At 34.7% G+C, this 72,089-nt stretch overlaps 2 protein-coding genes and 1 long non-coding RNA gene across 8 annotated transcripts; 1 reads left to right on the top strand and 2 right to left on the bottom strand.

Annotated features, from left to right (window-relative positions):
• The first annotated feature begins 27,124 nt into the window (after nucleotides 1–27,124).
• LOC140967472 (probable acyl-activating enzyme 16, chloroplastic) lies at nucleotides 27,125–40,758 on the top strand. Of its 2 annotated transcripts, XM_073428011.1 has the most exons (18): nucleotides 27,127–27,530; nucleotides 28,339–28,530; nucleotides 29,677–29,791; nucleotides 30,644–30,731; nucleotides 34,748–34,959; nucleotides 35,460–35,578; nucleotides 35,979–36,128; nucleotides 36,238–36,305; nucleotides 37,037–37,142; nucleotides 37,454–37,612; nucleotides 37,861–37,914; nucleotides 37,993–38,073; nucleotides 38,492–38,629; nucleotides 39,366–39,525; nucleotides 39,744–39,823; nucleotides 39,919–40,061; nucleotides 40,443–40,500; nucleotides 40,588–40,758. In XM_073428011.1, the coding sequence occupies exons 1-18, from the start codon at nucleotides 27,360–27,362 to the stop codon at nucleotides 40,678–40,680; spliced, it is 2,187 nt and encodes a 728-aa protein (XP_073284112.1). In that variant the 5' UTR covers nucleotides 27,127–27,359; the 3' UTR covers nucleotides 40,681–40,758. The 2 variants fall into 2 exon arrangements, with proteins under 2 accessions (XP_073284121.1, XP_073284112.1); XM_073428020.1 differs by lacking the exons at nucleotides 40,443–40,500; nucleotides 40,588–40,758 and having other exon boundaries at nucleotides 27,125–27,530; nucleotides 39,904–40,061.
• A 2,467-nt stretch (nucleotides 40,759–43,225) lies between these two features.
• LOC140967444 (uncharacterized) lies at nucleotides 43,226–49,920 on the bottom strand. Of its 5 annotated transcripts, none has more exons than XM_073427973.1 (14): nucleotides 49,346–49,920; nucleotides 49,119–49,192; nucleotides 48,719–48,807; nucleotides 48,484–48,634; nucleotides 48,206–48,399; nucleotides 46,807–47,009; nucleotides 46,626–46,724; nucleotides 45,714–45,835; nucleotides 45,427–45,528; nucleotides 44,968–45,077; nucleotides 44,742–44,829; nucleotides 44,262–44,458; nucleotides 43,531–43,848; nucleotides 43,226–43,430 (listed from the first exon to the last, which is right to left on the bottom strand). In XM_073427973.1, the coding sequence occupies exons 3-13, from the start codon at nucleotides 48,754–48,756 to the stop codon at nucleotides 43,662–43,664; spliced, it is 1,491 nt and encodes a 496-aa protein (XP_073284074.1). In that variant the 5' UTR covers nucleotides 48,757–48,807; nucleotides 49,119–49,192; nucleotides 49,346–49,920; the 3' UTR covers nucleotides 43,226–43,430; nucleotides 43,531–43,661. The 5 variants fall into 5 exon arrangements, with proteins under 5 accessions (XP_073284074.1, XP_073284089.1, XP_073284093.1 ...); XM_073427988.1 differs by having other exon boundaries at nucleotides 43,227–43,430; nucleotides 48,484–48,607; XM_073427992.1 differs by having other exon boundaries at nucleotides 43,227–43,430; nucleotides 48,484–48,611; nucleotides 49,346–49,919.
• Nucleotides 49,921–58,434: 8,514 nt separating this feature from the next.
• Nucleotides 58,435–58,950, bottom strand: LOC140959437 (uncharacterized). Its single transcript, XR_012171978.1, has 2 exons — nucleotides 58,722–58,950; nucleotides 58,435–58,637 (listed from the first exon to the last, which is right to left on the bottom strand). It is a non-coding gene; the product is annotated as an uncharacterized lncRNA (long non-coding RNA).
• Between the last annotated feature and the right edge of the window lie 13,139 nt (nucleotides 58,951–72,089).

The following is a 72,089-nucleotide window of genomic DNA, read 5'->3' as shown; positions in this document are numbered from 1 at the left end:
ATTTTGCGCACCCATTAAGGGGGAATATTAATTTTTAAGAGGTTAACTGAGAAGACAATTGTTTGTAAATTCTCAACTGAAACGGATTAGTTTCACAACTGATCGTTCAGTTGGTTATTTTACAAATCTTCTCACATACGTTAACTAATTAAGAATGATTATATCCTAAATCAAAGTGATGTGACTGATATTATAACAAATAGAATTTTACTACGTAGACCCACTTGGGCCATTAAACTTATATACACGACTCTTGCACACGTACACACGTTTTTACTTAAATGGGCTGACACGTGTCCAAAAATTTAAACAGTCACACACATGTGTATTTCTCCGCGCCTCGATTCAGTTCTCTCTTTTACGCACACAAAGATTTTCTCAGAGCAAATACCTTCTCAAAGCTTATTTCTTGAAAATTACAGGTTTCTTCATTATCTGAAATGGCAAACCAAATCCCCGCGCACGTTCTAAATGCTATGGCCATTGATTTCGATTCAGTTTTATCAGTAACTGAGGTTGAGGTGAAGAATGTTTTTCTGAAACTAGAATCAGCTGGGATGAAAACGTTTCTAGGGCAATCTTCACAAACCATCTATCCAAAGGAAATCAATGATTTCTATACAAAAGGTTTTGTTACTATTGATGGAAATATCTCTATTACTATCAATAATCAGCTAATGATCATATCTGAAGAAACTTTCGGGGAAATCTTCTCTCTACCAACTAAAGGAATTATCAGCTTCTCTGAAGTCAAAACATCTGACATTGAAGAAATGCAATCCTTGCTGTCTGCTGATGGGCGGAAAATTAAAATTTCCGATCCTAAGAAGGAACTGAAGCATGAAGTTCAGTTATTAGCCGACATTGTGGCGAAAGGCATATTGGCTAAAGCAGGCTCTTATGCTGCCCTTACTCTTGAGAAATTCCAAGTGATGACCATCATCAGGGGAGAGAAGAAAGCTAACTGGAGGCACACTATCTTCAATACTCTAAGGAATATGCTTCAATCTACCAAACAATCAAGAGGCTTTGCCATTCCAATCAGTTATCTTCTGAAACTGAAGGGATTGGTAGCTGACAATGCTGGAAAATCCTCAAAGTTCAAGGTCTTCACTCCCAAGAACATCTTGCCACCAAAAACCAAACAGGAGGTTGGGATGCAACCACCTGCTCCAACACCAGTCAAGAAGGCCAAAACTTTGGCCCAACTGAAGACTGCAAAACGAAAACTGATTTTCAGAGAATCAGATTCGGAGAAAACTCCTTCTCCTAAGCTTGTCAAGAGACCGAGGACGCAAAGAACTAAACCAATAACAGCGGTGAAATTCATTCCAACTGTAAGCTTGACTCAATCAGCTGCTCAACAGCCTATTCAGGCTATACCTTTGCAGGTTATTCCACCTGATGATCCAGTTGCTGAAGAAGAGGCACCCGCTAAAATAAGAGCTCCCTTGACTCATGTATATCGCCCTACAATCTTGCCTCGGGCCAGATCTAAAGGCGTTATATTGAGGGAACCAGTGGACACTACTCATTCTGGTCTGGATATTCCTCACATTCTTACAACTGACAAAGGAAAAGACAAGCTAGTTGAAGAGCCAAGGCCATCTAATGCCATCCAAACTCACATTGACCTGGTTTGGGAACAGGTCAATGCATTTGCCACAGCAAAACTAAAATCTTTTGATAGTTGGAAGAAGTTCAGGACTGAAATTTTTGCCAAAGAGCTGAAGCGCAAATCCCAACTGAAAAAGTTTATTAAACTTGAAGAGATTGTCTTGAAAATAGTCAAAGCTGCTATGATTGCCCAGGCATTGGAAAGGCAAAAATATTTCTTTGATCAGATTTGAGTCAAAAAGCTGACTAAAATAGTTGAAGAGCTGAAATCCAACTACAATCCCGTAGGTCCAATTGCCTATTATGATAGAGCTGTGTTCACCCAACTAGACACAGATCTTAGTGGGCTACAAATGGAAATCAGATTTTCGGAACAGGTTCAGGAATTGGTTCTCCCTGAAAAATCCTCCCGTTCAAAAGCCAAAGAAGATACACCCTCCTCACAGCAAAAAGGGCCATCTCCACAATCAGTTGCTGAAAAATCTGTTCAGGATGTGCCACAATCATCTGTTGTAGAACATCATATGTACTCTGAAGCTGAGCAGACTTTTGCCAACATTGATGAAATCATTCAAGCAGTGGCGAAAGAATCTCTTATGAGTGAACCCATCTCTGAAGAAGTTTATCACTCAACTGATCAAATCGCTCAAGAGGTTCTTATCTCAATAGAAGTACCAGTTCAGTCTGTTGTTGCTGAAATAGAAGATCAAACAGTGGTGGCTAGCCCATCACCAAATCAACAGCTTGCTGAAACCTTCCAACTGATGAGCCAGCTCAGATCACAGCTGATTTTCAAGAAGATGCATCAGCTCATGATCAATCAACTGACAATCCCGCAGTATTTCCTATTCAGCAGGAAAATATCTCTGCTGATCATCATCAATCTTCACCTCCTACAGTCCAAGTGGCAGTAACTGAAACAGATGTTCCAGCACAGACGATTTCTGAAACAATGATATCTGATAAGACCATGGTGGTCTTTGATCAAGTCTCAACGGAACCAGGAACATCTTGTCAGTCTCCGCCTCATTTTTCTACAGATTGTGATAAAGTTCTGGAAGATATTAAGGAAATTCAGTAGAAATGAATGAAATGATCAATCAAGTATACAAGATCCAGCATACTCAATTAGAGCATTCTCTGAAACTGGAACACTCTGAAAAATTCAACTATCAGAAACTGACGACAATTCAAGATGCTTTAACATCTCTCTCTCGAACAGCGGATGATATATAGAAGAACAGAGGATTGGCTAAGAGTCTCTCAGTGACTCAAGACTCTTTAAGCAAGAGAGTTGATGCTGTCGAGACACTTGTATCAAGAAAGATAGTTGTACTTCAAATCTCTCTAACTTCTGCTGTTGAAAACGTATCCACTTCTGTCAAGATTCTTTCAACCGATGTTAAGAGATTATCTGTCAGAATGGCGGTGTTTGACAAAAAGGGGGAATAGATCATCATATCAGCATTTCAATGGAGATCAGCTCAATAGATTTGATACAATGTAGCTACAGATTATTTCATTGTACGAATCTGTACACAACAGTTGATTACTTTATCTACAACGAACTTGAAGATCATATAAGCTTCATTGATCAATTATTCGTTGCTTAGTTTTGTCAAACACCAAAAAAGGGGAAATTGTTAGAAACTTAATTTCTGATGTTTGACAAACCGATTATTTATTGGAACTAACTGATCAAATATTCGATCTATACAGCTTGCCTAACTGAAGAGTATCGCGCATATTATCTAAGGCAAACGAACCCAGCTGAACTGAACTTTCGAAGAAAACCAACTGATCAGTTGAACTGAATTGAATTCTCGAAGACAGCTGACTGATCAGTTGGAAACCGATCAGTTGATATTTTCAGCCGTATGTTTCCTTCAACTGAACATGTCTCGGGAAAGAACGATCAACCGACAAGAGACATAGAAGATTGCAACGCCGCACTTAAATCAATACAGCTTAGAACAATGTATTTCGGCGAAAACAGTTAAGACGCCGCATCACAATAAATGAAGGAAACAATATCCAAGGAATAATCAAGTAAAAAATCAACGGATACAAAGATTCAAATTCATCTCAAGTTACCGTAGGAAATGAAGCATATAAATAAGTGAACAAAGCAGCTGAGAAGAAGGACAATCAATGCATTATTGAATCTTGCTGTTACGCTGCTAAAATCACAATTCACAGCTCACGTATATCAGATATATCAGTAGCATTTAAAGCTACACTTTGAGCGTGTTAGCACTTTGTAATTCAATCAAGAATATATCAGTTTTGCTAAGATCAGTCACGAACTGATAAAAGCTGTTGTATGCTAAGAGTTTCAGTTTTGGCAGTGTTAAGTCCAAACTGAAGTGGGTCAGTACAAGTCTTGTATTCGATCAAAGTCTTTTAGTGGAAATCCTATCCTTGAGATAGAAGGGGTGACGTAGGAGTGATTGAAATCTCCGAACATCCAGAAACAATCCTTGCGTACTTTATTTCAGTTTTGTGTTCTATCTTTCAGTCAGTTATTTTCTGCAACTACTCTTAATTTAACTGATTGTCATTGACCAACAAGATTCCTAAAATCAGTTTGTCACCAAACTGAATTCAAAATTCGAAAAGATTCATTTTAATTGTGAGTGTTTATTCACCCCCCCCCCCTTCTAAACACTCTTGATACGTTAATCGATCCTATCAAGCTTCGTGAATCTGTTGAACTCTCAGGGCTATATCCAATTCCATACTATTTTTCCTTTTCATATTTTCAATCGGTTGGACAATATGTTTACTTGGTTCTGAAAATTCATTTACCACAGTTGATTTCACAAAGTTAATATACTTTTTTTTGTACTCATTCAACTTTGGCATCATGTTAGGATCGGTTAGTGGGATCATCGTTGAGCTACAATAGTTCAGTTCTTGAAATATTGAACATCGATGAATTAAATCGATTTTGGTTTTCAAACCAAGCAGAAGACACTCGAAATAATCATTCGTCAAGAAAAACTGATGAATTTTATATAATGTGCAACTGAATAACTGAAAATAGGGGAATCAGTTGTGGCACATATTATTTCAGTTATGGTGGAAACTGGACTGACTGATGCTCTAACTGATCAAATCAGTTGAAAACAAAAACAAGCAGTTAAACAGAAATAACACAAGATATGTTTATGGATGTTCGGAGACTTCAACTGCTCCTACGTCACCCCTTCTACCACCTCGGGTAAGATCCACTAGAAGACTTTGATTTATACAATTGATTTGTACAAACCCACTCAGCTTAACGTCTGTGTCAAAGACTACATACACAATTTTTACATCTTTGTGTGTGAGAACACTTTCTCTGAATACAACACAAAAGTGTTCTCACACACCGAGAGAATTGTGCTTCTAATCTAAGCTGATAACACGATGAAGTGTTCCCTATGGGCTGATTGCTTCTCTCTTAAGCTGATAAGCTTTTAAGTGTGCCCTCTCTTCTTCACACACTTGTGTTGTTCATTATAGAGGCCCTCTTCTCACTGATCTTCATCTTCTAATTATAGGATCGTAGTTTGATCGTAGAGGGAGACTCAATTATGGTATGCATTGCATTTTGAATCCGTGATTGTACTTGCCGACAATCATTCTGAAATATTGGCTTTAAGCTCTAATGCAACGTATATAATTGTCCTTTGATTTGTACCTTTGTGTTGAGCTGGAATCCACTTGGATAAGCTTGTCTTGATCTGCAACTGATTGGTTCTAACTGATGCTCTGAACTGGTCACCTGAACTGATCTTTAGTTGGGCTGGTGAAATCAGTTGACTCGTCAGTTGAACTGGTCAACTGGGCTCTTCATCAGTTGAACTCTTCATCAGCTGACTGAGCTTCTGAAGGTCTCCTGCTGAACCACCTATCAGCTGGACAATCAGTTGAACTGTTCGTTGACATTTCCGCTCGACTGGTTCAGTTTGTGTGATCAGTTTGATGTCTTCAGTTTGCGATTTTTCCAGATCGGAACTGATCTCATCTATGCGCACTTAGGTAAATTTATCAGTAACAAAATAATAAGTTTTGTTAACATCAAAATGAAGATTACGAACATGAAATGTTCCAACAATCTCCTCCTTTTTGATGATCACAAAACTAGAGCAATTAAAACGATTTTAAAAATTTTAAAATTTAACTGATTCTCCCCCTTTGTGAGAATCAAAAACACTTAAAATAATTAAAAGAATTTTTTTTTTGGTTCAAGGGATAAAAAAGCTCCTCCTCAAGAACTGAATTTAAAAACGAGTTTAAAACATTTTTCAGTTCGAGGGATAATTTTAAAGAAAACTCGCCCTCAAGAACTGAATTTTAAAACTAGAAAACTCCTCCTTAAAAATATAAACGGTCACGTGATTTAAAAATATTTTCAGCAGCAATTATCATGCAAGCAGTTAAAGCTACACAAAAACTGGAAATATCAGTTCAGTTATATTGAAACTAACTGGATAACAAGATGTTTATTTAAACGAATAAACTTCCCTTGTATTATAATTAAGCGCACCAGTTATGTAAGGGAAAAATGCTACTACACTTAGCTGAATTTTAAACATTAGTTATCAATCAGTTTACACATAGTAGAACTAAATGTACTAACTACTGGATGCCTTGAATGCTTGAAATGTTGCATAGTCTCGAGTTCCTTTGCCAGATGAACAGTTAGCTGCATTGAACTTGACTTATGTGCTGGCTAACTGGTCTAGCTGATGCAAACTGGACTCAACTAATTGCTGAACCGCATTGATCATCTCTTCTGATCTGATATGGCAGTGAAGCGACGGAATACTTTTGATGATTAAGCTCCTGATCATCCAATATTTCATCTAGCAGTTGGGCTTCGTCTGCTGATCAGTTGAACTAGTCGGTTGGCAACTGAAGTTTTGTCCGCAGATGAGTTTCGCTGTTCTACTCTCACTTGAACTCAGGACCTGCAAGATGCTATAATAACAATAAGCAGAGTCAAGAGAAGTGGCTACAATGTTAGTTGCAGAGCCAATCCTCTCTTCGTTAAGAAACGCGTGAGATATAAAATTTTTAAATGGGTTTTGAAAATCATTTAAAATACCATTTTAAAGCAAATTTAAGATATCAGTTTTCAAATGTTCTTCTTAGAACAGCTAGCTCTGATACCAATTGAAGGATCGTTTGGTGGGCACCTTGTGATAGGATCGATTAACGAAACAAGAGTGTTTAGAAGGGGGTTTGAATAAACACTCACAATTAAAACTGATCTTTTCGAGTTTTGAGTTCAGTTTGGTGAGAAACTGATTCTCGGAATCTTGTTGGTCAATGACAATCAGTTAAACTAAAGTAGTTGCGGAAATTAACTGACTGAAAGATAGAATACAAAACTGAAATAAAAGACACAAGGATTGTTTCTGAATGTTCGGAGATTTCAATTACTCCTACGTCACCCCTTCTATCTCAAGGATAGGATTTCCACTAAAAGACTTTGATCGAATACAAGATTTGTACCGACCCACTTCAGTTTGGACTTATCACTGCCAAAAACTGAAACTCTTAGTATTACAGAATGTTCTCAGTGTGTAACTGATCTTAGCACTATCGAATTTAACGATTATTACAAAGTGCCAGTGAGCTCAAATTGTAGCCTTGACTGCTACGAATAAATCAAGTGAGTGTGAGCTAAAATTTTGACTGAGTAACAACAAGCTTTGAATAGAGAGGCTGTGCGCGTTCCTTTTTCAGCTGATCTTCTGTCATATTTATAATCTTCCCTTCCAATGCTAACTTGAGATATATTTGAATCTTTGTATCTGTTGATTGCCACTTCATCATTCCTTGGGCATTGTTTGCTTTGTTTATTGTAATGAAGCGTCTTAATTGCATTAGCCGAAATGCGTTGTTCTAAGCTATATCGATTGAAGTGCGGCGTTTCATATTTAATTGCAATCTGCTATGTCTCTTTGTCGGTTGAATGTTCATTCCCGAGACATGTTTAGTTGAAGGAAGCATACGGCTGAATATATCAACTGATCGGTTTCCAACTGATCAGTCAGCTGTCTTAGAGAATTCAATTAAGTTCAACTGATCAGTTTCCAACTGATCAGTAAGCTGTCTTCGAGAATTCAATTAAGTTCAACTGATCAGTTTTCAACTGATCAGTTGGTTTTCTTCGAAAGTTCAGTTCAGCTGAGTTCGGTTGCCTTAGATAATATGCGCGATACTCCTCAGTTAGGCCAGCTGTATAGATCGAATATTTGATCAGTTAGTTCCAATAAATAATCGGTTTGTCAAATATCCGAAATTAAGTTTCCAACAATTTCCACCTTTTTGGTGTTTGACAAAACTAAGCAACTAATAACTGATCAATGAAGCTTATATGATCTTCAAGTCCGTTGTAGATAAAATAATCAACTGTTGTGTACAGATTCGTACAATGAAAGAATGAAATAATCTGTAGCTACATTGTATCAAATCCATTTAGCTGATCTCCATTGAACTGCTGATCTGATGATCTATTCCCCCTTTTTGTCAAACGCCTCCATTCTGACAGATAATCTCTAAACATCGGTTGAAAGAATCTTGACAGAAGTCGCTATGTCTGCGACTGGATTGAGCACAGTGGTTTGCATGAAGTCTATCTTTCTTGATACGAGTGTCTCCACAGCATCAACTCTTTTGCTGATAGTGTCTTGAGTCACTGAGAGACTTTCAGCTATACCTCTATTCTTTTTTATTTCAGCAATTGCAAAGGAAAGAGAGGTCACGGTAGCTTGAACTGCCTTCAGTTTCTCTGAGTTAAATACTTCTGCATGTTCCAGTTTCAGAGAATGGGCGAGTTGAGTATGCTGAATGTTAGAGATGGCAGAGAGCATTTTATGCATATTATTCTGAATATCTTGAATTTCTTCAAGAACTAATTCAAGATCATTAGATGAATGAGGTGGTGATTGTCCAGAAGTTCCAGGTGCTTGTTCTTCGGAGACTGGATCAAAGACCACTAAGGTCCTGTCAGTTATAATTGTCTCTGCAATGGTCTGTTCTGGAACAATTATTTCAGCAACTCCAATTTGATCTGGGGGAGGAGAAGATGGATCCTGAGTAGCAACTGAATTGTCCTGCTGAATAGGCAAATTTGTGGTATCTTCAGTCGGAGCATCAAAAACTGGTGCTTCTGCTGGAGATTCAGTTGAAACGAGGACTGGCTCGTCAGTTGGAATATTTTCAGAATTTAGCAACTGAGCCTCCACATTTTCAGTAGTTTCTTGACCAGGTGACTGAGCTGGCACATCAGTAGGCTGAACAAGCTCTTCAGGTAAGACGGGATCCTCTAGAACTGCTCGATCAGTTGGGTGATCAACTGATACAGAAACAAGTTCCTCTGTTTGAGATCCTTGAACTACTGACTTAATAATTTTATCAATATTGGCGAGTGTCAAGTCAGCTTCTGAGTACATTTGAGGGTCAGCAACAGAGGATCGAGGCATATCCTGAGCTTGTTCTTTATTCGGTGATGTGGATTCTTCTTCTTCTTCTTCGGAAGACCCTCCATGAATAACCAATTCCTGATCTCTTTCCCAAAATTTTATCTGTAAGTGCAAAGAGGTGAGATCTGAATCCAATTGAGTAAGCACTGCTCGATCATTGTAGGCGGTTGGATTCGTAGGAATGTAGTTGGTCTTCAGCTCTTCAACCAGTTGTGCCAACTTTTTGGCTCTCGTTAGATCAAACAAATAATTTTTTCTTTGCAAAGCCTGCACGATAGTGGCAGCTTTGACTATCCTCAAGACAATTTCTTCCAACCTAATAAACTTCTTCAGCTGGGACTTTCTCTTTAATTGTTTTGCAAAAGTATGAGTTCTGTACATACTCTAAGCGTCATAAGTTTTCAGTTTGGTTGTGGCAAATGCATTTACCTGTTCCCAAATGAGGTCGATATGGGTTTGAACTGCATTTGTTGGCCTGGGCTCTTCAATCAACTTGCCCTTCCCTTTCTTGTCGGTGAGAATGTGTGGAATGTTCAATCCTGAATGAGTAGTTTCCAATGACTCCCGAATAGAGATTCCCTTTGGTCGAGCAGGAGCAAAGAAAATAGGGCGATTAACTGTTTTCAGAGAGGACATGACCTTAACTGACTCCTTCTTTGATGGGTCAGTTGTTTGAGGCAACTGATCTTTTGCTGAAGCTTCACCTGAAACGGTTTTTAATGGAATAACCTGAATAGGTTGTTGAGCGTCCGATGATTTCAACCTTTCAGTAGGAATATATTTCAGGGAAGCTATTGGTTTTGTCTTCTGAGTTCTAGGCTTCTTGACAACCTTGGGAGACGGAGTTTTCTCCGATTCTGATTCACTTATAATCAACTTGCTCTTTGTAGTATTCAGTTGAGTCAGCACTTTTGCCCTTTTTACAGACTTGGGAGCAGCCTGTTAGGCTCCAATCTCCTTTTTGATCTTAATGAACTGATCAGGATTGAGATCCAGTTTGGCCTTGGGTGGCAACACATTCTTGGCATTGAAAATTTTGAATTTGGATGATCTCTCCGAATCATCAGCCACAAATCCTTTAACTTTCATCAGGTAGCTTAACTGAACAGCGAATCCCTTGGACTGCTTGTTGAATTGAAACATGTTCTTCAAAGTATTGAAGATGATGTGCTTCCAGTTGAGTCGTCGTTCGGCCATAATAACAGCAAGGGCCTGAAATTTTTCCAAGGTTAAAGCAGCAAAGGATCCTGCCTTTGCCAATAGCCCTTTGGCTACAATATCAGCCAGTAACTGAACTTCATGTTTCAGTTCTTTCTTTGGATCAGAGACTTTGATTTTCCGTCCATCAGCAGAAAGAAGAGTTTGCATAGCTTCAACATCTGATGCTTTGACTTCAGCAAGGTGTGCCAATCCATCAGAAGACAACAAAAATGTTTCTCCGAAAGAGTCTTCAGATAAGGTCAACAACTGACCATTAACAGTAGAGGTGATGATACCATAGGGATTGACAGAACCATTGGAGTAGAAATCAAGAAGTTCCTTCGGATAAATCTCCTGGGAAGATTGTCCCAAAAACATCCTGAGACCAGCAGATTCAATCTTCAGAAAAACGTTCTTAACATCAGCTTCCTGAACTGATAAAATTGAGTCAAAATCAATGGCCATAGCGTTCAACATGTGAGCTAAGATCTGGTTGGCCATTTGAACTAAATGATTTCCTGCGAAAGAGAATGCTTGAATTTATTTTTGCTCTGAGAAATTTGGATAAGCGTAAAGAAGAAGAACTGAAATGGGGCGAGTAAAGTACTTATGTACGTGACTGTTCGAATTATAGGACACGTGTCAGTCCAAAAAAAATTTGAATAAAAATATGTGTACGTGTGCTATAAGCGTGTGTCCAAAAAGTGAGTGGTTTTAAAATAGGCCACGTTATGAAACTGCAGTCACATCAGTTGATTTGGAATATAATAAGTTTTTTAATTTGTTAACTTATGTGAGAAGATTTGTAAAACATCCAACTGAACAATCAGTTGGGAAACTGATTCATTTCGGTTGAGTATTCACAAACAATTGTCCTCTCAGTTAACATTTTTAAAAACTGATATTCCCCCTTAATCGGTGCATAGAATAATTAAAATGACGATATAAAATAATTTTAAGGGTCAGAAAGATTATCGTTTGCTGGAACGTTGACGGCCCTTCAGCTTCCATGATTTTCGGCTATAAATAGAAGTAAAACGATTAGTTTCAGTCATATTGGTGAAAATATTTAAGACAAAAAGAATGGCAGATACGAGTAGCTCGAGTGCTTCGCCGTTTTCTCTGGAGACCATGAAGGCTGCTATAGAAGATGAGGTCTTCTATAAGAGTCTTCATTACTGGGAAAAGTTACAGAAGCTTGAGTTTCTGTATAATACTGGGGAGGCTACCACTCCTGAACTGATGGCAGAGTTGAACAAATTGCGGGAGCACTTGAACATAGCTGTGTGGGTGGACGTCTTTAAGAATAGTCATATCTATCAGATAATGCTTCGAAAGGAACTGAAAATCCTTAAGCGCATAGCTGGTTCTCATAGCTTTGTCAAGACATCTACCGCACCCTTATCCGCTTGGTTGAAAATGTGGATAATTGTTGTAGAGGAAAAATATGATGATGTAATCCGTGCAAACGTTTATGATTGAATGAAGTATTTATTAGCTTAACTTTGTTTTTTTCTTTTTTTTATCAGTTGACTATGAACTGAAATCAGTTAAGCATTAAGTAATAAATAACAAACTGATATCAGTTGATCATGAACAACTGATAATTACGAAGCTTGGGTAAATGAGAAAAACGCTTCGGTTGACTCGAGACTCTTTAGCGTCTTCAACATTTAATGTCATTTGTCTATAAGAAAGATGATAGAGATACAATGTGAGATAATAACAGTTCAATATGTCGGATTCAAGTAATTCTGATGCATGCTGAAGTACTCATGTTCAAGTTACTGAACAATTAAGTCCATATTTAGAAGAGTTGAAGAAAACAATGGAGGAATATGTCTTCACGAAAGTGATGTCAACATGGTTCAAAATTCATGATTTGTAGAGGATAAGTAGTAGTGGTGCTGCTCTTTCTCGTGCTCAAGCAGCAACAGCAAGAAAATACATTGATCGTTTTGAAGTCAGAGATGTTACAGACCTGGTTGATGACAATGTTCTGTTACATGCAATGTTATGGAAGGAATGACATGTAATTGAGAAGATTTCTACAACTGAATCATTTTCTAGAATCCGAATTTATGAGTTGAATAATTGGATTACAGAATGGCAAGATTCAGTTGGTTCTAAGTTATCTTCTGTACTATAGAGTCGATTTTATTCTTAATAAAGTATCATTTCCAATTTGTTGTTGTGTTCTGATTTTCTGCAAATAATTTTATTAGTAAAACAGCATCAACAACAATTTTAAGACAAGTCAATTAAACCAAGAATATTGCGAAAGTAAGAAAACTTAGTCTCGGGTAATGGATTGGTGAAGAGGTCAGCTGCTTGTTGCTCAGTTGAAATATACTCCAGTCTGATATCCTTTTCCAAAGCATGATCTCTAATGAAGTGATGCCTGACATCTATATGCTTGGTCCTTCAGTGAAGAACTGGGTTATACGTGATGGCAATCGTGCTTGTATTGTCACAAAATATGGGCGATTCATTTGTAATTACTCCATAATCTTTCAGTTGTTACTGGATCCAGATCAGTTGTGCACAACAACTACCAGCAGCAAGGTATTCTGCTTCAGTTGTTGAGGTAGCTATGGATGTCTGCTTTTTGCTGAACCAAGAGATCAGTCTGTCTCCTAGAAACTGACAAGATCCACTTGTACTTTTGCGATCAAGCTTACATCCTGCATAATCTGCATCTGAATATCCAACTAAATTGAAAGTAGAGTCTTTAGAATACCATACCCCAACATTTTGTGTACCCTTTAGATATTTCAAAATTCTTTTAGCAGCTGAGAAATGTGATTGCTTAGGATTTGGTTGAAATCTAGCACACATACAGACAGCAAATACAATATCAGGACGACTGGCAGTTAGGTACAACAATGAACCTATTAAACCTCGATATAATGTCGCATCAACTGATATTCCCCCTTGATCAGTGTCCAATTTTACTGATGAGCTCATGAGAGTATTTGCAGCTGAACATGATTCCATGCAAAATTTCTTCAGCAGCTTCTTTGTATATTTAGTCTGACTGATGAACATACCATTCTCCAGTTGCTTCACTTGCAGTCCAAGAAAGAATGTCAGTTCACCCATCATGCTCATTTCAAACTTATCCTGCATTAGCTTAGCAAACTTTTCGCATAATTTGGGGTTAGTTGACCCAAATATGATATCATCAACATAAATTTGAACTAATAAAATGTGATCATTCTTAGCAAATTTGAACAAGGTCTTATCAACTGATCCAACAGAAAAATCATGATCAGTTAGAAATTTTAAAAGATTTTCGTACAAAGCTCTGGGAGCTTGTTTCAGACCATATAAGGCTTTGTTCAAATGGTAGAAATGATCAGGAAAAACATGATTTATGAAACCTGGATGTTGTTCAACATATACTTCCTCTTGTAGTTGACCATTCAGGAATGCACTCTTTACATCCATCTGATATACCTTGAATTTCTTATGTGATGCATAAGCAAGAAAGATTCTGATTGCTTTCAGTCTTGCAACTGGAGCATACGTCTCATCATAGTCAATTCCTTCTTCTTGCCTATATCTTTGTGCCACTAATCTTGCTTTGTTGCGTACAACTGAACCATCTTCGTTCAGTTTATTTCTGTATACCCATTTTGTACCTATAATAGTTTTTGAAATTGGTCTTGGAACTAAGTTCCAAACATTGTTATAAGTGAACTGATTTAGCTTTTCTTGCATTGCATTCACCCAGTTAGGATCAGCAAGAGCTTCATCAGTTGTCTTCGGTTCTAGTTGTGAAACAAAAACTGAATAGATAAATAAATTTAGCATTTGATTGCGAGTTCTTACTGGATCAGATAGATTTCATATTACCAGTTCAGGTGGATGTGATTTTCTCCATCTGTACTCAGTATTTGTTGTATCAGAAATTTCTTCAGTTGGTAACCGAACACAGTTTTCAGTTTCAGTTGGTGCTTCGTCAACTGATATTTGAATGTTATCATTATGCTCTGTCAACTGGTTATCAGCAACGACTTCCTGCACATCTGATTGGTCCAGTACTTCTGGTTCAGGTGTTTGAAGTATGTTTTGATATCCATGACTTTCATCTTTGTCATCATCTTCCAAACAGATATCTGTAAATCGATCAACTAGCTCAACTTGATCAGTTGGCTTATTAGTTAGTTCAGTTTCATCGAAATGAACATGAGCAGATTCTTCAACATTTAGGGTTTTCTTGTTGAAAACTCTATAGGCTATACTAACTGATGAGTATCCAAGAAATATTCCTTCTGCAGATTTAGCATCAAACGCTTTTAAATAATTTTTGCCATTATCAAGAATAAAACATCTGCAGTCGAATATTTTGAAATAAGTAATTATACTTTTTCTTCCATGCCAGATCTCATATGGTGTTTTCATATGATTCTTATTAATCATTGATCTGTTCTGAGTATAACACGCAGTGTTTACTGCTTCTGCCCAAAATCTTTGAGAAATACCAGAATCAGCAAGCATTGTTCTGGCAGCTTCTTTAAGAGTCTGATTTCTTCTCTCAGCTACACCATTTTGCTGAATAGTTCTGGCTGCTGAGAGCTTATGCTTAATTCCAGCATTTTCTAGGAAGTTTGAAAGGGTTTGATTGATGAATTCAGTTCCTCGATCAGATCTGATTCGATCAATTCCAACTGATTTTTCATTTAAAAGTCTTTTGATGAGCTTTATCAGTTGTGCAGCAGTTTGGTCTTTGGATTTGAGAAAAATAACCCAAGTAAATCTTGAAAAATCGTCTAGGACCACCAAGGTGTATTTCATTCCCCCTAAGCTCATGATTGGTGTTGGACCAAATAGATCCATATGCAGCAGTTCTAAGCATCGGGAAGAAGATTTACATCCCTTGTTTTTAAAAGAGGATCGTACTTGTTTACCAAACTGACATGCTGAGCAAAGTTTTTCTTTGAAAAATATATTTTGGGCAAACTAGTTACAAGTTCATGTTTACTCAGATAGGCAATGGATTTAAAGTTTAAATGATTTAGTCTCTTATGCCACAACCAGTTTTTAGATGATTTAGAAGCTATAAAACAAACTGGTACATAAGTTTGATCATTCCAACTGACTTTATATGTGGTTCCACAACGTTTGCCAGTTAGTATGATTTCATCAGTTGAAGTTTTGACTAAACATGAATTTTTGTCAAATTGTACTAAGAGTCCACTGTCGCATAACTGACTGATGCTAATCAAGTTATACTTCAGGTTTTCTATTAATAGAACATCTTTAAAAGTAAAGTTACCATGGATAAGCTTACCCTTACCCACAGTTCTACCTATGGAATTGTCCCCAAAACTGATGTTTGGACCAGTGTATTTAATCAGTTGGGATAATGCACTTGCATCTCCTGTCATATGTCGCGAGCATCCACTGTCCAAATACCATATTGAGTTCTTGTTTGTACCTGTTACCTGCAATCACACATATAATATAACTTGGTACTCATATCTATTTGGGTCCTGCACTGATTAGTCCCTTAGGAATCCATACTTGGATTAGTCTAACAGACTTTCCAGTAGCTGTATTCCAAATGGTTTTTCTCGGCTTTTGTGTGCTTGGTGTGTAGTGTACAGATGATACAATATTTATTTTAGTTTTATTCAACTGATTGTTCAGTCTGTATCTCTTCTGAACTGGCTTGCAGTTATAGTAATTGAAATAGCAATTCGAATAGTTCTTGTGAAACCTCTTTGATGACTGACTTTGTGAATCAGTAAAGAATTTTTAACTATAACCAATCTCATATCTTCTAGCCTTGTTCATATTCTCAGTAGGTTGCTCAATCAGTTTACTGGACTCAATTTGTTCTTGTATCATTGCTGTTTTGACAAAATGAATGTATTTCCCTTTGTCTATTTTTGGCTTTGGTTGAGTATCATTTGGATATATTTCTCCTTGAGTGTTGAACCTAAACCAGTTTTATCAGAAACTGATTTTTGTAAATTCTGCATCTCATTCAGTGCAGTAGATGACTTGTTCCAAGACTGAATGAGCTCAGTCTGTTTTGAGTTTTCAAGAAACAACTTCTGGATTAATGACTGATTTTTGTTTCTCTCTGCTTTTAGACTCAACCCATCAACTGATTCATCAGTTTTGGTTTTATTGTCTGTGGGATCAGTTTGCTTTGCTTTGATTTTTTCAAATGATGATGCAAGCTTTTGATACTCATTTACCATGTCATGTAGTGTTAGAATGAGTTCTTCTCGTGTGAAATCAATTGAGCTGAAATCAAATACATGTTGGCTAGATGATTCTTCTTCTGCATCATTAGCCATTAAGCACTTGACTTCCTCATCATCACTAGAGCTGCATGAGCTTTCTGGTTCTGACTCCTCACTGTCAGTTTCTGCCCATTTAGATTTGTTTTCTTCAGCTAAGAGTACCTCATGTTTCTTTCTGAAGGACTTCTTATCTTCCTTGGGTCTTCTTTTGTGCTCATATGATTTCTTTCTTCTATCAGTTGAGCCTTAACTGTCCTTCTTGGGTTTAGGACAATCAGCCATAAAGTGACCTGATTTGCCGCAGTTGTAGCAGGCATTTGATTCATCTTTGGAACTGTTCCTTTGGTATGGCTTCTGGAAGTTTCCTTGATTTTTTCTCATGAACCTCCCAAATTTTTTGATGAACAATGACATAGCATCACTGCTCAACAGATCAGCAGATTTCTCGACTGAACTGATTGGTTCTGTTCTTACAGCAGCTAGAGCAGTTGTGGCTGCAGGGGTAGATGGTTCTCCTTCTCTGGTCTGTAGCTCAAATTCATAAGCCTTTAAATCAGCAAACAGATCATGAAGTTCGATCTGGTTCAGATCTTTGGACTCCCTCATTGGCATGGTCTTGACATCTCATTCCTTGGGAAAACCTCTCATTACCTTTAGTGCAATCTCTTTGTTGGTATACGCTTTTCCAAGTGCATTTAATTCATTGATGATACTGCTTACTCTTTCATCATACTCGTGCATTGATTCTCCTGCTTTCATTTTGATGTTATCAAACTTTTGAACAGCAACAGAAAGTTTATTTTCTTTGGTTTGATCATTTCCTTCACACAGCTGGATCAGCTTTTCCCAAATTTCTTTGGCTATCTTACACATCTTTATTTTGCTGAAGGTTACTTTGTCCAGCGTTTTGTACAGAATGTCTTTAGCCACATTATCAAGATTTGCTTTTCTTTTATCTTCAGTTGTCCATTCATCTCTGGGCTTTTCTACTCTTTGTGGTGCCCCTTCTGTTATGGCAACTGATGTATTTGTTTTTAGAATCTTCATGGGTCCATCAGTTATGAAATAAAAGACACAAGGATTGTTTCTGGATGTTTGGAGATTTCAATTACTCCTACTTCACCCCTTCTATCTCAAGGATAGGATTTCTACTAAAAGACTTTGATCGAATACAAGATTTGTACTGACCCACTTCAGTTTGGACATATCACTGCCAAAAACTGAAACTCTTAGTATTACAGAATGTTCTCAGTGCGTAACTGATCTTAGCACTATCGAATTTAATGATTATTACAAAGTGCTAGTGAGCTCAAATTGTAGCCTTGACTGCTACGAATAAATCAAGTGAGTGTGAGCTAAAATTTTGACAGAGTAACAGCAAACTTTCAATAGAGAGTCTGTGCGCGTTCCTTTTTCATCTGATCTTCTGTCATATTTATAATCTTCCCTTCCAACGGTAACTTGAGATATATTTGAATCTTTGTATCTGTTGATTGCCACTTCATCATTCCTTGGACATTGTTTGCTTCGTTTATTGTAATGTGGCGTCTTAATTGCTTTAGCCGAAATGCGTTGTTCTAAGTTGTATCGATTGAAGTGCGGCGTTTCGTATTTAGTTGCAATCTGCTATGTCTCTTTGTCGGGTGAATGTTATTTCTCGATACATGTTTAGTTGAAGGAAGCATACGGCTGAATATATCAGCTGATCGGTTTCCAACTGATCAATCAGTTGTCTTCGAGAATTCAATTAAGTTCAACTGATCAGTTTCCATCTGATCAGTTGGTTTTCTTCGAAAGTTCAGTTCAGCTGGGTTCGGTTGCCTTAGATAATATGCACGATACTCTTCAGTTAGGCAAACTGTATAGATCGAATATTTGATCAGTTAGTTTCAATAAATAATCGGTTTGTCAAACATCCGAAATTAAGTTTCCAACACCTTGAGGTGCTTCGAACAAAATATTCTCAAAGAGCTGCAATAGCTCGTGTTCTAAGAATGTTTACTCCGATGAATTAAATCGAGTTTGATTACGAATCAAGCGGAAAACACTCGAAGTAATCCTTCGTTAAGAAAAACTGATGAATTTTATATAATGTACAACTGAAAAACTGAAAATAGGGGAATCAGTTGTGGTACATATTAGTTCATTTATGGTCACAACCGAACTGACGGATGGTCTAACTGATCAAATCAGTTGAAAACAAAAACAAGCAGTTAAACAGAAATAACACAAGATATGTTTATGGATGTTCGGATACTTCAACTGCTCCTACGTCACCCTTTCTACCACCTCGGGTAGGATCCACTAGAAGACTTTGATTTATAAAATTGATTTGTACAAACCCACTCAGCTTAGGACTTACCCTACTGCCTAACTGAACAACTAGACTAGACTGAAGGCAGCACCTTCCAGTCAACACTTGTTTAATGTCTGTGTGTCAAAGACTTCATACACAAGTTTTACGTCTTTGTGCAAGACTACATTTGAGTGGTGGTGTGTGTGTGTGTGTGAACTTGTAATGCCCGGTTACTCGTAAAAATGATTAATAATGCGTTTATGTCATTTATTATGTAGTTATATAGCTCATTGTGTTTCACATGTTGATTGAGGTATCGATATTGAGATTGAACATGATTTTTATATTGTCCATGGTGTATTGAGAATGAATATGTATCTACATAGTGAGAATAAGATGTGTAGGTAAAGTAGTGTAATGAAAGTTGGTACGGAACTGCAGGAAATGAGATGAAAATATGGTAGTTCTTACGGTTTTTAGCATAATGATTTGACTATTGATCCAAATTGTATGAGGCCAAAACCATTAGAAAGATAAGATATAAATCTACAACTTTCATGTTTTGGGTTTAGTCCAAATCATTGCGGAAGACAAGCCAAAAGTGCCCCGAAATGTGTTGTGTGTATCGTCATTCTTTCACTGACACATGTTAGGAGGATAAGCGTAACTTTTTACTCAGACCTCCAAATGATATGAGGCCAATTGAATATGCAATCCAAGACATAGGGCTACAACTTTTATGTTTACCACTTTTTCAGATTATGAAGGAAAGATACGTTTCTGAAGCGATCTTTGATGAATCTGTGCGCAGAGGCAGAATATGTGGTGCCCGAGCGGTAGAAAATTACCGCCCGAGCGCCGGTGCATGAAACGCTCACCTTTTGGGCAGAAAGTTCCGCGCTCGAGTGGTAATATATTACCGCCCGAGCGCCGCCTTATATGTGAAATGATAAGTTTCGAAAGTTTCAAGGTTTCTTCACCATTCCTCTTCCTTGTTTCACAGCAAACACGAAAGAACACCTAGAAATCTTCCTCCCAAAGCTCCCTTCTTCCTTTTCTTCATCATTTTGAAGTTAGAATTTAGTTCTCCATCACAAGAACTTCCTAAGGGTGTAAGTTTTCTTCTCTTTTAGTTATTATACATGTAGAGGACAAGAAATGAATGATTTTCACCTAGTTTATACATAGTGATTGGTTTGTTGGAGTATTTGACAGTATAGAAGCGAGAAACATCGTCTCAAACCAGTAGTCGTACACTTGGACTGTAAGTTGGCATGTTCTTGAAATAATACATGAGTAATATTATGATTTCAAATACTTCCCATTGATTATTGCTATATGTACATTGTTAGTATCTTATTGATGAAATCATAGCACCATATTCCATTGTTATGTATTAAATATGAAATGAACTCATGAATATTGAAGATGAGTGCTATGTTAAGAACATGAACATGAACATGAAAGGAAAAGGATGGATTTTTACATGATATAGAGCTTGTTGACATCATGGGTGGTTTTAAGTCCACCAAACCTATTGGCCAATATATGTTCATGGGCTGTGGGGTTGCCAAAGGTGCTCCCTGACGTCCAACACAGTCGTAGCTATATAATAAAGCAAGCATAGTAGTACAGGTCAACTAATGAGGCTCGAGTACAAAAAGAAACATGAATATATGCTATGGTATGACATGGTTTAAAGATTCATTGTTGATCACGACTTGATATGTATGTTTCTTCTACGTATATTGATATGTATAAGTGCCAACTTATTGAGTTTTATAAACTCACGTAGCTCATGTATTACAGGATCAGGTAATGAAGATACATAGGATGCCGGTTCGCCAATGGATGCTTGTGACGTGCCTTACCTTGACAAGAACCTGGACGTCTTATTGTATAGCTTCCGCATATGGACTATAACTTTTATGTTAGGGTTTGAAACAAGTTCCATGATTTGTATGATGTTACAATGTATGTTTGTATATGCATGAGAATATGTTTTATATGTGTGTGATGTTGTTGCTTGAGTTTTTGGTGTATACAAAATATAGGGACATCATGCCAAAATTTTTATAAACCATCAAATGGATGTTCCTTGTTTGAATTGCTTAATAATATAGGTATATTGTTCAAACCCTACTTTGATTACAAGTATAAGTATCATTTACAAGTATAAGTATCATTAATCATGTAAAGTATAGAGAAAGGGTGTGACAGAACTGATCTCTGAATACAACACGAAATTGTTTTCACACACCGAGGGAATTGTGCTTCTAATCTAAGCTGATAACACGATGAAGTGTTCCCTCTGGACTGATTGCTTCTCTCTTAAGCTGATAAGAATTTAAGTGTGCCTTCTCTTCTTCACACACTAGTGTTGTTCATTCCAGAGGCCCTCTTCTCACTGATCTTCATCTTCTATTTATAAGCGCGAACCTTGATCGTACAGTGAGACTTAATTATGGTATTCGTTGCATTTTGAATCTGTTAATGTACTTTCCGACAGTCATTCTGAATTATTAGCTTTAAGCTCTGATGCAACGTTTATAATTGCCCTTTGATTTGTACCTTTGTGCAAGATGAGGATTTTAAAAGTGTGTTTGAAACATGTATGCATGGTCCACATGACAAATTTTATTTGCATCATGGTATCTTATTTAGAGAAAATAGGTTGTGTATTCCTAAATCATCAATTCGTGAATTAATTATTAGGGAGGCACATGGGGTGGTTTGATGGGACACTTTGGTGTGGCAAAAACTTTTAATGCTTTACATGAAAATTTCTATTGGCCACATATGAAGCGTGACGTTGAACAAGTGTGTGATAAGTGCATAATTTGTAAGCAAGCTAAGTCTAGAACACAACCACATGGATTGTATACACAACTTTCCGTCCCTAGTGAACCGTGAGTTGATATTTCTATGGACTTTGTTTTAGATTTCCCTAGGAATAAGAAGGGGAGGGACTAAATATTTGTTGTTGTTGATAGATTTTCAAAGATGACTCATTTTATTGTTTGTCACAAAACTGATGATGCATCTAACATTGTGGATTTGTTCTTTAGAGAAGTCTTAGGTTGCATGGTATGCCTAAAACTATTGTTTCTGACCGTGATGTTAAGTTTTTGAGTTACTTTTGGAAAACGTTGTGGGCTAAACTTGGTACTAAATTATTGTTTTCTATGACTTGTCATCCTCAAACTGATGGGCAACCTGAGGTTGTTAATAGGACGTTAGGAACTTTATTACATGCTATTCTTAAAAAGAACTTAAAGAATTTGGAAGAATGTTTACCATTTGTTGAGTTTGCTTATAACCGTAGCATGCATTCTACTACAAATTATTCGTCATTTGAAATTGTGTATGATTTTAATCCTTTGACTTCTTTAGATTTGATGTCTTTACATGTGAGTGAAAGGTTAAACATGGATGACACAAAGAAGGCTGAATTTGTTAGGAGTTTACATGAAAATGTCAAGGCCAATATTGAGAAGAAAAATGAACAATACACCAAGCAAGCCAACAAGGGGAAGAAAAAAGTGGTGTTTGAGAAGGGTGCTTGGGTGTGGCTACACCAGCGGAAGGAAAGGTTCTCCAAGAAGCGACGTTCGAAGCTATTACCTAGGGGTGATGGACCATTTCAAGTCCTTGAAAGGATCAATGACAACGCCTACAAACTCGATCTGTCAGGTGAGTATAACATCAGTTTTACTTTCAATGTTAGTGATCTTTTGTTGTTTGATGTAGGTGATGCACAAGATTTGAGGACAAATCCATTTCAAGAAAGGGAGAATAATGCGATCACGGATGGTCAAGCTCCAAGGAAAGCATGAGATCCTTTAGAGTTGTCAAAGGGACCAATCATGAGAGGACGACTAAAGAGATTCAAGGAGGCACTGCATGGAATCATGAGCAATCAAGAAGGGCTTACAAGCAAGGTCCAAAGTACCGAAGGGTTCGTGATGCATGAAAGTAAGTTTGACAGTCATAGGAACATTATTCAAGTGATAAATGATGAGGATTCCAGAAGCCTCAGCGTCCGAACGGCCAAATCTTAACGCTCGAGCGCCACACTTACTGTCCAAGATGAAGATTTCTAGAACACCTCATGCTCAAGCGGTCAAATCTTACCGCCCGAGCACCAAATTTCCAGAACCCTCGATGCTCGAGCGGTCAAATCCTACCGCCCGAGCGCGCCAAGCTGTGAGAAAAATCCTTGTTTCCTAGTTTAGAGTCCTAACTATTTTGGTAACTAGATATTGATATCTTTTGAGTATGTAAACATATTTTGCACGAATTTTCAACACAATTCAGATTATTCATTTATAGAATACATTGTTCTTGAGTTTTTCTCTAAAAAAATAAAATTTTTTGCTTTGTTCAAAATCAAACTTATCAAAGTTTATACTTTGTGTCGTTTGTCGATTTTATTGCACGGATTGTCAAAGACGATTTCTTTGAATGTTCGTAGTGTCGATTGTTTATTTGTGATCGTTTATTACTAAACCTCGTAGTTTAGGGGTGAATATCGCGCAATTACTTGATTCAAAAATTCGGGACAACAACACGAATCCTAAATCGTTGTTGAATTGAGGGCGCGATTTCAATTAATCGTGTTTTCTTTTCTTGCGTAAGAGGATTCATATCATATTATGTCTGGGTATATCACAATTAGTATTGTGTAACCTTTAATGGTTCATGTATATATTAACTGTAGATAAAAAGTCCGTCATTTTAGAGCCAAACTTCTTTTGATCTTTTGTTGGCATAACCCAAGTGCTCTCATTGATTAAGTAAATTCTTTTAAATATCGATGTCTGTTGGGTTAAGTGTGCATGAATAAGAGTAGTACTGGGATGGGTGACCTCCTGGGAAGTTCTCATGCATCAAGCTGCTAACGTTGCGCCGCTTGATTTGGTTGGCTAAGTGGACCGTAAAAGAGTGACAACAGATCTTAACGTGTAATACAGTCTCTGCTAGGGACAGAGCTGATGGTAGGGAAAGGGTAAGACTGATCTCTAAGGGACATGAGACAGCACCAGCAAATAGACACGCACCTCTCCGGACTCATGGGCCTAACAGCTCGACCCGTTGTTGGATCTCGGTTTTCTACGCGCCCAAACGCAGCGGAAGTTTTAAAATTTTTATTTTATTTTGACAATCAAAATATATTTGATTTGGACGCTCGTATGGTTTTACGATTAAACATTCATAGGGAGTTAGAATATTATACCTTTGTGAATTAAATCACTTGGCTCCAACTAATCCGGTATAAACGGATTAGCTCTTGATGAATCCCTACGAACTTTCTTCAAAAGCTCCTTTGTTAATTCTTCTAATCAGGTCCACGACTAGATGATTTATTCCTCTTCCAATTTGCACTAGAAAATTGGAAGAAGTTTTGCGTTGGAGACAAATAATGAGAGACGGCTCAAACTTTTCTTCAAAAAGAAGTGGCCGAAATTTTTGGAGAGAAAAACTTGTGATTTTCGAAAATTGTGAAGGTGGAGGCCAGGGTTATGGCTTGATCACTCCTATTTATAATTAAGCCAAAACCTAATACACTTAATTAACATTAATGGGCTTGATTAATTAATTGGGCTAGTCCAACTAGTTTAATTAATTAATCATAGTCCATTAAGAACTTTAATTATTTAGTATGTTGGACTTGTACTCCTACAAGCCCACTAAACATACTTTCTACTATATTTAATTTAATATTTAATAAACTCAACCTTTGAGCTTAATAAATTAAATACATTATAAATTCAACATTTGAATTTAATATTTAAATTATAAATTCAACTCTTTGAATTTTATCACCTCCAAAATTTAATATTTAATAAACCCAAATTTTGAGTTTAATAAATTAAATTATCAAATCTTATAAATTCAACTCCTTGAATTTATTCTCTCCAAATTTCATAAATTCAACTTCTTGAATTTACTATCTCATAAATTCAACTCCTTGAATTTATTTTCTCAAAATTTAATTATCATAAATTCAACTCCTTGAATTTACTATATCATAATATAAATTCAACTTCTTGAATTTATTCTCTCAACGGGAACAAACGATCCAGTACTTGTGTGACCCTCAATGGTTCAGGGATACAGCTAGCCGTGGGTTCACAACTCCTTGTGATTCAGAATAACATTTATTCTTATTCGGGCTTACCCTAGTTAGCCCCATTCTTTTCATCAACACCTTGATCAAGAATGTCAGAACTCATTTCTGATTGCACCCATCGGATCATGGTAAGAGCGTCTAGTAGCATCGCCCCATGATCCCCTAGGTATCACTGATAGTGCCTGCAAGAACCAGTCGATTATGATTAACGTACAGTACGGTCCCTTCATCTCATATATCCCGATCGAATCTGCAACCATTGGTTCATCGAGGGTTGCATATTAATTCGATAACTATGTGACACATATAATAGTGGCATCGCGTGTACTATTGGAGAACTCCTTCTCCAACGTACATCTCATACTCTGGCCAGAGATTCCATGCACTATTATTACATTAGATCACATAGGATATCCACACCCGTAGGTGAGCGGTGAATCCCCGACTACAATGCACTGGCTCCTATATGTGTCGCAACTGTACCCAACCTCGCCACCTGATGACTCTCTTGGAGCCGGTAAACGAGTCAAAGCACAGCCCTAGCATATAGAGCCTCAGTGTTGTCCCAGGTCGTAAGGACTAATGATGTACAATCATAACCACGGACTTATCCTCTCGATGAATGATAACCACTTGGAAAGTCCGAGGGAGGGTTGTTCGGTATAATCATCATATGACTACTCATCTGCATGTTTGGACATCTTTATGCCCTTACGAAGAAACTCAGTACACAACATCACAGATGCTAGTCTCGAGCTCAAGCGACCTTTATCCCTGTTTTAGGCGGCAGAATCGACTAGGAACGAATTTAGAATATGCAGTGTTTACAAATGAGTTTCAACATCGAATTATGATTCATTTGTATTAAAGCATAATCAAGGACTTTATCTATACTGCTTACATGGGTATACAGATAAAGTATAACGAAACCATTAAAAATTAGATTATATTAAAATAAAGATTGTTTATTACACTTGAGTCAATAAATTCCCTAGTCAACCGTTGGCTTGCAGGGCATCTACTCTAACACCCGTTAGCACCCAAGTAGGTGCACTCTACGCTGTCACAAGCATAAGAAAATAAATTTGCGCATTGGCTATCAGCTATAGCTTTTGGCCTAGTCATTTTCGGCTTGACACATTGAATCTTGATTAAAATTTAGCAATATCATGTCACAATCCTCTAGATAAAAACTAATAAATTCTACAAGAATCTTCAGTTCCAATTAGCGTGCAGTACGATCCGTTTTCTCATATTTCTCGATCAAATCTTGGTGTATTGGTTTGTCGAGACCCCGATATGAATCAAATAATTTGAGAACATTCCTGAGTATTATAATATATCTATCATAATATATCCATTATTAATTAGAGAGGAGTTTCTCTAATACATACTACATGCTCTAGCTATAGACTTCTAAGATTATTCACTTGACATAACAAATAGAACACCGACACATATGCGAGAGCGAATCCTCAACTACACTACACAAGCTCCTACCTGATTTACAATAATGACAAACTTGTCATCTTGTGACCCTCACGTATTCGAAAACAAGCTACAATGCAATGTTCCTCGAATAGAGCTAAAGTTATGTATTGAGTCATGAGGATAAATGGTGCATAACTATAATTATAATTTCTTTAGTGAAATATTGGTAACTACTTAGAGAATATAGTGTGGGAGTTGTTTAGTGAACTCATCTTATAAATGCCCATTCGTGTATGTAGATGTCTCCATATCTATGATCAAGCGCAACGATGACACATCACAAACACTGGTCTTAAGAGAGCAAGTCAATATCGTTCTTTTTAGATGATATCAAGAACAAATTTAGATACTGCAGTAACTAAGAAATGTAATTCATTATTGTCAACAATTGTGTTGCTATATTTCACATGCACTATAGCTATCTAAAGGTCCTTTTATATATGTGCATGCATATGTACAGAGATAAAGAATGTCATGTTCAAAATATTTACAAAATATGCCTAACAGTTGAGCTCCTACATATTTTATATATTATATTATTATATGTGAAGTGATTTTAACTTAAAAAAATATCCAATATCGGAAATATATCTTATATCACTATCACTATTCACTCATATAATGACCAAACAGTTATGGCTGGCCAACCAAATTGGGTTGACCTTATTATGTACCCACCGAATTTATACTACTGATTATCAGTTCAAGTTGAAAACCCATTCAAAATCTCCGGAAGTTCCATCGTCTCCATTGACGAAGATTACACGCACTTTTTTTTTTGTTTAAGGATCCTAGTTCTTTGTCCTGCAGCGAAAATTCCTGATTTCACGTTGTTCTGGGTGAAAATAGTTTAAAACCCCCTTCTCACGCCTGGGAATTTCATGATGATGAATCTGAATTGTAGCTTGATTTGGAGACCGTGTGATACAAAGCAAGGTTCAAAGCCTTTGTTGCTCAAGCAGAACACATTGATCAACTTCAACTTACTCGATAAAAGATGTTCATTTGTTCTTACAAGAAGTCGAAATTTCCGAGTTTACTGCGAAGCCGAGGTCATTCTTGAGTGCACCGTTTCTGTTTTCTCTGTTTTGGCTTGAAAATTCTTTTTGTGAAATGCCCTTTTTTTATTTAACTGCATTGTTGTATTTTTTTGGAAAGTCTTTGGCCTGTGTGTGAATTTTTCTATGTTTTCTAGTTGATCAGTGACAGTTTGGTGAACCTCGTTTGCTATTTTGGTATATTTGTTCAAAGTTTCAATTCGTAAGATAACTCCGTAATGTGGAAGAAGCTTGTGACTGAATGAATAACAAGCCTGATTTCTGAAGGAATAATTACGTAAAAAAGCTCGTTGGTTTACTATTTTACTTTACTTAAAATTTCATACGTACGCTTTTTCCAAAAGAATTTTTAAACCACGAGCAGAAGAAATTTTATGTTCGAGCGGCGGAAAATAGAATTTTGTTATTTTTCAAAAGGAAGATGAGACAGAAGATTCAAAGCTGTATTATCTGGCTTGTAACTTTTTTAAGCTCTTATGTTTGAAAGACATTGTTGTTTAACAAAGCTTTCTTTCTTTCTTTTTTAGTGCTTTGGCACAGCAGATTTGTATAGGAATTGATGATGAATTATGAACTCGAAAACTGGAGATAATTGTAAAGATATTTTAAACAGTGATTGTTTTCTCTTTGTGTCGCATTGATGTTTTTTTTCAGTTCATAAATAGTTGCGGAAATTTAAAACTGTGTTTTTATTCCTTCTTCTCTTGCTGATTTTTCATTGTGGATGATCCCATGATGTAGGAATTATGATTAAAATAAAATATAGAAGGGCTCAAAAGTCTGTTCCTTTTTATGTTTCCAGACAAAGGAAATGCAAATTAGAAAGTTCTCTCCCATGTTGGAAAGTATGTTGATATCCGGAAACGGGGTCTTACCCTCTAAAGAATTCACAACAGTTCCTGATATTTGGAGCACTTGTGCCAAAAAATTTGGTGAAAGTTTGGCATTAATTGATCCATACCATGACCCACCAACAAATATGACTTACGGACAGGTCAATTTCTGTTGTTTCTTTCCTGCGTATTTTATAAATTTTTAAGGCTTATAATTACTTGGTTCAAATTTGATTTCAGATATTATATAATATATATTGATGCTTTGTAGATCAAATTAGGTTTTTCAATATAAAAAAAGTACAAGGTTATGGTTAAATGTTTTTCCATAAAATGCACGATTTCAATCTAACTTAAAATGCATGAGCCATTAAAAGAATGATCGTAGATGCGAAATTATTTGGTTCAAATTGCCCTATCAACAATCTTTCTGCCAAAATTTGAATTCTCTGGTGACAATCCAATGCCGTTGACATCCTTTATTTGAGACAAAAGAACCGAAATTATTTGGTTCAAATTGCCCTATCAACAATCTTTCTGCCAAAATTTGAATTCTCTGGTGACAATCCAATGCCGTTGACATCCTTTAATTGAGACAAAAGAACTTGTGTTTTAAGTGTGCAAGTTTGACCTCCTAGAACGGGAAGTGCCATGAATTTACTAATCAGCAGGCCTAAAATACTTCTATTGGCATGCATCCGTACGTCACATGGCTGTTTAAACTCACTACAGTGGGTAATATGGGAGCCAGAAACCATTTTCCAGAACTGAGTTAACTAATGGCCTTGTCAATATCCATTTGGCAAAGGAACGATACATTACAGACGCACGACTCTTGTGTACCTGATGTGCAGTGGGTATTGCATACACGAGTTAAGCAATCATTTTTAGCACTTCACTGGAACTTCAGACATGGATGGTAATCAAAAGGCATGCACCGGATAAATCAGACTCCAAATCCCACAAAACAGAAAAAAATTATGTTTAAACATGACAAAAATATTTACTGATAGAAGTTATGGTTGAACATACACAATTCAGCCAAATATATTTTCTTTCTTGGTTTTTATATCATTATTCATATGCTTACCATTTGGTTAGAAGTTTTAGCAAAAAATATTTACTGATAGAAGTTATGGTTGAACATGCACAATTTAGCCAAATATATTTTCTTTCTTGGTTTTTATATCATTATTCATATGCTTACCATTTGGTTAGAAGTTTTAGCAAAATTATTGAATGCCATAGAATTTCTCTTCTTTCTCTAATCTCTTGACCGTCAGAAAAATTAACCTCCAAAATTTCAGCTAGAGCAACAAATTTTGAATTTCTGTGAAGGCGTAAGAGTTGTAGGATTAAAACCAGATGAAAAGATTGCCCTTTTTGCCGATAATTCATGCAGGTGGCTTATTGCGGACCAAGGTATGGTAGTTCTCTTCTTTTTCTTTTAGAGCTTGAAAATGTGCTATTTTTAGCTGAAGCGCATGCCTTTGTGATGTGCCTTCGGCATAAACAAAGCTGCAAAACCAGGCCTCCTGTCTATATCTGTTCCTAGAATGCAAATCCAACTCTAACATCAGAGTTAAGATCATTTCAGCATCTGGAATGATATGTAAACTATATTTGTGTGCATTCATTTGCTGGAACTGCTGCTATCAGCTGTTGCAAATATCTAGATCTGCAATGTGAGGATTATGTTCTTTTCCATGTCAGCTGTTCCATATTTAATCACTTCAACTTCATGGTATCTTCTTCTTCCTTGGCTTAACAGTAAATATTAACTTCATGAATCATGTATGATGTATTCATCATGCATCTAATTGAAAGGCTATAATGAACTATTTCTTCCCTTCTCGGACATAACTTTGATTCCATCTTGAAAGATTGACTAATGTTAGACATTTAGTTAGTGCTAGCTTGTTAAGAAATAATTTTTGTCAAACATTGGATGCGGTGAAGAGTTCTGGAATCATTATTCTGCAAGGTTTATCGTGCATTCCTTTTCATTCTTAAGATATTGCTCCACTATTATTATTAGTTGCTAGGGGAACATGAATGAAGTTACATGATATTATGATGATCTTTTAGATGTCTGCTGTCGGAATTATGATCTTTTTTCATTCAAAACAGGATTTGTGATTTTCTATTGTGTTACACGCATTGCATTTGGAAATTATGATCATTTTACATTCGAAACAGGATTTGTGAATGTCTATTTTGTTGTCCGCATAAGTAACTGCACGGCCTCATATGAATTTGTTATGTTGTCCTCAGGAATTATGGCCGCTGGAGCAATCAATGTTGTGCGAGGTACAAGGTCATCTGCTGAAGAGCTATTTCAGATTTACGACCACTCTGAAAGGTGAGATGAGATGTTCAATTTCGGATTTGTGTTTTTCTTATTGGAATTGGAGGTAAAAAAGATTTACATAAAATGTCTTACCAAGATATATCATAGTCTGCCATTGTTTGTGATATATGAGCCGCATGGTTGAAGCAGTCCCCTTTAATGTGAGTGGAATCATAACACTGGTATCTGTGGAATTTTAAAGAATAGGAATATGGAAGGATTTGTGTTATTTGTTAATGAAGGCTACATTTATATAAATGGGACATAATCTAACAAACTAAATAGGCATATGAATATCCAATCTGTAGAGCTCGCAAATCACCTTAAAATATAAGAAAATTGAATACATATTGTAACATATGCTCTGACAATGTCATTTCCAGCTCTGAAATTTTAGCTTGTCCAGCCAAGAGAGAGAACTCTTCTTCTCTGTGAACTTGGATGATATCTATAATCTTGCAAGCTGGACTTGCTTGAGTTTATTACTTGTATTTTTCGCTACATAATTGATGAAATAAACTTAGATGGTGGCCAGTTCTCTGTTATGCATTTAAACATATATTGAGGTTTCTATTTGAAATATATACATGAACATGTGATCATTGTCAAAGTGCACAGCTATTTAGATGTTTGAACGGATGATTTTTGGATGTGGAATGGAGTTGGCTCATGGAACATTAGATAACATACTTGTATCATAAACTTATTATGTAAGATTTATAAAATCATAACTGAACTTCACTATTATGTTTTGGCATCCAACTCGGTATTATTGGTTTATCCCATTGGAAGGTCCCACGTTCACTACGACTATTTCATACAGGGATTTTGGTTCGTATTAGAAGTAAACAGTCATATATACACATACATTTATGACAAAATAAAATTAACATTAGCAAAAGCATTCTTACATGACCTACAAATCATACCCAACTGTTTAACTAATAACACAAGACCAACTTGAAATTACATTACTATCCAACCCAGACCGTCTATGTAGCATAAAATAAGTCCATCATCTTGATACCAATATGTCTACAACTATTTCTTATCGAGATTTTGGTCTGTATCAAAAATAAGAAGCCATATATACACATCATTCATGACAAAATAACGTTTATATTAGCAGAAGCATCCTTACATGACCTACAAATCTTACCCTACTGTTTTAACTGATAACCCAAGACCAACTCGAAATTACGACTATTTGACCTGAAGTTTCTATATGGCATAAAATTAATCCCATCATCTTGATACGAGTAAGTCGGTCATAGTTATTTGTTTTCTAATCCAATTCTTGTAATCCCGCTTCTGGAACTTATAATAGATGAAAGAAAATAAAAGATTAACTTTTAAGAACTTAACGAGGATTTAAACATTCATTTTGATAAATTTCAAATAAAACAAATGAAGTCTACCAATATGAAAATTGAGTAAAATAGAGTAGTGATATATTCGTTTGGAAAAATGGAACAATATATTATAAGATTAACAAGTATAGATTCAGCTGAGATTAAAAGATCTAATGGTGAATATTGTAGGGTAGAGAACTTTTCCCCGGGCATCACATGGAATCCATGTGTTCGTTCATTTCCGACTCAAAGTGAACTTATTTTTCGGACCTAAGTCTCATTGTTTAGACAACCCATGTACTACCTATTGTTCATTTTATTCACTTTCTGGACCAAAGTCGTGTTGTTCGGTGGACTGAATTTCCAAACCGCAATCCATTGGCCAAACTCTGTTAAATCACCGCATATTATCTTTCTTTCAGTTACACAATAAAATATTGCAGTAACATATGCCAAGGAGTATCGATATTGAATCCATGGATCAATATAATGAGGATATCAAGTGTAATAATTCAAGTTGTAAATGAAACGACATGGCTGGCCTGGTTCCTATATATGTTTTTTTTATGATCCACAACTTTTATATCGAACAATTTTTAAAATTCCAAGCCGGAAAGTACCAGAATTTTTAGATTTTTAAAATGGTTCAGTACAGTAAATTTGCTACTGGAAAATGTTATTTCTGACGACATTTTGTATGCTAAACTACAGTACCTTGTTAACAATTTTGTCCGGTAACCATGGTTGAAAATATTTGGAAAATGTAAGAAAAATAAGCTCAAAACAGTACCTGAACAATGATTTTCCGGCAGTGCCCTTTCACGGTTTTGACTTCAAAATAATATTTTGGTTTATAGTATTTTAGCATATCCTTTTGTAAAAGTTCTCTGGATAAAAGGAGAATATTTTGCAAATTTTCCAGAACATTCCTAAAGTTTTATCTAATTTTTTCCTAACTTTCCTCCCTTTTTGCCCTTGTTTTCTCTTTACCTTTTCCTACTTTTCTCACAGTCCAAATCCACGAATTTGGCACTTCAAACCTGCTGAAACATCTGAAGGGCATTTATTGGCCAAAATGCATAGCTTAAGTTCTATGCATGGTGGATGTTTAGCCAAGGTGGAATGTGTGGTGAAGGGTTGGTTGTGTAAGAAGATGATAGGACCCCAAATGTATATCTCACCAATAATGAACAAAGAACAGAAGTACACAATTTTGTTGCTGAAATATTGTGTTTATATTGAATATTTTGAAATGTAATGGTAATACAACTGAAAGCAAATACTCCCCTCTCCCACTCAAGAAGGAAGCTCCTCCTTGCCCTGAGAAATCTAGAAAACACTCAACAAAAATCTGTTATGCCTCCCATCTTCCCTCTACGACCCCCACTTTTTTCCCTTTTCCCATGCATAACTAACTTCCCGCCACTTCCCACGTGTGACTTGGATTGTGAGGCCCGGGGCCGAAGAGGGCGGGGGTTGATCGCCGGTGCCATGAGGTTGCACGGACAATGAGCGGCTCCTGGCAGGCTTCTAGGCGGAGGGAATATGAATGAACTGATCTTACACCGGAAGAAGAGGGATTTCGAAACTGTTCAGGTATGGGACTGTACAGTTGAGGAGGCCTTAAAAGATTTGATTAGTACTACTCATATCAAGAAAGTGCATCTTATTTTCGGTAGCTCATCACATAAGAACTCTAAAGTTAAGCGTGCTTGACTTGGGGCAATTCTGGGATGGGTGACCTTCTGGGAAGTTTCCTAGGGTGCGTGTGAGTGAGGACATAAGCACGCTGGAAAGACTCGTCTTGGTACAGTGAGGACAGTCGTCGAATTTGGGGCGTTACATGGATCTTCTTTGATAGACTTTATAACTTGTTGGGCCTTTCTCCTGGACTCTTGTTATATCTTTATCTTGGGCATCTGATGTAGGTTGAATCTCACCTTGACTTGGGCTAACACCATTAGCTCCTTGTTTTGGATTTTCTTGTCTTGGGCCTGAAAATATAATTCCCGTATCATAATGTACTTATATTATGCACTTGTATTATGCACACACCCACACACACATGGTATCATTCTCTTATTGTTGTTATTATCTCATTAACCATATTTAATATATTTTTAACTTTACTTAAGTAGTAATATGGGGAAAATTTTCATGTACAAACCTTCAACTAGGACTAATTATTGTATTACTTATTTATTTACTCTCGTTCTTTATATATGCACATAGATATTATGTATTTATTTATTTATTTATTCACTTTTAAAATTTATTTTGCAAGTAATAATATTGAAATACTTTTCTTATGATTCTAATGACAGTTATTTATTTTCTATTATTTGTGGTATCACATGTGTGTTCTTATTTGCGTTTTGAATGCATAGAGTGAAGAAATTGAATTATGTTTGCCAAATGAAAATGAGATACCTTGCTTTTCATCTGTCACTTATCTGAGAGTAGATGAAGTCTGTATAAAATTCTAGTCGCTATACGATTTGTTCTCAGCATCTCCTTTGAGTTCCCTTGATGATTTAGTAGGAATTTCCGAATTAAGTTGGGCATCCTTAGAAACAAATTCAGTTGCATTTTGACCAATTTTAAAAAAAGCATTCTTTTAATTTTGCTTGAATTGTTTCTTGAACTAAAATGTATCTATTGTTGTTATAACTGCAGCGTTGCACTTGTTGTGGATGATCCTGCTATGCTAAACAAGGTTTCAGGAATCTTCCATTCTCAAGTCTCCATCAGGTTTGTCATTGTGCTATGGGGAGACAAATCAAGCATCACAAATGCAGAAGCGTTAGAAATGCCTATTTATGGTTATAAGGAAATAATTGATTTGGGTATTGAGAGTCGTACGACTTTACTTCGTTCGGAAGATCATAGTAAGTCTTTCTTCTGCTTCTACTCAATTGTGTCGATTAGTGATAGCCAACTGTGATTGAATGTCTTACGATAGGAAATTGGAATTCACACTGCACTTAAAGTTAATATTTTTTGTAGCCTCTTTTTGATTTTCATAGAAAAATTGCTTTCTATATGTTTCACATTTTCAGAAGTCAGCTTTGTTTCTTGAGCACTATGGCTAAGATGTTTTATGTTTTCTACATGCTATGCTATATGCAGCTGAACTTGTTGATTGAGACTAAATTCTTAGCATAGTTTCTCTTGGACTGGATACATATTAGTTAAATTGTTATGAAATCCAATTTCCCTTTAAATGTTGTAGGGATGCATTTTCAGTTTTATGTCAGGGTTTGTAGGAATATACTTAGCATCTAATTAGGTAAAAAAAATCAATTTGTGAAAGTTTGGTGTATGATTCGGGGAATAATAATCAAATTTTAAAAAGGATGATATTGCTGATTAATGATATTTGTTCCAGGAAAACAGTATACTTATAAAGCAATCAGCTCGGATGATGTTGCGACACTTATGTATACAAGTGGTACAACAGGGAATCCTAAAGGAGTTATGCTTACGCACAAGAATCTACTGCATCAGGTTGGCTGTTGCTTTTTTGTATTTTCTGGTAATCTGATCTGTGTGTGTTCCTTTAGTCGGTAGGATAAGGATATGAGTCCACGGTCACCATGAACAGCTGAAAAAGTAGCACCAAACACTTTCCTTTTTATTTTTGTAAATGTCTTCATTTTTTAAGAGTGATTACCTAAACTAATTCTAGATAGACTAAACTAGAGATGTTGTGTTACTTTTGTTCGATATGTTACCATTTGGCGTATGAATCCAGGTGATATTTGTATAAGCTTGCAACATTCTCCAAAACACTTTTATGCCAAATTTCTCAATTCAGTAACTTCTCCTTTCCTTCTAACTAATTATTCTGGCACAAGAACAATTATTGAAGACTATCTGACACTATTATCTTTTCTTTTGGGCCAAGATTACAGCCTTATGGGAAATTGTGCCTGCTGTTTCTGGGGACAGATTTCTCAGCATGCTTCCACCTTCGCATGCATATGAGCGAGCTTGTGAATACTTCATATTTACCCATGGGATCGAGAATGTGTACACAACAGTGAAAAATCTAAGGGTACACTCTCTTCCTGATTGGACATGAGTTGATTGTCTTTTTGACTTGAAATTCTAATTCCCCCATTTTTCTCTTTGGAAATTTTAATTTCCTTTTCCTCTGATTGCAGGATGACTTGCGTCGTTATCAGCCTCATTATGTTATATCTGTTCCTTTAGTATATGAGACATTATACAGGTAAATCATAGTTCTACAAATTCATATTATTAAATACACTAGATTAATTGAATCTATATGATCAATCTAATGAATCATTAGCCAATGAATATCGAAAAAATACAGCAATACAAGTTTATTTCCCAATGCACTATGTATTTGTGTAGTCTAATTTTTTGTCTTGTTTACATTACAATATGCAGTTATTGTTACCAGCGTGACAGTGTCAATTTTTTATCCCTAAAGACTAGATTCCATATTGTTACAGTTCTGTGCTTATTAAGCGATGCTTTTATCTTTTTTACATTTATTGCAAGGACTTGCATGAGCGACTGCGCAGAATAGTTCTATTAGCAACATATGAAACCGATTTATGGATTACTAGAAGAGTACATTGCATAATCTAAAACATCTATATTCATACCCCTCCCACAATCCAACCTGGGATGTAGTATTACGCTTATTTAGTTATCTTAGGGCAGATTCAGGTATGCATGGTTTCCACTTCTAAATTAGTAGATTGTTTCACCACTTTCCGCCTGATTCATTTCAACTTAAAATATGCTTTCCCTTTGATTTTTGTCTAAAGGTATTGGTTTATTTCTAATAATTTCTTTATCAAATACTGGTTCAACAACTTTTCATAGAGGTCTTTCGTGTATACTAGTTTCTTGTGATATGGTTTGCAGCCTATTTGGCCTTTTAAGCCTGTCAAATTTCATTATTGTTGAAATTGGTTTCATGAATTGCAGCGGGATTCAAAAGCAAATTAGTTCAAGTTCTACCGTTCATAAATTTGTTGCTCTTCTATTCTTAAGGATCAGTTTAGCATACATGGAGGCGAAACGAATATATGAGGTTGAACTTAATCATCTTCTTTTCTGTTGGTGTTGGTTTTTTAGATCATTAGTCAAGTATTTATTTCCTGAGCGCCAACATGAACATTGTTAATCATTAACTCAACAGTTTAAATATACAGTCCCTTTTCTGTTCATTATAATATGTGTTTATTGTCATTGATGATCTTGACAAGATTTCATACACGATAATTCTGCTTTTGAAGATTTATATACTCTAGTGGCATCCCCCATAATAACATGATTTATGGTTAGAAATTTTTTCTTCAACTAATCTTTAATGCTTAATCTATTTCTTCTTTTTTTTCATAGGGGAAATGCCTGACCACAAATCTGAAGCAACCTTCTTACCTTGTTTCTATCTTTGACTGGCTGTGGGCAAGGATAATCGCTGGGATATTGTTGCCGTTACATATGTTGGCAAAAAAAGTTGTCTACAGTAAAATCCATAGTGCTATTGGTATTTCAAAGGTTTGCCATATTATGTAAAGTTATGCATGTTTGTTGTCATTTTACTCCACTGCGTCTGATATTACAACATTACATAGGTCATAACTGTAGTTTCTATCTCTCATACAATTTGTACATTATATGTGCACCCCGCAGCATTTGTGTGAGGACGCAAAATAAATGATAAAAAACTATTCCGGCTGCCACTGTTGTACAAAATCATACAGTAAGAAAAAGTAAAGGCCAAATTTTCCTTTGACATTCTGCAGGCTGGTACAAGTGGAGGTGGCAGCTTGCCTTCACATGTGGACAAGTTCTTTGAGGTTAAATGTTTTCTTTTTTAATTGAGCATAGAGGAGATTTAATTGTATTACTTGTCTTACTCTATCCTAACGACGCAGGCAATTGGCATAATGGTTCAAAATGGATATGGTTTAACAGAATCATCCCCTGTTCTCGCGGCTCGAAGCCCAAGTTGTGGTGTAAGGAATTTTTTTGGCACACTTGTATTAATGCAATTTTGTGTCAATTTGACATCAATAGCAGTTTCTGAAACGACGGAATTTCTGAGGTTTTTTAATTATGCGCAAATGAAATAACGCAACGAATAGTTGGTAACAGACAATGTGGAAGGAAGGCCTAAAGCCTTCGTACATCTGTCATTCTCCAAAAAATTCCCCAAAAAATTCCACTCCGCACCATTTTTTTCTTATACAGCAACCATGCATTTTTTTCTAATATATAGAAAATTTGATTCATCTTGTGAAGCGATTTTAAAATGACTAAAATATCGTCGCTCTTGGTTTTTTAGCAGTTGAAGGATGTCATATGAGTTGCATTATTTGTTGGCTTTCTCGAATGTTATGCATCTTACCAATGTAACGAATTGAATGCCTGAAGGTTCTTGGTTCAGTGGGGCATCCTATTCGCCATACGGAAATAAAAGTTGTAGATGCTGAAACGGATGCAGTCCTTCCTTGTGGTGTAAAAGGCATTGTTAAAGCTAGAGGTCCGCAAGTGATGAAAGGTTACTACAAGGTTTGTTTTAAAATCTCCTCTTCATATAATTTGCAAATCCCATTCCATCATGATAGATCGAGCATTTTGTGTCTCAATATGGTATCGGAACACAACGAAGAAAAACTTTATTATGTACGCAAAGGGTACATTTTGAAAATCGATGATATAGAAGGAATACAAATACACATGGGTGGGTGCACTTAATAGATTGAACATCTTCACAGACATCGACATCCTATCCATGTTTTCTCATTTTATATTCAAAATATCACCGAAAACTGTATAAATATTTACGTAATGATTGTTTTTGCTACTTTTTGATGTTTTCTTTTCTCAAATTGATGAAACTTCTTTGTAGACGAGTCCTTTTAGTGTTGGATCAGCAATGTAACTATTCCCCACATGTATCTGATGCTTAAACTATTCTATTTCTACTTTGATCACATGCAATGGGAAAAATTGCCATTTCTCATCCTTGCCTATATTTCTTCTATTACTTGGTAAAGAAACATAAAACCAAAATATATTTGGACCTCACAGTGTTAGGTTTCTTTTGTTAAATACTTTAATTTTTTATGTTCCTGGAGTTTATAAATCTAAATATATTAGTTTGATGGGTTAAATGGCCTGCAGAAATTATGTACTGCTGAAAAATATTCTTCAAAAACAGATAGTCAATGAATTAAAAAATTTGACCTCTACATAGACAAATATCTAATCGGGTTTCCTTCTGGAATTGGACTCGTTATGTCAGAACCCATTGGCAACAAAACAAGCTATAGATGAGAATGGATGGCTTAATACAGGTGATATTGGTTGGATTTGTCCTCCTCATTCTAGGGGAAGAAGTCGGAAAGCTGCCGGGGTAATTGTTCTTGAAGGACGTGCAAAAGATACAATAGTACTTTCATCAGGTATATTAAATATTTCTTGCATGATATTCATGTTTTCCAGGAGATCATGTTATTTGTTATAAACAAAATTTTGTATAAAAACAACTGTTCATGTCGCATGAGTATGAACTATGAAATTTAAAATGATGATAAAAAAAAAAACCGTGCTGGGAATTTCCCTTGAAAAAATAAAATCAACAAGTTTCTTGATGTTACTCATTTCCAAATTGGTGGAATAGGTGAAAATGTCGAGCCATCAGAGATTGAAGAAGCGGCCTTGAGAAGTAATCTTATTCAACAGATTGTCGTCTTTGGCCAGGTAAAATTTTCTACAATCTGAGTTTACTGTAGCTTCAATGCAATAGGTAAAAATGCACAGAATCATCTATCATATAACAGTACTGATATGTATAGGACCGACGACGCCTTGGAGCTCTGATTGTACCAAACAAAGACGAGATTCTTCTAGAAGCTAAAAGGTCATCGGTGGATGCTGATACCCCAGAGCTTAGCAGGGAAGAAGTAAATAGCCTTTTGCACAGAGAATTGAGAAAATGGTAGGATCACCTTTTGATAAAATAATTTCTTTGTTATCTATTATCGTGTCATCGAGTTTCAAAAGCCGCAGAGGTAACCCAAAGCTGCAGTCTCATCATTAATCATACTACAGTTTTTGAGAATACGTGTTACCTGGAACGTGTATAATAATAAAATGTTGCCATGAGTTATCAGTTTAGCCAAACCACATATCAATTTTAATTGTCTTGTGATTATGTATCATTCCATATTAAGGCTAATCGGATATGCTCCTCTGAGCAAAATAGCTTTCCCTGGTTTAATTCTTCTCATAACATTTTGAAATTAAGTTATTGTTGGGAAGAAGTAATTGTGGCTAATATCCCGCAATTCTTGATTCTTTCGAATGGGTAACATTGCAGGACTGCACACTGTTCATTCCAGGTCGGACCAATACTCGTGATTGACGAGCCCTTCACGGTAAAGTTACAAGAACAATGTCATCAACGTTTTATTGACTGCATTTGGTGTAAAGGAATCGATAACCATTCCTGTTCCAATTTGCAGATCGATATGGGTTTAATGACTCCAACCATGAAAATTCGACGAGAGAAGGTTGTATCATTATACGAAGAGCAAATAAACAATTTATACAAATGACTAAATTGCCTGATATAAAGGTGTTGTATCATGTACTATCTGTTGGTTATTGTGAATGTAATGCTTTTGTTCTTCTTATCTATACTATATTATTAAGTTTAAAANTAAAGTGCTAAAATTTTTATGTAAGTTACTGTATATCTAAGTATTAAGTTTTGGTTTCTATTTCTATTTGGGTTTTTTTTTCTTTTCTTTTTTTATTTATTTTTTTAATTCATATATCTAAATGACATTGTTGTCTCTTATTATTTTTTATGATTATATTTTGATCGTCATTTAAATATAAAAACCAAATGAATTATAAAAAACATTGTATAAGCACGCAACGCGTATGTGGGTGTACTAGTTATGATTATACTTAAACCCATCTACAAATTAATTAAATAACTATTTATGTGATACTTCTTGGAATCAATTAGTATGTGTCTCTTCATTTCCACTTTACAAGTTATAAATAGCATCATAATATATATTTTTTTCTATACAAATAATTGTGAATTTACTTCATTATCTCTCATTATGTTATTTAACATGTGAATTTACGTCAGTGCCCCTAAATATGTTATTTATGAGTTATTCTCATTTATCATTGAGAATTTAATTCATTATCCCGGATTATGTTATAATTTTTAATTGTAAATTTGTTTCATCGCCCTTCATTATGTTATTTAACTCGTGAATTTACTTCACTGCTTCTCATTATCTTATTTATAAGTTATTCTCATTTCTTATTGAGAATTTACTTAATTGCCTTTGAATTTATTTCAGTGCCTCACATTATGTTATTTATGAGTAATTCTCATATGTTATTACATCTTCCATATAAATTATAATATATAAGTTTTAATTGTGAATTTACTTCACTGTCCTTCATTATGTTAATTAAATCGAAAATTTACTTAAGTGACCCTCATTATGTTATTTATGAGTTATTCTAATTTATTATCGATTTAATACTTCTTCCATGTTAATTATATTTCTTACATATATGAATTCACTTAATCCCACCTACAAATTAATTTTGCTTGACATATGAATGTAAACGTGGTGTTTGAAATGTTGTATGTATTAAGATTGGTGAAAGTTTTTAGAGAAAGGTGAATATAGACTTCACTGCCTCTCATTATGTTATTAATTATTTACGAGTTATTCTCATTTGTTATTGATTTAATACTTCTTACATATGAATTATATTTCTTATATATGAATTATATTAACTCCTTTTTACTCTTAATCTCACCTACAAATTAATTCTACTTGATAGAGGAATGAAAATGTGGTGTTTGAAATGTTGTAAGTGTTAGGATCGTTAGAGGTGTTCAGAAAATTTTATTCTTCTTTTTGTAATTAATTAGTATTTGTTTCTTTCACATCCTCGAACAGAATCTGTTACGGTGTAATAATTGCATCTGCTTGATAGATGAATGGAAACATGGTGTTTGAATTCTTTTACTTGTTAGGATCAATGGAGGTGTTTAGAGGAGGTTGAATAAACAATTTACAAAATTTTCTTCTTCTTTGAGCTAAAGTGATTTCAACTAGTGTTAGTAATCAAGATCAGTGAACAACAATGGAATAAAAGTGCAGTTGAAAATAAATGACACAAGAGATTGCTATATATATTTACTTCACTGCCTTATGTTATTTTTGGGTTACTCTCATATGTTATTGTTTCAGTACTTCTTATATATGAATTATACTTCTTACATATATGAATTATATTAACGGCTTGTTACACTTAATCCCACATACAAAATAATTTTGCTAGATAGAAGAATGGAAACATGATGTTTGAAATGTTGTACATATTAGGATCGGTGAATGTGTTTAGAAGGAGTGAATAAACATTTCACTGTCCCTCATTATGTTATTTACGAGTTATTCTCATCTGTTATTGACTTAATACTTCTTACACATGAATTATATTAACTTCTTGTTACACTTATCCCACCTACAAATGAATTTTTCTCGATTGATTAATGGAAGCATGGTGTTTGAAATAACGAACGTGTTAGAATCGATTGATGTGTTTAGAGAGAGATGAATAAACACTTCACAAAATTTTCTTCTTCTTTACTTCTTAGAATTAATTAATATTTGTCTCATTCACATCCTCGAACACAATCCGTTGGGGTGTATTAATTGTATCGGCTTGATAGATGAATAAAAAAATGATGTTTAAAATGTTGTATATGTTAGAACCGGTGAAAGTGTTTAGATAAGAGGTTAATAAACACTTTACAAAATTTTCTTCTTCTTTGAGCTAAAGTGACTTCAACTAGAGTTAGCAATCAATATCAGGTCTTGATCTTTTAGATTCAACAGATAACTAGAATAATCAGTGCGAAAAAAGTCCAGCCGAACTTGAAATCAGTTTACCGAAATCAGTGAACAATTGTATCTGAAATTATCCACATGAAAATGCCACGAGCTCATATATTCCCTGCTATGCTAGTTTTTTTCATGAGACGCAAACGGTTCTCCTGCTATAAAATTTGTGCGTTTGATCTCAAATTAATTTTATTATTATTATTATCTTAACTATTATTTAGTTCGAACATAACCAACAGCTTAAAGTTTTCAAAATCACTTCACGGTACAAAAAAAAAATAGTAGCAAACAAAATAATCTCCGTACAGCTTTTTCTTTGAACCTCGACACGGCTTGGTCGTCCTTCCCTAGGCAGCGCTAGGTGAATCCGCGCAACGCTAGGTGAATCCGCCTTTAGTTACTTCTGTAGGTCGTATCACCTGAAATATTGCTCAGCCATTAACAATTTTTTCATTACCCCCCAAAAAATAGCTCTTCTATCCCATATAGAGTCAAATTGAAGCGAAGTACAAGGGTCACCTTTAAACTGATACGACAGGATTAACACATAATGCAAATTGGTCCACCTACGCCAAGATAAATGTCAATTTCTTTCTATACAACTGGTGATATAGAAGTTGTATACGAACCGCCACTGTATTTCAATCCTTTTAAAAATGCATTTTGTGTGTGAGGTGAAAGAGTCGCATAAGGAATATCGAAAGAGTCGCATAAGGAATATCGAAAGAGTGGCTGCTTTCTTGTAATGGTTTGTCTGTTACAGCTTGCTGAGCAGGTTGGTCCTTGGCTACGCCTAGACCAATGTTCAAGCCAATTGATGTGGATTCCGTCACAAAGCTGCATATCAATCAGAAGGTAATCGAACATTAGCTAATATGTCAGTGTATGAATCCTTGGGAGATGTAAGGGTATAAACTCTTGATGTAAGTCATGGGTAAAAACAGAAAATAAAACAAGAAATCGGCTCCATGCGATAAGTAAAGCTCTATCTTTGAGAACATAGATTCGTGTTCAAGACAGTCAAGTAGGGGAACGTCACTACAATTATGAAGGTAATCGAACATTAGCTAAAATGTCAGTGTATGAATCCTTGGGAGATGTAAAGGTATAAACTCTTAATGTAAGTCATGGGTCAAAACAGAAAATAAAATAAGAAACGCAGACATAAATAAGAATACATTAATGACTTCTGAAGGAAGTTTCACTTTGCCCTAATGGTACTCAAACTCCAACAATGAAAATTTTTATACCTTGCTTGAAACTCAACCCCGTTAGAGCGAATAGCATTGCAGATGCCACAGATCACCCATGGTGGGAGATAGACATCCGTAATATCAATACTGTAGCAGATGCCGCCCAATGAATCACTGTAAGGAGCACTATTCATGTCAGATTCCTTTTGCTGTAAAGATATGAAGTCAGCTTTCCTCAGTTGTCTACATCTCACCTGCATAACAAAAGGCGAGACAATTTTATAGATCCAACGGTGAAGCTGTCAAAAGCTTTTACAAAAAGTATCAATGCACTCAGTTTATCATGTCTTGGCAATTCTCAGTTCTTATGAAACAATTTTGATAAAGAAAAAAAACATAAATATTATCTAATCTCTGAAGATTGCCTTGAATCAACTACAACTTCAAATGATTGATTGCAGGTAATCAATGCTGCTTTACTAATGATAATAAATTTCTACTATTTATCGAGTAAAACCACTTATCAGTGGGACCAACCTGTGGCGCAGAAAGAGCAGCATTTTCGAAAGCAACTGGTGAATACAGCGTGGGAACATCACCACCAGTCAAAGAGGTCAAAAAGAATCTGTAAGCATACCAAACAAGAAATTTTGATGATTAAAGCAGAAGAAAATGGTTTTCAGTTCTCATATCACAAATTCCAGTGCATATCTCCTTGAGCTGAATATAATAACCGGACAAACAAAATTTACCAGATACTAACCTATAGTTCAAAAGAAAATCATACAATGCATGAACGCTCTTGTTCCCAGTAAACATCAGCAAAGATTGTGGACTGTTATCTATCCCAGTCATGGTCTCCATAGCTCGAGCCTGAAGCATAGATTATTGTTTAAGCGCAGTCACAATAATTTTAATTAAGTTTGTCTCAACCAATTTATTCACTTCATAGATTGTAAAAGACTGAAATGGGGATATCTAAAATATTTCATTCTCCTATAGCATAAAGCATAGGATTGAATTGCAGTAAAATTTCACCGCTATAAGAAATGTTTGTGAGGTATGAACAAGAGCAGCATCTTATGGTTCAAAGCTTTCAAACAAGAAATGCTGAAGATGATCAGTGAATAGTAATCATTATCCTAAAGATGCTTACACTTTTATCTTGGACCTAAGTTTAGCTACACTTAATATGCAAAAATGAAGATGGACAATTGCAAACCTGGCCGAGATTATATTTTTCTATTTCAGAAAGTTCAACAAGGTCTTCTGCAGCAGCTTCTTCCAGTTTTGAGTGGCAAAGAGGCATTGAGAAAGATGCACCCTGCACTCAAATATACAAATTCAACAATGAATCTTTTGTGTCACTGATCAACAATGACTAGTAAAATGAAAATTTGCATGATAAAAGAGACATGAAATTACAACAGGAAGGCACTTAGGAATGTAATAGACTGATACTATAGCTGCTAAAACTAAAATTCGTCCTTTAGAAGAAAATAGCCTTACATGTTCTTTTAGAAGAGACCTTAAATTTGTGGTTGATTGAGATACATAGGCCAAGCAAGAGCACATGGTTTCCTTTGGACTACAGAGCCCGGTGAACATAACTACAAACTGCTCAGTGCACACTGCAAAAAGTTCAAACAATAACGGAAAAATGAACATAATTTTTCTCCTCACGAGGAAAGTCAAATAGAGTAAACTTCAAAAAAGAATCTGCTCACAATTCGCAACTTTTTTAAGATAATAGATATTCCTTCCTAATTTGATCATCATTTGACTGTCATGTCTTATATCTATAGTTTTAATAAACAACTTTTATAACATGACGGAAAGCAGTTATGTAGAACTATCTAGCAAATCAGTGGTCACTTACAGCAATCTTTACCAGAGTAAAAGTTACTGTGATTTATTCTAACTGCTTTCATGTGCATTTATTTTCCTTTGTGAAGCTGCAAACATGATGCTGCTTCAGAAATTATTCCAGGTTTGCAGGTGATTTGTATGATGTATCTCTAGGTTGAAGTATTTATTGAAAGCTTAACAAAAATAAATTGTAACGAGACATTTGAAGCATATTGGCCCCAACAATGGCCCTAGCTTTCACTAGATTTATGGGACGAAACCCACTGTGGATCCATGGTGGGCTATAGTAATTTAGACATAAAGTGGGTTGGAAATGTTTACTCCTAGTTGGTCTACAAAAATTGAAACTGCGGGCATATTTTATAACTGAACAAGAAATGGTGAGCCCTAGAAAAGTCAAAACAGATTACCTGTCCCGTTAACTATAATAATGAACATTGTCTATTTAAAGAGTTCATGTGATGGAGAAATAATGAACATCACAATTAAAAAAGTAGAATTCCTGAAAGTGTATTCATAAATATTAAAAGAATGCTGCAAAATTTCAATTACCATAAAATAATTTACACATTTTTTTCCGAAGCATATAGTAAAGACATCGAAATGAATCCTCCCATGCCTGCTGCCGATTCCTCAGGAAGTCCATTTGCCCTTAATTAACAAAATCAACATTAAGATGGGAACATAAAAACAGAAGTTCAAAAAACCAAGGTGAGAGTTTCAACAGTGATACCTCCTGCAGCAGAGGTCAATGCTGCTATAACTGAACGGGGTAGAATTGATTGAGGGTGAACCCAAGAATGAAAATTTCGTGGATTCCTTGATTGGCAGTTAGAGGTAGGCTCAGATGTGCAGCCTGTGCTTTCACTAGTACAACCAACTGACGTAAATTGAGACAAACCATTGGAGGTGCCACCATTCGTTAACCTATGAAACCTATGGGACCATGAAATACAGTGGATGAGCACATAAATTGTGGCACACAAAATATTTATAGCTCAGGGAAAGAGGTTGACACAATTTCAAAAATGACTTCCACTCATATTGCCCCAGCAATTGCTTCTTTCCCCACCCAAATGACACAATTTTCATAGAATGAGCAGGAATCTTCCATCTCCCTCTCTCTCCCTCACCCAAGAAAAATGGTGTCGATCCCAATTCCCACCCACTACTTGGCTCCTTCAATTATCTTAGAATGCTTAATTCCCCAATTTCCCTCTGCCATCAAGGTTGTAAAAGACTTCCACTGCTTTTTTTTATCGACCACAAAGCAATATTCTCTCTAAAAATTAATAACAAGAATTTAAACTGGTTTATCTGATAGAGAAATGGAAGAAATTTAGTCAGGATTCTGTTCATTCGATGCTTGCTCTCTGGTTTGCTCTTTCCTTTCATTTATTTGTATATGTTTGGCAATTCCTGAGACCTAAATCTCTAATTACTCTATTGATTGATTTATTACTTTATTAAACTTTATGCATTTTTTGGTGAAATGCACAAATTATCATTTATGATCTTAATTAGTGAGCTTAAATTCTTCATTTGGGATTTATAATTCATAGTTTAATGATTAGATTGTTTGATATACATCAATTTTTCCTCACAGTGCCTTACTTTTGAAAGGCATGCATCTAGACTTTTGCGTCATGCACTCTTAATGGTTATGATTGTTTTCTCAATTAGGGATCAAAATAAAATTTGAGTTCCATAACTGGGAAAAGATATTAATGCATAAAAATAAGCGATTGGCAAGTATTTACTATAGTTTTCAAGCTGCTAAGTAACCGGAAAGGATCAGTGTGGATCAAGTTCCAACAGTGAGAAAAAGCACCTTAACCCATAGTTATCAATATAATTGATTGCTCAAAGAAATGAGATCATAAAGTTTACCAATAAGAACATGAGCCGAATATTGGCACATAAAAAAAATAAACATGAATAAACATACAGTTTGATGACTTGGTTATACATAACAACATTCAAAACTGAATTCTTTTTCCTCAACATGTCACCATATTAATGGGAAAATAATAGTTATAAAAAAATTTTAGACACCGACTATTAACATTATGTATGAATTAACATCTAGACAATGTTAAGATTAGCATCAATCGATGCATAGATAACCTCACCAATTCACAGCGGATGTAGATAGTACTTGCATAGTAGTTTTTAGGGTCAAATCCAAAGGAATATTGTCTCCAGGTACATGAAATTCCGAACAAAAGCTTTTTGGCATAACCTGTCCTATATTATCAACAGAATCAACTAGTTGAGCTGACAGACCATGAGGTTCGGATGAAACTAATCCCTTTAAAGCTTTATCCTGTACATGAAAAAGATTCACAACATTTTTTGATTGAAAATGCTCAACTTCTGTTTCACATAGAACATTATGGTAAAACGTTACCATATCAACAAATGAGGAGCCATTTAACTTATCACCACCCAATGAAAGCTCTTGAACGCTCTGAAAAGTAATTTTGCTACATTTTTTGCTAGTCTTGCTCACTTGAATTGAGTAGTTTTTGCTACTTCCTGAAGCAACGGTATCATCCAAACTTTGAGGGAACACAAAATAAATCTATTCATCATAAATGTAATGGCATTATCCAATCAATACTCTGACTCGAAACAAAAAGTACCGTGAGTTTTGAGCTTGATGGTTGCCATTCAAACCCATGGAAACAACAGAAGTCTTCAGGTTGCCAACATACTCATTAAAAACAGTTTCCTGCCAGTGTTCATTTCTTAACAATTATATGGTGCAAGTAAAAAGGGGTGTGTAATGCAAGTAAAAAGGAGTAAATCCATTATTTCTGGAAAGCAGCTTGAGGATGATATTGTTTTTAGTGACAGGAAACAGTTCATTCATCCGTGTGTCAATATATCTAGGTGCTTTAGATGAGTCAGATTTCTTAGACCCAGAAAGCTCTCCATCTGCGTCTCTACAGTAACCAAGGAAGTTTCTACAGTAACCAAGGAATACAGAACTAATGCAAAGAAATTCACAGAAACCTATACAAAATTAGAAAGAAAATTTACCTCTTGGAACTAAGAACTGGGGCTGGAGATTCATCGACGAGCTCCGCTAAATTCTTTCTCTTCAGTAGTTCTCCCTACCAGAAGGAAAAAAAAAGGCATAATTGTAAATCTCTCGACTCTGTCACACACAATATCTTGTTAAAGCCGATTCCGTTCAGTAAATCAAACTTCATACATATCATTTCACCCTCGTATGTGCAGTCTACATTACACAACACAAATATTACCCGTAACTCTGAGGGAGTTTTCCGCTTCAAAGTGGAAGTTGAAATCTTTGAACCCCCACCACCAACCTGAAGAGTATTTGATGACAACATTTGACTAGAAGCAGCGAACTTTGTCATCCTCTTCGAACGCAACTACTATGCTTACCCGAAAAACATCAAATATAGTTCATAGATACAAAAGAAAAGAATCGTAACTCCAATAAATTGTGTAAAATTATCAGCATTCATAACCACACGAAAAAAAAAAGCATAAAAAGTTTAACCAGGAGTATAAAAATTAGAAATAAATGAACTAGGGATTTAAAATCGAAAAAATCCATATCAGATGTCCATAATCGGGTTCCGTCCGATTATCTTTTATTCTTCGATTTGTCTTCCCCAGTTTCCTCTGAGGCGGTGGAGACCAGTGAGAGATGAGGGACTGGACTGCACATTCGATTAAATTATTCAATTAATAAGTGTAAATAGCAGTGCGGCGTCTTTTCGATTCTGTATTAGATTATTTTTGGTTCCCTCCCCATTTCTGTTCCTAACACCGTTAGTCGCCGTTATCTGTGCCATATTTTATTCTTTTGAATTTTGAATGTATTATGATTAGGATATTATGATATGATTGTTTGCACAATAATTCATGAGTTGCGGGTTTGTCAGGTACAACAATGCACCAATTTGTATAAAAATCTAATTTCTTAAAACACAACTATTGTACATACTAAATTTGTCTATCTGTTATAATCTTCTAAACAAATACAACGTCACAAACGAAAAAACTAAAGAAAAAATACTGGAAAATAGAGAGATAAACATGTAACATTATTTATATTTTCAATAAAATGTAAAAATTTACAAAATATTAACATCTAACAAAAGAATGTTGCTGAAACTTGAAAGAAAAATGACTTTAACTACTGAAAACTATGAAAACGCTTAACTAAGGCTATGAAAATTATGCAGGGAGTTTGCTAGAATTTGGGTGGTGTATGTCATGTTTTCTTTTCTGACGATGAGTTTCTTTTTCTGGAAGCTACTAGGCGGTTATCCCTTTCTTCCATGATCCACGATCTTCCCACGATCTACCTCATAATCTCCCTTACCCATGCGCACTTGACTTATTCCAACTAGTTTGAAATCTTGATGGCTATCTTATCTCATTTTATTTCTTCTTCCTCTTCTTGGGCTTTGGATCCAATTCATTTTGGGCTTAGTTAAAGTTTATGTAGTGTTCAAAAACCAGTACACGTAAATCCCATGCATTATTGAAATAATTTAATTATTTAATTAATAACCAAGGTAATGCATGATATGAAGGCAATGAGCTAACTAAGAAAATAAATTTTTCGTTGTTGAACAGAAATTTGACAACATCAGAATGACATCCAATGAATCGAAGAATGAATTCGATGAACGAGTCAGCAGCATTGTCAACGTACTAAATGCACTGGGAAAAATGTATTCAAATAAAGATGTTGTACTGAAAGTGATGTGTGGTCTTCCCAATGAGTGGGATGTCAAGACAATGGTCATACGAGAATCGAAAGATCTGAACAAAGTGGAACGTCGTGACTTGTTTATTAATCTAAAAGCATATGAATTTGAGATACAGACAAGAGAGGTGAATCATAAGTTCCACCGGTCACAAATGCCCCAAGTGATCTGAAACCGAAGCCAATGTTTCAGCTGAGAAGACCGTTGAACAACTGAGCAATTACGCAATGTCATTGTATTCAGGAGGTTCATGAAGACGAACCAAGGATCATTCCAAAAACACTCTCACAAGAATGAATCTAAGGATGAACCGAATGTTTGCTACAACTGTGGCAAAACTGGTCATTTTATAGCTGACTGTCCCAAGTCGAAGAAGAAGAGCAGAAGATCAGTTGAAAAGGGAAAGAATCCCTTTGAGCACAAAAAGAAATTTAAGGATGACAATAAATCATTCACAAAGAAGCATGAAGCATTAGTGGCTGAAGAAAATAAATCCAAATGGGCAGAAATTGATAGTGACGCATCAAACTCTGAGAGCTCAAGCAGCTTAAATGATGAAGAAGATGTGAAACGTCACATGGCTAATGATGCTGAAGTGGAATCCAACAGTGAACAGGTATTTGATTTCAACTCAACTGACTTTACATGAGAAGAACTTATTTCAACATTGCATGGCATGGTAAACGAGTACCGGAAGCTTGCTCTCTCCTTTGAGGAAGCTAAAGCAAAGCAAACAGATCTTAAGGATGACAAAATTGAATTCAATATTCAACAAAATTCACAATTAATTCAACAATTTGGTAATAAACGATTTGTTTAACTAAATTTCGCTCTAATGAATCCTATTAACTCCGAAAATGAATGAAATAATTATAACTCGACACTAATTTATAGGATCAAATATTATACCTCAAACATGTCCCAACCTTCGAACCTAAAACATAAACCCGATATATACGTCAATATAATGCATTATAATCCACAAAACGAATTTAAATCGGAGCGGCTAAAAATTCAAAAATCGGAACTTAAACTAGTCGCTAGTGGTCTAGAGGTGGAACTGCTCGCCAGAGATAATCGGAGCTCGCCGGAAATTTCACCAGAAACCTCCTAAAACGATTGGAACGGCAGATGGAAAAATAAGGAATGAAAAGGGCTTACTAATGCCTCTAATTACCCTACAATTTACCAAGAAAACAAGCCAACCACTTACCGGAATCGGAGCAAGAACAGCTGAGAAACAAAGGTGCAAGAACAGGGTTCGATCTACCAAATGGAGCTCGTTTTCTTCGACTCAAATCCCTAATTAGGTCTTCCAAAGTCCAAACCTTGGCTGCACTCCACGGTGGTCAGAGCTTCGATACGGTATAGCTAGAAGGAGCACGGCGATAGGACAAAGGGCATGAAAGGGGCGACGGGAAACAAGGGGAAGGATTTGGGGTTGGGTTTTCTTTTTCTTCATTTTACGTTTTTTAAATATTATATTAACTATATAAAAGAACTCTGAATTAACTTTTAAGTTATTCATTAATTAATAAAATTAATTTATTTATTTTTATTATTTATATATTAATAAATTTTAATTATCTATTACTTATATTAGGATTATTATTATTATATGTAGATAAAAAAATCAATATTTTTAGAATTGTGAAGAATATATAGACTTTTAAGTCTTTCATTGATTAATAAAATTAATTAATTACTAATATTAATTCAAGAATATATAATCTGTTTATTTCTATTACCTGTATAAAATTGTGAATTGTCTTTTAAGTCCTTCTTAATTAATAGATTTTAACTATTTATTTTTTCTATTACCTATATATTAATGAAATTTAATTTCAAGAATATATAATCTATTTATTTCTATTATCTATTTATTATACATATATATATCTATTACCTATATAATCTATTACCAATATAAAAAATTCAATGTTTTTAGAATTGTGATTTATCTTTTTAAGTACTTCATTGATTTATAGATTTTCATTAATTAATAAATTAATTATTAATTTAAGAATATATATAATTTAAATCTATATATATAAATTATTAATTTAAGAATATATATAATTTAACATATAAAATCGTTTTTCATCTTCATGATTACACCAAGTGCTTTAATTTAACACATATAAATATGCCCAGTGCTAAATAGATTATTATAAAGATTTCACTATATTCAAATATTTATAAACAAATCAAAACATATTCAATTGTCATAAGTTTTGTAACGTGTAATTAATAAATAACCATTATATATTTAATTATATGTTACATAATTAGTCCAACGAAGATAATAATTGGGGTAGCTGAAGAGAAAAATAGCTAATATTAATTAAATATGGAAATTACTTCAAAGCCAATAGTTAATATCATTTGTCAATATGGTTATTAACAATTTTAAATCAGATTCAATCATATACGGCAGACCATGCACCCACTTCACTAGACAAAGAAAAGTTTTACACGTCCGTAATAAAGACATACTAATAATGACAAATCTTGATGTGATGCTGATTGATATGTTCCAACATGAGCAAAAAAATATAGTAGTCAAAGTATTTATTATTCGACAGAGATATCAAATTTCAACAAGACGTAACTCAAAAACTATTCGAAAGTTAACTTTCATAAATGTACAAGTGACTACTTTTTAAATGTTATATTTCTTTAAAACAAATAATAGCATTATTTTCGGACCACCAGTTATGTACTAACAATGTAAATATGGTATTGCAAGAAACTATGGTACATGGCTTGATTTTTTTCAAATGTTATTCAACAATTTGAGCAGCTTTTAAAGTGTAACAAAAGTTACTTATATGAAATTCAATCGTTAAGGAAATAAATTCTTGTTATACAAATGTAAACTCGAATATTGAGTTGATAATGCGAAAAAAAACTTTAGTCACCGAGTTGCAAGAAGCCAAATTTAGGCAAACTTAATTTTCGCTTCAGAGAATTTAATCATTTAGCAAGTAATTCAAATTACACTAAAGACCAAAGCATGTTTCCATTTTATTTATTTTGATATTTACGTATATTTTTTTAATCGAATAATATAATTATGCACATATATCATTGACATCATCAAGAAGATTCGATCATTAAATAATGTTAAAAAAACAAGATGACATTGCTATTCATCGGAGGGAAGTAGTTTTGTTCAACACTTTGTGAAGCTGAATATCGAGATCGTCCTAAGGTATTGCAACTATAATTAACTTTACATGCTTTAAAATATTTAATTATTTTGTATACTTTCTCCCAATTAATTTTTCAAGTACCAGATAATAATGCTGGTTCAAGATGAAAATGAAATAGCTAGAGTGACGTTGTTCGAAGAGGTTATTGAGACATTTATTGGTTGTTCTATCAAAAAATAATTGACATGCATATTAAGGTGAATTAAAATATTTATTTGAATAATATTATAATAATCCAATACATATTGCCAATAACTATAAATTTTATATTACATAAAAAAAAGTAATTTGGAGCATTTAACAATACTTGATCAACCAAGAAAATAAGATCACAATTCTCTTTTTAAATTAGACAAGTATGTCTCGACTAAAAATGGAATAACAACAATAATTGTAGATGGATTTGAGAAACCACAACTCAAGAAAAATATTGATAAGAAAACAAAGAAATGAAACATCAATGGAATACAAAATGAAGATAAGAAAAGAACGAACGCAAAAGAAAGGGCAAAACAAGTACAACATGAAGATAATAAGACAACAAACACTAAGGAAATGACAAAACAACAGAAAAAGAAACAAAATTCATCATGTTTAAAAGGAGAAACCAAAAAAATTCAAGATAATGAAAAAATAGATGATTTCAGTCAAATGATGAGGAAATTTAGACAAAACGATCATACAGAGATGACACAAAAACTGAAAATTAAATAAGAAAAAATTTGATAATGCTTTTTTATATTATGAATTTTCAATAGAAAATGGTTCTTTTGATTTCATTCAATATAAGTGTTTTATGTTCACTTACTCGTTACAACGTTTATTCACTACGTGCAACGCACGTGTTACTTGCTAGTATGGTAAATGTGTGTGTATATATATATTTTAATAAAAATTGGTTACTAAAAATATTAACGCATGTTCATTAATCTCAATTTGATATATATTTTGTTCTCGTGTGTTATTTAAATTATGAATGTATTTTTCATCGTTTAAATTTTACGATATTCTAAAATATATATTTTTAACACACTTTTTAAATTTATTTGGCAACTAAATAATTATTTTAATTAATCAACTCAATAATTATTTTATTTATGTCAAAAATTATCGGATAATTAATTCAAAAACCTTACGTATTTTAAAGATCAAGACTACTAAAATTGAACCTTGAAGCATATTATAATTATGAGTTTTAATATGTGGGACTAATGATTTAAAAATATTTTTATAATTTAGAGAGACTGAAAAATTAAAATAACAATCAAAAGAAATTGGTTATATACAAGGACTAGATTTTACAGAACTTAATACAGAATTTTCAAAGTTTGTGAATCTAGCATCTCTTAATATAACAAAGATAGAAGTATTTAATCCTTCTTTTGTTCAAATTTTATTCTTACTTGGACTAATCTAATAAAGGTATTTATAATTTTTACCTCTTTGTTTTATAAAGAATATAGGTGAAGTACATTTATCATTTCAAAGGATTTTACAAGTTAGATTTCTCTTTTTTCTGTTTTGATTGTAAAATTATTTTTGAAGAATTTGCATATTGAAGTTTTATAGATTTGATATTTATTTACTCTAAGAATTTCCAGTTATCAATTGATTTATCAAAATCTTCTATCACTATTTCTTCAGTATTTTATTATACGACGAACCATGTCTTATCAAACTACTATAAAATTTTGCAGAAAAAAAAATTTCTTACTATATAATTATTTATAAAAATATCTCTTAAATTAAAATTCAAGATTTAAAATAAATTACCAACCTCCAAAAACGACTAATTTAATTTAAAATAGTCTAACAAAAATCATAAATTTAATTTTCTTGTCATCAATACTAATAAATAAAAACTCAGAGTAAATAGTTTAAAAACGTGTGTAATAATATAACTTAAACCACAAGGTCCTCGGGTGTGCACTGTCATTAGTCCGAGCATGCTCACTGGTCACCACCTCCCGTCTCCTCATGTAACTCATATGCATCAATCAAGTCTAATGAGTCTAAAAACACAACATGCGTAAATCGTAAATAATGAATAATACGTAAAAAATCCATGCAATTTAAACTTAGGTCATACATAAATATTATAAGCATTAATATGTATAACGCGACTTTCCTGCATAAACAATTTCATAAAAATCATAAAATCATATTTTCATACTTGTCATGCATAATCGTAAACGTAAATAATTTTGTGTAGAGTTATGTTCAATTCATGTGGCTCATACACATAAATTGTTTGATCAAACTAAACCGCAGTAATGGGCCGAATGGGATCACCACAGCCCTTGGACTAGATGTTCGCTCCCTAACATAACATAATCTTCTGAAGAGGTTGGAAAGGTCCCCAGATACGTTATCCAGTTTCCAAACTCGTAACATAATTTGGCCACAAGACAAATCGCATAGTTCAAAAATAATTATTTTGCATGTGATACATATTTACGAATATCGTGGACTTCGTTGGAACGCCCAGAACATGCTACCAAAACCTCAATATTTAACTAACCAAGCATAGCCCCGAAGATGCACTTGGACCCGCGATTCCCAAATTAATTAAAATAGCTTACGACTTACCGAACTACTAAGGACTCGAACCATACTTAACCAACATCCTAACCTGCTGTCCAAGACCCTAAACCAGCCCTGAACCATGAATAAGACCCAAAATAATGTGAGAAACAGCCTCTTGAAGAAACAGCCCAAGGAAACGCAATATGACACATATACGCTTCTCACGACTCCACGCCTAAACCAACGCGAACCGGAGCCGGACCAGGCCCTAGACTCGACCTTTAGACATCCCACATGACCCTGGTTAAGCAATTTATAGCCCAGATCCGCAGCCCAAGCCCCCAAACATGCCAAAGATGTGAGCCACCCTATGCACGACTCCCCTTCGGTGCAACTTCCATGTTTCTGGTTCCAGCCTTCTAATCGACCAAGCATCCCATGAACCACCCAAACTAGTCTCATGCTAGGACCCTTAGAGACTGCCTAAGCCATAGCCACACGCCCTAACCCAGCCATGCCCTGATCCGCAACACCTGAAGCTGAGAACCAGCATCTGCACACAGCTGTGATCCCCACGGTTTCTTACTGTACTAGGCCACTTCTAACCCTTACCAGATCACTTAACTATGTCTAAACACATCCCCTATCATAGCCATACACAGCAGCAACTCCCAGGAGCCCAGTCGGAGCACACACAACAAAATTTGGAAGAATATGTGAGTTCCATGCTTCAAGCATTGAGAAACGGTTTCGAATTGTTTTGAACCCAAGTTTGCATATAACCAATGAATTTTCATGCATAATTTGTACCAAAATACATAATATAACAAGATCGAAGCGTAACGAGGGATTAAAACATGCATTTGCGTTTTTAAACGCTCGAACCGTCGAATATCATTGCGAGGAAGTCGGTGGGAGATCGTAGCGACGTTTCGGTTGTTTTTCTTGCGTAAAAGGAACTTGAATCAAACGCGCTACGTGTGGGGAGTGATCGGTGTTGATAGGACCAAGAAAAAAGTAAAAATCCTAGGCTCCAAAGCTTGCAAAGTTCATGCCTGTTTTGTGGGTTGTTTAAGTAGATTAAAACTCTAATTAATTATTTAAACAAACACTAGATAATAAAAATATCACCCTTTAATTTAAAAAGATTAAGTGTCAAATTTAAACAAGATTAAAGCTCTTATTTTTTTGAAAATTGTTAAATAAAATACTTAAAATCCTAATCAGACTTAAATACTAATTAAATAAATTAATTATGACATAAAAATCATTATAAAATATTTTACCCCAAATTTAAAGAATAAATCCTAAATTTTTAAAATTAACATTTTAAACGTTTAAAATTTTATAAATCACCTAATAAATTAATTTAGACTTTAAAATATTAAAATTCGTAAATCATTTAAAATAATTAATTTTCTTTGCTTAAAATAAAATATAACCTTCAATTTTTTCACTTTAATCGTCTTCGATCCCCTTTCCCCAATCCAACATCGAATATTCGTCTGAAAAGCTAAAACTCGCGAAAACATTTTAAATTACATAAACATGGACATATAAACATTTAAAATAATTTAATCATGTATCATGCACAATTTAAATCATTAATTAATTAAATTAAATTTTATAATTATACATCAAGTTTACGTGTAATAGTTTTTGGGCCATACATATTATCCTTCTAGTATCATAGAAAATCGAAGTAGCGGAGTTAAAAGAAATAAATCTACAGAAAATTGAATTCATTTTATCAAAATTTTTGTTTTGATACTTGGTTTCTATCAACAATCTCAAGCAATTACATGGTTTTACCGCTTTCATTTTATGACTTTTTTTCCAGACCTTCGTAGATAAAACCCGATATATACGTCAATATGACGAATTTAAATCAGAGCGGTTGAAAACCTCACAATGGACAGCTTGCTAATCGAACAAATGCTGGAATTTCGGATTCGAATACACGAAGGTTGAAGCTTAAACTAGTAGTTGGCGGTCTCGCGGTAGTGTGGCCGCTAGAACATTGCCGGCAATGTTGCCCGATTTACTGTTCACGCCGAGGAAAACGACTAGAAAAATAAAGGAACATAAAAAGGCTTCGATTACACACCACTTAAGCCATTAAAACCAAGAAAAACGAAGCCAAAGCTCACCTAAATCGAACAAAGAACTCGCGCAAAACAGCTCGAAAAGAAGCTGGAAAACGAGCTGGTTTTTCTTCGATTCAACGCAGCGAGGGCCGCAGTGCTAGGGGAAGCGAGTTTTTGCTGCTCGCAGCTTCTTACTCCGGTGGCTGGGAGGCTTGCAGCGGCGGCGCTGGCCTTGTGAAGGGAGGCGCGGGAACAGGGGAGAAGGGCATGGGTTTTCTTTCTTTTTCCTATTTTTTACGTAATATAGTAAGTGGGGAAAATAGGAAAATGTGGAGCGTTGGAAGTATTTATTCAATAAAAGGAAATGAAATGTATTTTACTTTTTTATTTTTTATTTACACTCTTATTTAGAATATAATTTGTCTTATTAGTATATTTAAATTTTAATTTTATTTATTGTAAAACTTAAAATTAAATTAAATTTAAAATACTTAATATCTACATCTCACGGGTCAATAAAAAATATATGATCCATTAAAAATTTAATTAAATGAAACGGATTTTGACTTTTTAAAATTGATAAAAAAGGAGTTGACTCTGTTAATTAGGTGAGATCGTTAATTAGCTCATTAATTAGTTAGTTAGATTTCAATTTTTTAAAAAATAATTTTTAAATGATCTCGTTTCAGGTTTTAGAGTTTCATTCTAGCTATTTTTGTGTTACTCACAGCAAACAAAACAAAATATAATCAAATAGCATTTGAAAGTTTGAAGATTTATAAGAGAAGTAAGTATATACTCGTAATGCTATTACTATTATCGTAATATTGTAGCAACTAGATTTGTTTCAGTTTAGGTCTGGTCGTTCTTGGTTAGAATTTTTGTGGTTGGAGTTAGTGTGAGTGTTTACGGTCGAGCAAGGTAGTGTGGGTTGAGTGTGCTAAGTGTGTGGGTGGAGTGTACTAAGATGTCGGTTGAGTGTGCTAAGTGTGTGGGTCGAGCAGGTAGTGTGGGTTGAGTGTAGTGTGGGTCGAGCAGGTGAGTGGAATGTTCTAAGTGTGTGAGTCATGTGTGCTGAGATATTTTAGTATTGTCACCTGTGATCAAGAGAAGACGTGGAAGAAAAAAACAAAACAGATTTCCTTCTATTGAAGAATTTGGTAAAAGAAAGAGTTGAATGATATGTAATTTGTTTGAATTTAAAGACAATCGATTTTATTAATGTGTTTGTATTTTTTTTGTTTGGACAAAGATTGTAATGTATTTGTGGTGAATTTTTAAGTTTGGGTCGAATGGGTAGTGAGTGAGTTGGTTTTGGGTCGAGTAGGTGATGAGTGGGTCGAGTGAACAAAGATTGTAATGTTTTTGTGGTGGATTTATAAGTTTAGGACGAGTGGGTGGTGAGTGGGTCGATTTTGGGTCGAGTGGGTGGAATTTGGGGTTTGGTTTAGGGTTTAGGGTTCAGGGTTTGGATCGATTTTGGGTCAAATGGGTCGAGTTGGTGGATTTTGAGTTTTAATAATGTTGTAATATATAATTGATATTTATGATGATGACTTTAAATATAATTAGAATGTATCTTATGTAAGAAATATGACACATGTTAAAAGAAATATCGTGTAGGAATTGGCGATGACCATTGCCTACATATTTTGACGAAACTTGTGTACGCAACCTCAACTTTAGAAAATTGAGATGCGTAAACGTTTCTGCTTTGGACATTCAGACTCCTGATTTTTCTCGTTGATGGTATGAGATGCCTATAAATAGAGACGATTGAGTTCCCTAAGCGCACACACTTCATAAGAAATATACACCATCTATTGAGAGGGTGGAGTGCTTAGAAGGCTTCAACCGAGACGAAAAGCAGAGAAATCAAAATTTTCAATGGCCGGAGGTAACAATCGATTTAAGCTTCCGCATATAATTTTATCATGTTTATATACGTGCAGAAACATGATTTTTGAGAAAAAATTCTAACATTTTGTATCAGAGCCGTGATACCTATGCCTTGAAAATATTTGTTTTCATATCATAAAATTTTGGGAAAAGAATTTTAAGTTTTACGTAAGAAACTTGATATTTAAAGATCGGATCACATAATAATAATATTAAGAAACTTACCTTAGAATTGTGTTCTCGATCGGAGCTTGAAGTTCTACGTTGAAGTTTTGAAAATTAAATAAATTTTCTGAGGAGAAATGAAATGAGCAATTGAAAGAAAATTATTCGAAGGAGAAAGCTTGAAGAAGATAATCAACATGTCTGAAACAATCATGTACATGCATTGTGATAAATTAATAAGTGGATGGATTAATTGGATTCCCATGAGACCCACACATTTAAACCACTTAGATACATTCTTCATTTTTTCTTTCAAATTGTCGGAAATTGAATTGTCAAATTAATTGATGTGGGTCCCACATTAAATTTTTTTTAAAAAATGTAGGACCCACATATTTTGACAATTCTTTTGCAATTGTCGTAATTTTTTTTTAAAAAAAATTGTTTATTTATTTATTATAAATATATAATAATAAATAAATCATTAATTAATTAATATGTAATTAAGTTATATGTATAATTTAGTATACATATAGCATTTGGATAAATAATTTGTACACATTAAAATAATTCAAAGATCAATGTAATTTCTAATACATGTTCAGAAATTATTTTTGCATGTTAGATATAATGTCAAATATTATGGATAAATGTTTGATATGTACTTGCAAATTTGTATTTATTCTTGAAATTTAAAAAATGCAAATACTATTAAAAAAAATATTTTGATAAATCAATATTCACATTATGTTCATATTAAATTATATTGAGTTGTTTATAATTTAAAATGAACATATCAAGTAAGATGTGAATATAATATTATAAAATATTTCAGATGTTCACGAATGAACAAATAATCATCACTTTATCACTACTCTGATGAAAGAGAAAAATTGATGAGGAGCCCACATTTTCATGTAAATGTGATCATCACTTTATCACTACTCTGATTGAAGAGAAAAACTGATGGGGAACGTATTTGTTCATATTAAGTAAAAATGTGAATATAAAGTTATTTAATAAAAAATTTTGGCTTATAAAGATTCACATAAATGTGGATAATTAAGTTGAATAATTATTATAAGATGACGTAAGAAAACATGATCTGAGGGAGTTCTTCATAAAGACCAAAATCTCTGCTGACATACGTGATTCTGTCGACCAACATAATAATGTCAAAGAATTACTGAAGGCTATTGATGAACAGTTTCAGTCTTCAGATAAGGCACTTGCCAGTACCCTAATTATGGAATTCTCTTCATTAAGGCTCACCAGTGTGAGAGGTGTGCGAGAGCACATAATGAAAATGCGGGACATAGCGGCTCGGCTAAAGACATTAGAAGTGGAAATGTCTGAGACTTTTCTTGTGCACTACATTCTATCACTCTTCCACAGCAATATGGACCCTTCAAAATTTCCTACAACACACATAAGGATAAATAATCAATTAATGAATTAATGACCATGTGTGTTCAAGAGGAAGGAAGGTTGTTGATGTAAACAAGTAATAATGTCTTTATGACTACACAAGGAAAATTTAAGAAGCAAGCCAAAGTCAAGAGAAAAGGGAAATGAATAATTCCACCTCAACCAGACATTAAGAAAGAATCCAAGTGTTTCTTCTGTAAGAAGACGGGACACATGAAGAAGGATTGCAATAAATTTAAGGACTGGCTTGAAAAGAAAGGTATTCCTACTTCATTTGTCTGTTATGAATCTAATATGATTAATAGGATTTATAACACATGGTGGATTGATTCTGGTTCTACAATCCATGTTACAAATACCTTGCAGGGTATGCAAAATCTAAGGAAGCCAATAGAAAATGAACGGAGCATCTATTCAGGAAACAAGATGTCTTCGCATGTGGATGCTATTGGGACTTGCTGCCTTATATTGGATAGTGGCTTTATTTTAAAATTGGAAAAGAAATTTTATGTTCCTAGTTTTTCTAGGAATTTAATTTCAGTTTCAAAACTTGTACCCCTTGGTTATTCATTTCAGTTTTTGGATAAATCAATAAATTTGTTTTATAAATCAAATCTTAATGGAAATGGTACAATGATTGATGGTCTTTTCTCTATGTCTTTACAAAATAATAACACCACTATGCATGTTCAGAGAGGTATTAAAAGATGTGTTATAAATGAAGATTCCTCTATATTATGGCATCGGAGATTGGTACACATCTCCATAGAGAGAATTAAAAGATTAGTAAATGATGGAGTACTCAGTACTTTAGATTTTACTGATTTTGAGACTTGTGTGGACTGCATAAAGGGAAAGCAAACTAATAAGTCTAAAAAGGGTGCCAAGAGGAGTACAGAACTATTAGAAATCATACATGCAGATATTTGTTGTCCAGATATGGACATGCAAAGTCCGAAATACTTCATCTCCTTCATTGATGATTATTCACGATACATGTATATCTACATGCTTCATAATAAAAACGAAGCACTTGAAGCCTTTAATGTTTTTAAGGCTGAAGTGGAGAAGCAATGTGGAAAACATATTAAGATCGTGAGAACAAATAGAGGTGGAGAATATTACGGTAGATACACTGAGAATGGACAAGTACCTGGTCCGTTTGCGAAGTTTCTCCAAGAACATGGGATTGTTGCCCAATATACTATACCTAGTTCTCCGGACCAAAATGGCATAGCTGAGAGGAGAAACCGAACATTATTGGACATGGTGAGAAGCATGTTTAGTAGCTCTAAACTTCCTAAATCCTTGTGGACTGAAGCTCTTAAGATAGCTGTGTATATATTAAATCGAGTTCCAACTAAGGCTGTCACAAAGACTCCATTTGAGTTATTTAAAGGTTGGAAACCAAGTTTGCAACATATACGCGTTTGAGGTTGTCCTTCTGAAATAAGAGTTTACAACCCACATGAAAAGAAACTGGACCCAAGAACTATAAGTGGATATTTCATTGGGTATGCCAAAAAATCCAAAGGGTACAGATTTTATTGTCCATTTCACAACATTAGAATTGTGGAATCAAGAAATGCAAAATTTCTTGAAAATGACTTGATTAGTGGGAGTGATCATGACATAGTTTTTGAGAATGATCACATTAATGCACAACCCTCTTATTCAAATGACAGATTGGTCGTTATTCACACCCTTCAAGACCAAATGGGTGTTAGACAACCAGTTACTGAAGTTCCACAAATCGCTGAAGAAAATCCAGTAGATCAAGTTGTTAATGAAGAACAACAAGAAATTGTTGATCAACCAAACAACCTTAGGAGATCTACTAGATAAGAAGATCAACAATATCTAGTGATTATGCTGTGTATTTACAAGAATCGGACTTTAACATCGGAGTCGAAAATGATCCTGAAACGTTTTCACAAGCCATGAATTGTAATGAGTCAAAACTATGGTTTAATGCTATGAAAGAAGAGATGAATTCTATGGCAGTTAATGGAGTCTGGGATCTTATTCAGTTGCCTGATGGTGTAAAAACCATTGGATGTAAATGGGTCTTTAAAACAAAGAAAGACTCATTAGGCAAAATTGAAAGGTATAAAGCAAGACTCGTCGCTAAATGATTCACTCAGCAGAAAGGAATCGATTATAAGGAGACTTTTTCTCCTGTATCTAAAAAAGATTCTCTTCGTATCATTCTAGCATTGGTTGCACATTTTGACTTAGATTTGCAACAAATGGATGTGAAAACAGCTATTCTAAACGGAGAACTAGAGGAAGAGGTTTATATGAAACAACCTGAAGGATTCTTCTCTAGTAATGGTGAGCAATTGGTTTGTAAGCTTAAGAAATCTATAGATGGATTGAAGCAAGCTTCTCGTCAATGGTATTTAAAATTTCATGATGTTATCTCTTCATTCGGATTCGTTGAGAACCCCATGGATCAATGTATATACCAGAAGGTCAGTGGGAGCAAGATTTTTTTCCTTATTCTATATGTGGATGATATATTACTTGAAACCAATGACAATGGTTTGTTATATGAGGTGAAACAATTTCTCTCTAAAAACTTTGATATGAAGGATATGGGCGATGCATCTTATGTCATTGGCATTAAGATACATAGAGACAGAATTCGAGGTATTATAGGTCTGTCTCAAGAAATCTATATCAACAAAGTTTTATAGAGATATCGGATGAAAGATTGTTCACCAAGTATAGCTCCCGTTGGGAAAGGCGATAAATTCAATTTAAGCCAATGCCCAAAGAATGATCTAGAGCAGGAACAAATGAAAACATTCCTTATGCTTCTGCTGTCGGAAACTTAATGTATGCTCAGGTTTGCACTAGACCTGACATTGCATTTGTTGTTGGGATGTTGGGAAGATATCAAAGTAATCCAGGTCTAGACCATTGGAAAGTTGTAAAGAAAGTTATGAGGTACCTTCAAGGGACCAAAGATTATATGCTTATGTTCAAACGAACTGAGAATTTGGAAGTAATTGGCTACTCTAATTCAGACTACGCTGGATGCATTGATTCAAAAAAATCCATTTCAGGATATATTTTTATGCTAGCTGGTGGAGCTGTATCTTGGAGAAGTGCAAAGCAGACATTAACTGATACTTCCACTATGGAAGCTGAGTTCGTAGCTTGTTTTGAGGCAACCTCACATGGTGTATGGTTGAAGAGTTTCATTTCAGAGTTTAGAATTATGGATTCTATATCTAGGCCATTAAGAATATATTGTGACAATTCAGCTGCTGTTTTTATGGCTAAAAATAACAAAAATGGTAGTCGAAACAAGCACATCGACATTAAGTATTTAGTCATACGAGAACGTGTTAAAGATAAGAAGTTATTTATCGAGCACATTAGCATTGAATTGATGATTGCGGATCCTTTGACTAAGGGCATGCCACCATTGAAATTTAAGGATCATACATAAAGAATGGGACTTGGTTCTTTTATGTAATTTTGTTGTAAGAACAAATTTAATGAAACTATGATGTGATATTTTCTCATATTTGTTGTGCACACATTCATTGATTTGAGAAATATCAATAAAGTTGGACGGACCTCGAATAAACATTGAGTTTATTCATTAAGTTATACAGATTTGAAAGACATAATGCATTGTAATACATGGAAGATTACATGGAAGATAATATTCGTTTTAAGATGACCTATCACCATGATTCATGTATTTTGTTTTCTCCTATGGTAAATGAGATATATGTGTCAAGTGAGAGAATGTAAGAAATATTACACATGTTAAAAGAAGTATCGTGTAGGAATTGACGACGTCCATCGCCTACATATTTTGACGAAACTTGTCTACGCAACCTCAACTTTAGAAAATTGAGATGCGTACACATTTCTTCTTTTGACATTCAGACTCCTGATTTTTCTCGTTGATGGTATGAGATGCCTATAATTGAGGTCCCTAAGCACACACTTCATAAGAAATATACGCCATCTATTGAGAGGGTGGAGTGCTTAGAAGGCTTCAACCGAGAGGAAAAACAGAGAAATCAAAATTTTCAATGGCCGGAGGTAACAATCGATTTAAGCTTCCGCATATAGTTTTATCATGTTTATATACGTGTAGAAACATGATTTTTGAGAAAAAAAATTCTAACATCTTAAGTATATAAAAAATTTATAATTATGTAAACATTTTTATATGATTTATGTATTATAATTTAAGTTCGTTGTTAAAAAATTCATAACAATAGTGGAACCTAATGTTAAGAATGTATCAGTTAGTCGAGCCATGTGAGTTGAATATCCACTCTACTGAATGTTTAATGCATCTAAATTTCATAACAATAGTGGAACCTAAAAAATTCATAACAAATTTCACTCCAACATATTCACTCGACTGAATGTTTAATGTATCTCAATGGGTCGAGCCATATGAGTTGAATGCTTAATATATCTCAATGGGTCGAGCCTCCATGTTTATTTCGTGGGGAAGTAAATCTGCAAAATAACAAAAATGTTATTAATTGTCAAAATTTAAAATTAAGTAGTGTTGTAGTAAAAAATTGGGCGGAGTCAATGAGATTTGGGTGGAATAACAATAGGATCAACCCAAACCTCGCCCCTCGCCCCTCAACCCAAAAATTAAACCCTCGACCCATAGGTGGGTCGAGCTCGACCCTGGTGTGAAAAGCTCGACCCCACCTGGGTCGAGGTGTGAAGCTCTTCACACCTGGATCGAGCTCGACCCAAGCTCTTCACACCTTTGCATATTTCAAATGATTGAGCCGTGGGTTGAGTGGGCCGAGCATGTTGCATATGTTAGTATTACTTCATGTGATCCAGAGAAGACGTGAAAGAAAAAAATAAAACAGATTTCCTTCTATTGGAGAATTTGGTAGAAGATCCGGTTGAATGATATGTAATTTGTTTGAATTTAAAGAAAACCAATTTTATTAATGTGTTAAGTTTTGTTTTTTTCTTGACAAAGATTTTAATGTGTTTGTGGTGGATGGGGTCAAGTAGATTGAGTTTGGGTGGAGTGATTTATTGTAATGTGTTTGTGGTGGAGTTTGGGTGAAGTTTGTGTTGAGTTGATGCATTTTGGGTAGAGTTTAGGTGTATTTTGGGTGGATGTTGGGTTGAGTTGGTGCATTTTGGGTGGAGTGGGTTCAAAATGCACCAACTCAACCCAAGCTCCACCCAAAATGCACCAACTCAACCCAAACTCCACTTACTCGACCCACTCTACCTCAAACACAATACAATAACTCACTCTACCCAAACTCGACCCAAACATCAAACCTTGACCCATCACTTGGGTTGAGCTAGACTCAGATGTAAATAACTCGACCCAAGTGGGTCGAAATCTTTACAAGCTCGACCCAGTGTGAAGCTTCGACCCAAAATTAGTTATCTGTGTGCTGTGTGTCGAAATCGATCTATTTAGGATGGGCAACAGGTCGGACAAAAAACTAACAAATAGATCTACACTCGTAGAACAATGAGTAGAGCTCGACCCAAACAAAAAAAAACTAGTGGTAAAAATCAAAATAATAAGTTGATTGTCTCGTTGGATTTCTTGCGAACCAATATCTTATAGACTCATTGTTATAATGTGTACAGTGAGAAACCAAACAAATTTGACAAAAATAATGATGAGAAGAATGGTACAGAAGAAACTAGAAAGATTGAGAATAGCGTAGTGAGATGTAGGTAATAAATATTTTAAATTTTTAAATTTAATTTAATTTTAAGTTTTACTATAAATAAAATTAAATTTTAAATATACTAATCAACAAATTAGATTTTAAATAAGTGTAAATAAAAAGTAAAATATATTTCATTCTCTTTTATTGAATAAACACTTCCAACGCTCCCGATTTTCACATTTTCTCCTATTCTCAATCTTTCTGGTTTCTTTTGCACCATTCTTCTCATCACTATTTTTGTCAAATTTGTTTGGTTTCTCACTATACACGTTATAACAATGAGTCTATGAGATATTGGTTCGGAAGAAATCCAACGAGACAATCAACTTATTATTTTGATTTTTACCACTAGTTTTTTTTTTCTTTTTTGGTCGAGCTCTACTCATTGTTCTTCGAATGTAGATCTATTTTTTGGTTTCTTGTTCGACATGTTGCCCATCTTAAATAGATCGATTTCGACACACAACACACAGACAATGAATTTTGGGTCGAAGCTTTGCACTGGGTCGAGCTTGTAAAGAATTCGACCCACTTGGGTCGAGTTATTTACATCTAAGTCGAGCTCTACCCAAGTGGTGGGTCGAGGTTTGATGTTTAGGTCGAGGCTTGATGTTTGGGTGGAGTTTGGATAGAGTGAGTTATTGTATTGTGTTTGTGGTGGAGTGGGTCAAGTAAGTGGAGTTTTGGTGGAGTTTGGGTTGAGTTGGTGCATTTTAGGTCGAGTTGGTGCATTTTGGGTCTCAACCCAAGCCCCACCCAAAATGTACCTACTCAACCAAACTCTACGCAAAATGCATCAACTCCACCCAAACTCCACCCACTCAACCCAAACCCCACTTACTCCACCCTCTCCACCACAAAACAATACAATAACTCACTCTATCCAAACTCCACCTACTCTACCACACTCCACCCAAACTCCGCCACAAACACATTACAATAACTCACTCCACCCTAACTCAATCTACTCGACCCACTCCACCACAAACACGTTAAAATCTCTGTCAAGAAAAAAACAAAACTTAACACATTAATAAAATTGGTTTTCTTTAAATTCAAACAAATTACATATCATTCAACCGGATCTTCTATCAAATTCTCCAATAGAAGGAAATCTGTTTTATTTTTTTTCTTTCACGTCTTCTCTTGATCACATGAAGTAATACTAACATATGTAGCATGTTCGACCCACTCAACCCACGGCTCAATCATTTGAAATATGCAAAGGTGTGAAGAGCATGGGTCGAGCTCTTCACACCTCGACCCAGGTGGGTCGAGCTTTTCACACCTGGGTCGAGCTCGACCCACCTATGGGTTGAGGGTTTAATGTTTGGGTTGAGGGGCGAGGTTTGGGTTGAGCCTATTGTTATTCCACCCAAATCTCATTGACTCCGCCCAATTTTTTACTACAACACTACTTAATTTCAAATTTTAACAATTAATAATATTTTAGTTATTTTGCATATTTACTTCCCCCGAAATAAACATGGAGGCTCGACCCATTGAGATATATTAAACATTCAACTCATATGGCTCTACGCATTGAGATACATTAAACATTCAGTCGAGTGAACATGTTGGAGTGAAATTTGTTATGAATTTTTTAGGTTCCAGTATTGTTATGACATTTAGATACATTAAACATTCAGTAGAGTGGATATTCAACTCACATGGCTAGACTAAATGATACATTGTTAACATTAGGTTTCAAAATTGTTATGAATGTTTTAACAACGCACTTAAATTATAATACACAAATCATATTGTAGGACCGAGCGCTTATCGCTTTACCAAAAGCTATAGTTAATAGTAATGGTGCAACTCAAATATTTTAAACCGCACAGCAGTTCAAGCACCACGGTTCGATCGCTCCACCAAGCAGGGACAATTATTGTACCCAACAATCTTCCTCCCAATAATTGCACTTCTTGCAATAAATGGGAATCGAACCCGTGACCTTGACTCTGATACCAATTATAGGACCGAGCGCTTGCCGCTTTACCAAAAGCTATAGTTAGTAGTAATGGTGCAACTCAAATCTTTTAAACCGCACAGCAGCTCAAGCACCACGGTTCGATCGCTCCACCAAGCAGGGACAATTATTGCACCCAACACATATTAAAATGTTTACATAATTATAAATTTTTTATATACCTAAGATACATTCTAATTATATTTAAAGTCATCATCATAAATATCAATTATATATTACAACATTATCAAAACTCAAAATCCACCAACTCGACCCATTTGACCCAAAATCGACCCAAACCCTAAACCCTAAACCAAACCCCAAACTCCACTCACTCGACCCAAAATTGACCCACTCACCTCTCACTCGTCCTAAACTTAAAAATCCTCCACAAACACATTACAATATCTGTCCACTCGACCCACTCACCACCTACTCGACCCAAAATCAACCCACTCACCACCTGCTCGACCCAAACTTAAAAATTCACCACAAATACATTACAATATTTATCAAAAAAAATTCAAACACATTAATAAAATCGATTGTCTTTAAATTCAAACAGATTCCATATCATTCAACTCTTTCTTCTACCAAATTCTACAATAGAAAGAAATCTGTTTTGTTTTTTTCTTCCACGTATTCTCTTGATCACAGGTGGCAATACTAAAATATCTCAGCACACATGACCCACACACTTAGAACACTCCACTCACCTGCTCGACCCACACCACACTCAACCCACACTACCTACTCGACCCACACAGTTAGCACACTCAACTGACATCTTAGTACACTCGACCCACACACTTAGCACACTCAACCCACACTACCTTGCTCGACCGTAAACACTCACACTAACTCCAACCACAAAAATTCTAACCAAGAACGACCAGACCTAAACTGAAACAAATCTAGTTGCTACAATATTACGATAATAGTAAAAGCATTACGAGTATATACTTACTTCTCTTATAAATGTTCAAATTTTCAAATGATATTTGATTATATTTTGTTTTGTTTGCTGTGAGGAACACAAAAATAGCTAGAATGAAACTCTAAAACCTGGAGACGAGACCATTTAAAAATTATTTTTTAAAAAAGTGAAATCTAACTAACTAATCAATGAGCTAATTAACGATCTCACATAATTAACAGAGTCAACTCCATTTTCTCAATTTAAAAAAGTCAAAATCCTTTTCGTTTAATTAAATTTTTAATGGATCATATATTTTTTATTGACCCATAGTAAGTGTACGTATATCTATACATTTTATTGTTCATTGATTACTAAAAATAATAACTCATGTTCATTAATCCAGGTTTTGTATTATTTTGATCTTGTGTGTTATTTTAATTTCTATATATATTTTATATCGTTTTAAATCTTCAATATTTAAAATACGTATTTCTAACACACTTGTAATTGTATTTGGTATAATTAGTTATCTTAATTAATCAACTCAATAATATTTCTATTTATGTCAAATTATTGGATAATTAATTATAGGGCCTTACATTTTGTATAAAAGAATTTCTCCTTTTTTACTATGAAATTTCACTTTTGTAGCAAAAGTATAAATAATAGCTTTATAATATATTTTAAAGATTAAGGCTACTAGAATTGAACCTTAAAGCATATTATAATTATAGTTTTCATCTATAGGACTAATGATTTTAAAATATTATTATCATTTAGAGTGACTGAAAAAATTGAATTAAAAAAAAATAGTCTTGTACTATAACTGGAGTCTACATAACTTAATAAGAAATCTTCAAAGTTTGTGAATCTAGCATTTTTTAATATAACAAAGATAAAGTATTCACTCTTTTTTTAAAAGTTTTATTCCTAATACGAATCCAATATGAAGGCATTTATAATTTTTATCTCTATGTTTTAGTAAAGAATATTGGAAAAGTACATTTATCGTTTCAAAGGATTTTGTAAGTTGGATATGCCTTTCTTTTGTTTTGATTGTAAAATTATTTTTGAAGAATTGGTATATTGAAGTTTGTAGATTTGATATTTATTTACTCAAGGAATTTCTCAGTTATCAATTGATTTATCAAATCTACTATGATGATTTCCTCTGTATTTATTATCCTTCTAGTATCATAAGAATTTTAAGTAGTAGAGTTAAGATAAATAGATCTACAGAAAATTGAATTCATTTATTAAAGTTTTTGTTCGATACTTAACTTCTCTCTACGATCTCAAGCAATTCTATAGTTATACAACCTTCACTTTAGGAATTACAT

Source organism: Primulina huaijiensis, chromosome 2, assembly GCF_012295235.1.
Source record: "Primulina huaijiensis isolate GDHJ02 chromosome 2, ASM1229523v2, whole genome shotgun sequence".
In the NCBI taxonomy this organism is placed as follows: Eukaryota; Viridiplantae; Streptophyta; class Magnoliopsida; order Lamiales; family Gesneriaceae; genus Primulina; species Primulina huaijiensis.
Note: the sequence above shows the minus strand (reverse complement) of the source record. Positions and strands in the feature narration are given on the sequence as shown.

Bases quoted from the DNA above. Each gene is read 5' to 3' on its own strand.
- LOC140967472 (XM_073428011.1), top strand. From the start codon at position 27,360: ATGATGATGAATCTGAATTGTAGCTTGATTTGGAGACCGTGTGATACA. The intron at 34,960-35,459 runs GTAAGTCTTTCT...TATTTGTTCCAG, and splicing joins ACTTCGTTCGGAAGATCATA to GAAAACAGTATACTTATAAA. The intron at 38,630-39,365 runs GTTTGTTTTAAA...TCGTTATGTCAG, and splicing joins TGATGAAAGGTTACTACAAG to AACCCATTGGCAACAAAACA.
- LOC140967444 (XM_073427973.1), bottom strand. From the start codon at position 48,756: ATGGGTTTGAATGGCAACCATCAAGCTCAAAACTCACG. The intron at 48,635-48,718 runs GTACTTTTTGTT...GTTCCCTCAAAG, and splicing joins CATCAAGCTCAAAACTCACG to TTTGGATGATACCGTTGCTT. The intron at 45,529-45,713 runs GTAAGGCTATTT...ATTTGAGTGCAG, and splicing joins GGTCTCTTCTAAAAGAACAT to GGTGCATCTTTCTCAATGCC.